General features: G+C 40.8%; 2 protein-coding genes across 3 annotated transcripts; one reads left to right on the forward strand and one right to left on the reverse strand.

Annotated features, from left to right (window-relative positions):
• Positions 1 to 371: 371 nt before the first annotated feature.
• LOC124260821 (nucleoredoxin-like) lies at positions 372 to 40,392 on the forward strand. Its single transcript, XM_046695138.1, has 7 exons — positions 372 to 812; positions 22,263 to 22,511; positions 28,704 to 28,908; positions 35,749 to 35,837; positions 37,402 to 37,492; positions 38,482 to 38,591; positions 39,054 to 40,392. Exons 1-7 carry the CDS (start codon positions 492 to 494, stop codon positions 39,255 to 39,257), a joined length of 1,269 nt encoding a protein of 422 aa, XP_046551094.1. The 5' UTR covers positions 372 to 491; the 3' UTR covers positions 39,258 to 40,392.
• A 6,448-nt stretch (positions 40,393 to 46,840) lies between these two features.
• On the reverse strand, positions 46,841 to 54,768 carry LOC124260823 (3 beta-hydroxysteroid dehydrogenase/Delta 5-->4-isomerase type 1-like). 2 transcript variants are annotated; one of them, XM_046695141.1, is made up of 5 exons: positions 54,653 to 54,768; positions 52,089 to 52,231; positions 51,428 to 51,589; positions 50,103 to 50,318; positions 46,841 to 47,945 (listed from the first exon to the last, which is right to left on the reverse strand). In XM_046695141.1, the coding sequence occupies exons 2-5, from the start codon at positions 52,225 to 52,227 to the stop codon at positions 47,380 to 47,382; spliced, it is 1,083 nt and encodes a 360-aa protein (XP_046551097.1). In that variant the 5' UTR covers positions 52,228 to 52,231; positions 54,653 to 54,768; the 3' UTR covers positions 46,841 to 47,379. The 2 variants fall into 2 exon arrangements, with proteins under 2 accessions (XP_046551097.1, XP_046551098.1); XM_046695142.1 differs by lacking the exon at positions 51,428 to 51,589.
• Positions 54,769 to 63,621: the final 8,853 nt, after the last annotated feature.

A 63,621-nucleotide genomic window follows, 5' to 3' on the forward strand; every position in this document is an offset into this window, starting at 1 on the left:
CCGGCATGGGCTCGTATATAAATTATATCACTGGATTAAGGAAAACCAAGTTCTATGGATAGACAACTATGGATTAGACATTAAAGAAGTTGTCTATCCATAGAACTTGGTTTTCCTTCACCTATACAACTTCTAAAGTGCCTCTCAAAGAAATCACTGGATTGTCTGGTCCAGACTCAGTTAATTACAGACAACTGTCATATATCTGAAACATTGCAGAGTTCAGCCTCAAACAACAAACAAAGAAATAAACCTCTCTTCCCGTTTATCCCACCGTCCCGCACTCCGGGTAGAAAAAGCAGCTCGACCGTTCTCATTTCCTAGCTGTGATGTCCCCGCCGGCTCTCCGTACAGTCTATCCCGTATGCAAATCCCGTCAGTATTTTTAGCATCAGGTCACCTCTCTCTCTCGATCTCTCTCTCCTCCCTCCTGTAGACAGACTTGCAGTTATTGACTTGTGTTAGACAGGGAACCGGCCGGTTGGGCTTGGATGACGGAGGTTACGATGGCGACTCGACTGGAGGCACTTCTTGGAGAGCGAGTCATCAGGGTATCGGGCGAGCCCGTGGGTGTCAGGACGTTATGTGGAAAAGACAAAGTCATCGGATTTTATTTCTCAGCACAATGGTGCCCCCCTTGCAAAGGATTCACGCCAAAGCTTGCGGAATTTTATAAAAACTTCAAAAGCTCAGAGAAAGGATGTACCCTAGAAATTGTGTTTGTAAGTTGGGACAAGGATTTGACATGTTTCACGGAATATTTCTCGACCATGCCGTGGTTAGCCCTACCATATCAAGACCGGGACAGAAAGGTAGGTTACCCCACCCTCCACCCCTCTTTTCCCCCTCGATACCCGACTGTGCCATTCATCAAGTGCTAAGTGACATTCCTGGTCAGACTGTCAACTTACTGCTGTCTCCGACAGTCTGACAGCTGCCAGTCAAACTGTAGATGAGCCAAGACGCTCACAAATGGTTTGGTATTTTTACCGTTATGTTTTATGAGTTACATGCCAGATTCGCGTAGTAGATAGGCCGCATAATTTAGTTCACATTGGCGTTTTCAGGCCTGTTGCTTTCCATTCTCGTGTGTAAGGTCAACTTCGGAAAATTACGAGTTTTCTTGTAGTTGTTAAGTGGAACTTACAAACTGATTCGAAGAACATTGGTTAAAGTTTAAGTTGGTAGAAGAACTCCCCGTCTCGGTCAGGTCATCTCGCCCCAGTCCACACTCGTTTATTTATCATGGACGGAATCAATTTTGCTAACGGTCTCACGTTTCTACAAGAATAAATATACTAGCTTTCTCATTATCTTATACGCCATGATAAACCTGAGACGAGTGTACAAGTTTCGATAGCGTGGGAAACAGGGTGAGATTTTCGATTTGGTTCAATTACTCAAGTTGTGCCATTGTTTGTGTGGGAATGGAATGTCAACAATTCGGGCTTTGTTGTTTAAAATCCATCTTTACATCTGACCGTAGGTAAACATTTTCTACGGAAGTTATCGCAATATCGACATGAGGGGGCAGTAAAGCACGTGTATGTGTGAACTAACTTCAGCGTTGTCACGCGTGTGTGCGAGAGATTAGAGGGTGCGTGACGGTGTCGGGGCGCGAGCTATGGTGTGATGGTACACTTTCCCTGTGTATATACCAAACTGACAGATTATCGCCTGTGTAAGCTCCTGACACGATGAAGTGATACATATCGGAGTCAAGCTTGGCATTTCCAGCATGCAGTGCTATCAGAAAGAGGTGTCGGGAGTTCTTAGCGGAGACACGCTCAGATCCTCAACACGTTTTTCACCTGCGTCAGTGTTTCTTTGTTCTACGTGCGTGCACTATTGTGTCATACGACACGGCCCACGTTGAAGGCTGTCTGCAACTAGCGGCGTCACCTCGACGACACATACCATTATTAACTTCGTTGTCGTAGAAGCTGCAATATTTTACAGGCTGAATATTTATATTTTGTCACAAGAAGATAATGGCTGGGATTTGATCTTCTCACGTGAAAAGAGAACAGAGAAATCGATAAATTTAACACATGCCCTGAAGAAATCAATTCATTATGGGAGCACAGGTGTGCTTTGATGCTACAGAAAGACTGACAGAATGGATGAATAAAACTTTTGGGACAAACACACACACACTTTCTCTGATCTGTTTGGCACGAGTTTAAACTGTATTTAATTAATTTCAATTAAAATCTATTTGCATGTCCATTCTGTTATCCTATGTGTCAGCAGAATGAAGAGATATAGGTACGGTTCATAAGTTTTTGGAAATAAAAACTTACAACTGTAAAGTATATGTTGTTAACTGTAACAACTTTAATCCCTTAATGTCAAATGAAATGTTCAGAATATTTAGCCACAATAAATAAATTTTCATTTTTTCTTGCCTTCCGTTAAAGATATGAATATCATGAAATGAATGTTTATCTCATATTCAATAATGGGATGCAAATTCTCTATGGAAGGTGAAATTGGTAAATTGAATAAATTTGCTCTTAAAAAGAATTGATGATGGGTTAGATGAATGGATGAATTAGAAAGTAGGAAAAAAAGAGAGTTTTCTCACATAAATTTGTAGTAGATATAAGGTCATGACTCTTTAAAACATCACTCAATGTATGTTGATATATTTGAAATCCTATTTATTGGCCAGTCAATGTTCCAACTATTCCAGTTTGCAAGAAGTGATAAGCTCCTGGTTATAAACCTATCACAGCTAACTGGCTTCGGTAGCAACAGTAGGTGAATGTCATGGTAATAGACTCATTTTGTATTCTTGATACAGTTTTCATGAAAACAGTTTCTATTTTATTTAACATTTTCCAGACTATTACCATGAAAACTACTTTTCATTTATTAGTGCATTGTTAACAATACTTCCATGAAAAGTGCTTGTGAATTAAGTGCTCTGTTGAGAGTACTTTTACGACAAGTGCTTGTGACTTAAGCACATTGTTCAGGTTACTTTCATGACAAGTGTTTGTGACTTAAGTACATTGCTCAGACAAGAGTATGACAAGAGTAGCCGATTTAAGTACAATGTTCACAATACTCTGTGACACATACATGTGATTTATATGCATCATTTAGACTACCTTCATGACAAATATTTATGACTTTACAGTGCCATGTTCATAAAACTGTCCTGACAACTATTTATGTGCAATACTAAAAGTCTGTGACAACATTAACACAGCATAACCTGTACTCATTTTCAGTTTATGCAGGTGTAATCAATCTGTCATGTCACATGTCTGTATATATTCTACAGGCCATTTAAACAGTATGGCCTTTATGGCTACTTAAGTTGTCTCACTTACTGTATATGTTGATGTTATGCTAGGGTTTAGGCCACCCTGTTGTGAGACTTGGTCAAACATCGAGTCAGGTCAAAGGTCAGGGCAAGCTGTCCAGGGCACTTCTCCCATCAGCTGACCTAACACATTGCTCTTATTGTATATCCTTGTTTATAGTGGATTTGTTATAAGCTCTAATAACCAGGCTGCCTAACTGTGGTATCCCCTTATCTGTTCATCAGTGTATATCAGATCTTAGCTCACCTGGCAGAAAGTTTGGCTTGTAACCAATCTTTAATGATGTCAGCAATGTCTGTAAATATTTTTAGTTAAGAAACTGATGAACTAATGAAGCTGAAACTTTATGTTTTATATTAAAATGTGCACCGTCCATTTGTGTGTCCGTGCGTCCGTCCGTGCACATTCGTCTTTTCTGGAGCATAACTTCAAAACCCTTCACTATTTCTTCACCAAACGTGACATATAGGTAGATCTGCTGGTGTACTGGTGCCTTTTGGTAGTTTTGGATTTCTGTATAAAATTTTTTTTTTTGCGTTTCCATGGCAACAAGTTTGACTTTGACTGAAAATTGTGGTAGTGTTCTTTTCCAGAGCGGAACTGTAAAACCATTCAATATTTCTTCATCCAAACTTGACACATAGATTGGTCTGGTGGTATACTGGTGCCTTTTGGTAGTTTTGGAATTCTGAACAAATTTTTTGTGTGTTTCCATGGCAACAAGTTCGACTTTGACTGATTTTGGTGGTAGTACTCTTTCCAGAGGAAAACTTAAAACCTTTCAATACTCTCTTTCCACTTTGCCATATACACACCAAAACATTTGACATAATCATAACTAGTAGACATATTCATGAAGAGTATTTTTCCATTCCGGGGGATATTGATGACTTTGTCTTCTTGTTTACTTTGTTGTGGGATTCAATTCATTGTCAATATTGACAATATTGCAACATTTTGTCTTGTTTTAACTATGCTCTTATATTCTCAAAATGTGCATATGACCCACCCATTGTCTTCTGCCCTGCCCTACCCTGCCCTGCCCTGCCCTGCCCTGCCCTGCCCTGCCCTGCCCTGCCCTGCCCTCTGCCCCACCCCGCAATGTCTTGTATCTTCTGCCCTGAAATTGCCATACAGAGACTGACATGGGCGAATCTAGGAATTTCAAAAGGGGGGGTTCAGGGGGTTCGAAAAAAAATCTTCAATGTGGTCTTAAGTCCTTTTCAAAGGGGGTCGAACACCCCCCACCCCCTCTGTCTGGATCCGTTTAGTGAAGTGCCTGTCTCTGTCTTTTAAACTGGGGTCTGTATAACCAGGTGAGCTACAGGTTCTATTCATCTATGGAATTTCCCATTAGAAAAGTCCTCTTGTGTGTGCCTAAGGATTTACAACACTACTTTATTGGCTACAAGTAATACATTATTTATCTAATCAATATACTAATCCCCTCAATCACCTAAACAAACAACTGTACCATTTTTTCAAACAAGTTTGCAATCCAACTGAGCCACTATGTCTTTTGTCAGTCTGTTTATCTAAACCATTATTACTTGTACATTTAACAGGACTGAACAAAGAGGAATAAGGATTTTAAATTAGTGACTGAAAGGGCTAGTGGTTTCTTGGGTCGCCATCTTCTTTTGAGATAGATTGTTTCTAATTCCTGTCTAGAACCCTTAATTTGATTTCACTTTTGATGAAATATGTATAGTATTAAATGATCAGAGGTCAGAGATTGGACATACTGATAGGCAACAATGATTGGATGAGGGATATGACAACCAGCAACCCTGGTGTTCTTGTTGTCACTCTTCTCCTTGAGGGGCCGTGGGGTAGCCTAGTGGTTAAAGCATTTGCTCGTCATGCCGAAGGCGCGGGTTTGATTCCCCACATGGGTACAATGTGTGAAGCCCATTTCTGGTGTCCCCCAATGTGATGTTGCTGGAATATTGCTAAAAGCGGCGTAAAACCATGCTCACACACTCTCCTTGAACCCCACAAGTAATATAAGTAGTGGAATATAGTCACAAGTGGCCCTGTGGTTGAAGGTGTAGCAGAATGTTCTGCCGAGTAACTAGGGGTGGGTATTGAAGAGAATTTTCATGTTATGATATATTGTGATGTGAAAGCATGTATTGCAATATACTGCAAGAAGTTTTTTTTAACAAAAAACTACTTATAATTGAGTTAATGCTTGATTGATGAAGCAAAACACAATAAAATCACTATGCTTGATTAGGTTTTAATAAAAAAATAATAATCATGACAAAATAAAAATGTAAATAATGTTTGGCACAAATGAAACAAGGAAAGGAACAATTTAAAAAACAGAAATATCCGAATATTTCTGAGTGTTACGAAGTTTTCCGAATGCATGTGCGAATACCGGTTTTCCATCAGCGTATTGCAGTATGTATTGTTTCCATGTCTGAACTGGTAAATACCGGTAAACCGGTTATATTGTGCAGCACTACGAGTAATATCCCTGAGCGATACATGAACCACTTAGCGTACGTTCATTTCTTGATTTTATTCCTCCAATATAGTCCATCATTTGATCTGTTTAATATCCTGCAGACCCACTCTGTAGTGTAGTAGACCCACTCTGTAGTGTAGAAGACCCACTCTGTAGTGTATTAGACCCACTCTGTAGTGTAGCACACCCACTCTGTAGTGTGGTAGACCCACTCTGTAGTGTAGTAGACCCACTCTGTAGTGTAGAGAGTAGTAGACCCACTCTGTAGTGTAGTAGACCCACTCTGTAGTGTAGTAGACCCACTCTGTAGTGTAGCAGACCCACTCTATAGCGTAGTAGACCCACTCTGTAGTGCAGTAGACCCACTCTGTAGTGTAGTAGACCCACTGTAGTGTAGTAGACCCACTCTGTAGTGTAGTAGACAGAGCATTTGCCCAGATACCAGAAGGTCATTGTTTGATCTCCAACTGTGTAATGCCTGGAAACACTAAAAGATGGTACTTGTTGTTACCTTGTCTGTCATTAAGGAGACGAGGCTGGTTTGCTGAGTCAGCACACTGTTAATGAGTTAGGTATCCATGTTAAACTGCTATATATATGTTAGTGGGCCAGCAGCATAAACTGGACATAAGCTCTACAGGGGTGGATACAAGATTTTGAGAAAGGGGTGGGGTGGTGGGGTGGGGGTGCACACTCTTGAGAAGGAGAGGGGGTGGGGTCATTTTCACCTGTTTTCAATGGTCATTTAATAAACTTTCAGGACAAGGGGGGGGGTGCACACCCCTGCAACCCCCCTCTGTTGATCTGCCTATGTCGATGATTGCTCGTTGGTAATGATCCAATCATCAATTGTGAGATTTCAACCAATTCCCAACAATACTTCTCACACACACCAGATACACTTACATCAACTGATTTTTAGCAAAATTCACAAGGATTTAACATTCATGGTCTTTAGAAGTTTTATAATTTAAGTGGTGTTACTTAAATTTGGTTAAAGGCAAAGATACCTGAGATGATATACGATTTTAATGAAGCATAGGTCCAAAGATCCTGGGAGTGGTATACAGTTGATATCACATCAACAGTGTTTCTACCATGTATATTGAGGAGGGTGCAGCTGCAGAGAAGTTAATTTTCTAAACGTATTACATGTTGAAATAGCAATAAGTTCTCCAGCACTACCTGGAATCATTGACATCATTAAATATTAATTAGAATTATACAGGACACTTCATAGAATGACTTCAGACAATATTCTTAGGCCAAACATTTTCTAAAACTTGGTTTACCAATCTACTAATTCCAAAATATAAAAAATAAAATACTAATTCCAAAATATAATAAATAAAATACTTTTAAATAAGCATTTTACTGTTTCTATCAGTAATCTATATAAAAAAGTTATTTAAAATACTATAACTGAAAATTGTAACGTTAACTTTAAAACTTCAAAACATAATAAATGAGGATTCTAAAGACTGATCTCATTTCCTTACCTACTTGTCATTTTAAGAGAAATAGATAAGAAGCTTTCTAAATGGAAATATTTCCAAAATCCTTCCAATGTGCCAACTTAAATGTTGTGCCAAAAATTTGTAAAAAAAAAGAAAGTACAAAAGTAAACAAATATGAAAATAAGATAATAAAAATTGTGGCCTTATAGTATGCTGAAATAAAACTTTAGCCCAAGGTTCCTTGGTTGCTGTTTATTATGTTTAATGTCACAGCTCCCCTGACTCTGTAACCTTAAGAGCAGGTGTTTATTATTCCTCTTGGAACACATCCAGATGGCGGTATTACGCAATGCTTTTATCAGCTCACCTTAGCCCACCCCACAGTGCTTTACCATCATATGTTGTCTGGCGCGCCTATTAGCATAGTCATGAATATCTCATATTTCATTTCAGCTTCTTTCCAAAAACAGCCTGTCTGAATGAGGGTAATTGAATTTGTCCAAGACATCAAAATCATTATTTCAATATGACTGTCTGGCAGTTATCTTTAATTTCTAAAAAAGTCATTTTTTCCTCCTTAAAGAAAACTTAGCACGGAGCTGAGATTTGATGGGTGAGATGCATTCCATATGTACTGACTACTCTGGTGGGCATCTTTGGTATCTTTGGCATCAATAATTCCTGGAAATGCTTTCTTGGAATTTTCAAGAATGTGATTAAAAACCAGCAGTAGTTTTTGCCTAATCATATGAAAAGATACATTCCTTTGATGTTACTTTTTATTAATATAATAAAAATTTGTTATATTTGAATTATTCCTGAATGGATGAACTAAGTGGATTGGATATTGATAAGGGATATCTTATGGTATATTTTAGTCATTCGACTATCATCAGGGAGCCATCATATAGTCAGAATATAGGTGATGGAGATTAAGGCATGTCAAACTGGGTTTAACTGTAGTAATGTGAAAGAAGTTGTTGATGGGTTTCACTGTAGTAATGTGAAAGAAGTTGTTGATGGGTTTCACTGTAGTAATGTGAAAAAAGTTGATGGGTTTAACTGTAGGAAAGTGAAAGAAGTTGATGATGGGTTTAACTGTAGTAATGTGAAAGAAGTTGATGATGGGTTTAACTGTAGTAATGTGACAGAAGTTGATGATGGGTTTAAGTGTAGTAATGTGAAAAGTTGAGTTGATGATGGGTTTAACTGTAGTAATGTGAAAAAAGTTGATGATGGGTTTAACTGTAGTAATGTGAAAAAAGTTGATGATGGGTTTAACCGTAGTAATGTGAAAGAAGTTGATGATGGGTTTAACTGTAGTAATGTGAAAGAAGTTGATAATGGGTTTAAGTGTAGTAATGTGAAAGAAGTTGATGATGGGTTTAACTGTAGTAATGTGAAAGGAGTTGATGGTGGGTTTCACTGTAATAATGTGAAAGAAGTTGATGATGGGTTTAACTGTAGTAATGTGAACAAAGTTGATGATGGTTTCACTGTAGTAATGTAAAAGAAGTTGATGAAGGGTTTAACTGTAGTAATGTTAAAGGAGTTGATGATGGGTTTAAGTGTAGTAATGTGAAAGAAGTTGATGATGGGTTTAAGTGTAGTAATGTGAAAGAAGTTGATGATGGGTTTAACTGTAGTAATGTGAAAGAAGTTGATGATGGGTTTAACTGTAGGAAAGTGAAAGAAGTTGATGATGGGTTTAACTGTAGTAATGTGAAAGAAGATGATGATGGGTTTCACTGTAGTAATGTGAAAAAAGTTGATGGGTTTAACTGTTGTAATATGAAAGAAGTTGATGGGTTTAAGTGTAGTAATGTGAAAAAAGTTGATGATGGGTTTAAGTGTAGTAATGTGAAAGAAGTTGATGATGGGTTTAACTGTAGTAATGTGAAAGAAGTTGATGATGGGTTTAACTGTAGTAAAGTGAAAGAAGTTGATGATGGGTTTAACTGTAGTAATGTGAAAGAAGATGATGATGGGTTTCACTGTAGTAATGTGAAAAAAGTTGATGGGTTTAACTGTTGTAATATGAAAGAAGTTGATGGGTTTCACTGTAGTAATGTGAAAAAAGTTGATGGGTTTAACTGTTGTAATATGAAAGAAGTTGATGGGTTTAACTGTAGTAATGTGAAAAAAGTTGATGGGTTTAAGTGTAGTAATGTGAAAGAAGTTGATGGGTTTAACTGTTGTAATATGAAAGAAGTTGATGGGTTTAACTGTAGTATTGTGAAAGGAGTTGATGATGGGTTTAAGTGTAGTAATGTGAAAGGAGTTGATGATGGGTTTAAGTGGAATAATATGAAAGAAGTTGACTATCGGTTTAACTGTAGTAATACGATAGAATGTCAGATTGACTAAACTAATATGACAGAATCATATGGTCTTTAAACTTCTTTTGGGGAACATGTTACAAAATACACAGAGGATAGAGTGTCACCAGTTTGATGAAAGTATTGCATTATTATTAATCAGTCCCACAAACCCTGCAACAAATATATCTAAAAATCAATTTCAAGACTGAGGTATTACTGCAGTTAAAAAAAATGGTGTATATTGTCTCTCTGCTCCTTTTTATTATAGTTTAACAAAATAATATTTAAATACTGTATTTTTTCTGTAAGACTGTTAATTTCAGAGACTAAATGTGAGTCTATATTCTTATCAACATAAATATAACTGTTGGTAAAAAAGACAAAAACTGTAGTACTAATTCATTTTTCTTCAAAGTTGATCATTTATCTAGCAAAAACTGTAAGGAGTGGTAAACGTCAGCATGAATGTTACACAATGTTACAATTATATTGTAAAAGTGTTGAATATTACATTACATTGTTGCACTATGGCTGCCTTGTTCCCAGGTTCAAAGACTTTAGTTTCATCTTGTGTTGGCTGAAAGCTGAAGGAAATGCATGTCTTGGGTTCGTAATTCATTAGTTGTTGAGTCATTTGTGTGAAATTACATCACTTATCACAGATAATGTTCAACTGTGGTTGGCGTGTTCTCAACAGCTTTCGCTGAGCTGACTGTTAACTCGGATGACATGTCGTGTTCCCCCATTAAAACAGAATATGCAGCAAATTGAAGAAGGCAATTTATTTCCTCATAAAAGTCACCATTCTCTTATTTTTTGGGCTGTAAATATCACTGAAACTTCCAAGGTAAACATGTGAATTGTAAACGTGTTGTATTCAACTCAAAAAGAGCCCTTGAACTGTGGAAGGCTCCCAAATAAAGGAGACTCTTCAGCGCGCTGAATGAAAGTTGGTGCAGTGGACTGAAAAAATAACCTCCATGTTAAATTGTCCACAGTTAGCTATACAACGCTATAGGAGCAGATATTCACTGTCACAGGTATTCTTTGGCAGAAGCTTATAAATATTATTTATGGATATTTTTTATTCATATGACATATTTTTTAATGTTACCTGAAAGGAAGAATCACAACATGAACCCCTTGTGTTGTGGAAGGAGCTCCCTCAGTAAGTGCATGACGAGTGAACGCTTTAACCACTAGGCTGCCCCACCGTCCCTTTCAGATTTGAAATACTAATATATATGTATGACAATAAGATTGGAAAATATCAGTTTATTGCCTTTTTAAAAATCATGCATATTTTTGTCTTGTTCGCAAGGTCTACACAAGTGAATTGAAATTAGGAAAATTAGCAACAGATTCCCGAGATTTAAAAAAAGAAAAACAACAAGAAACATCTTCCTAAATGTGATGTGTTTACACATATATTGTGGCCATTGCATTGAACAGAAAAATGAGTGTGTGAGGTCGTAGCTGGATCCAGAGGGTGTGTGTGTGTGTGTGTGCAGGGGTGTGCACCCCCACCCACACCCCCTTTTGTCGTGAAAGTTGATTAAATGACCATTGAAAATGGCTGAAGATGAAGTGTGCACCCCCATTTTTCTCAAAAAGCTGTATCAGCCCCTTGAGTAAGTTAATATTCAGCATCCAGTCAGTAATATTTTAGCAATTTCATGACAAGAACAATTTATATATGAAAAATAAATATATTTAGAACATACAAACCTGTTGTCAACGAACTGTGAAATACGAGAGTATCTTAGATACTAGATTAAAACTAGCATTTTATCATTAAAAAGTTACAAATAGAGAACAACACAATATTAAACAGGAGTGTAGAACACCAGCTACTGAAGATCCATCCCCTCACATGGGGACTTATAGTCCTTTTGCCACCTGCACTGGACCCTAGCTGGATTACACCATCCATTCAGATTTTGGTGATTTTGACAGATGTAGTCATAGATTAAAAGAACACCTATTCTATGATTCAGTAAGATGAAGGTTTTGGTTATACTAAGATGACAAAAACATGCAGAAAAAGTCAAGTGTATGGGTGCATTTTTTTCAGTTCATAACAAATAACAGGAAGAGTGCATACAATATGTTGGTGTACATATTGCCATACATGAAATGTAATATGAAAGTCTGGCCAATACTCATCACTAAATAGCATAATGTTGAAAAGAACCTTCCTGTCAAATTGTACAGTTTTTACATGGGGGCAGTGGGGTAGCCTAATGGTTAAAGTGTTCGCTCATCACGTCGAAGACCAGGGTTCAAATCCCCACATGAGTACAATCTGTGAAGCCCATTTCTGGTGTCCCCTGCCTTGATATTCCTAGTATATTGCTCAAAGTGGCGTAAAACTAACTCACTCACTCACTGTTTTTTCATGAATGAGTGAGTGAGTTTAGCTTTATGTCGCTTTAGCAATATTCCAGCAATATCACGGCGGGGGACACCAGAAGTGGGCTTAACACATGGTACTCATGTGGGGAATCGAACCCGGGTCTTCGACGTGACAAGCAAACGCTTTAACCATTAGGCTACACCACTGCCCCTTTTCATAAATGAAACAAGCATCATCATAAATACTAGTTGAATCATCTTGTGTGGCCTCAAATGCAACTGTGAACACCGTGCAGATCTCCTCATAATTACATCACTCCCAGCTAAAAAAATCATATTAAAATCTTCTGATTAGATTCAGTGTTGCCAAATCCAAGAGACCAAGATTTGGAATGCAGAACTTAATGCCATGCTTGTGTTCAGGAAAGGTGTTTCATGGGTTATTCCAGAAGGGCTGATTATCGCAAGAAATTCTGTGCTCAGTGATAAGCAAGATGAAGATGGTCTGAAGCAAAGCTATGGTGGTGCAAGCGCCTAGGTTATGTCATAACAAAATGGAGATATACTACTCAAAAGCGTTAAGGAACAACCATTTTTTCACATGATTATATTTCATGTATCCTTTGAATAACCTTCCAATCCCAGCTTGTAATGAATGCCAGGCAGGATTCAGAGACCCACAGCTTAGTAATTCATCCCTTGTTCCAAGGTTATATTTATTGTAGAGTGATGTGATTTAAAAGTAGTATATGCTGTTGCACATACTAGACATTTGATAGGTTATCATGTTGTGCTCTTTTGTATCTGATGCTTTGTGGAGGCTGGTGTCTTTTAGACCAGAGAGAGAGAGAGAGAGAGAGAGAGAGAGAGAGAGAGAGAGAGAGAGAGAGAGAGAGAGAGAGAGAGAGAGAGAGAGAGAGAGAGAGAGAGAGAGAGAGAGAGAGAGAGGGAGGGAGGGAGGGAGGGGGAGGGAGGAGGAGAGAGAGAGAGAGAGAGAGAGAGAGAGAGGAGGGGAGGAGGTAAAGCTGAAGTACAATGTGAGAGAGAGAGAGAGAGAGAGGGAGGGAGGGAGGAGGGAGGGAGAGAGAGAGAGAGAGAGAGAGAGAGAGAGAGAGAGAGAGAGAGAGAGAGAGAGAGAGAGAGAGAGAGAGAGAGAGAGGCATAATGGCCTCATGGTCCAGAGTGGGGGCGGTGGGGTAGCCTAGTGGTTAAAGCGTTGGCTCGCGCACCAAGACCCGGGTTGAATCCCACATGGGTACAATGTGAGAGAGAGAGAGAGAGAGAGAGTGAGAGAGAGAGGGAGGGAGGGAGGGAGGGAGGGAGGGAGGGAGGGAGGGAGGAGAGAGAGAGAGAGAGAGAGAGAGAGAGAGAGAGAGAGAGAGAGAGAGAGAGAGAGAGAGAGAGAGAGAGAGAGAGAGAGAGAGAGAGAGAGAGGGAGGGAGGGAGGGAGGGAGGGAGGGAGGGGAGGAGGAGAGAGAGAGAGAGAGAGAGAGGCATAATGGCCTCATGGTCCAGAGTGGGGCGGTGGGGTAGCCTAATGGGGTTAAAGCGTTGGTTCGTCACGCCGAAGACCCGGGTTAGAATCCCCACATGGGCAAAATGTGTGAAGCCCATTTCTGGTGTCCCCCGCCGTGATGTTGCTGGAATATTGCTAAAAGCGGCGTAAAACCAAACTCAGTCAGTCAGTCAGTCATGGTCGAGAGTACAATAAATACATGTTTTTTGTTTTGTTTTTTGTTTGTGTGCATACAATACATATACGTCAATATAATGCATCAATATATAGCCGTCAAACAGGTAGATTTCTCTTCAGATAGATTGCTAGGCTTTTAATAACATTCATCTTTTTTTTGGGGGGGGGCATGACAACTGCTTAAACTTAAGTACATACGGATTTATATGATAATACACAGGAATAAGCTGCATCCTCCTTGTATGGTAGTAAGGACATACTAATAGAAAGTGGTATTCATCCTCTACGACATCTAAATGACACTTGCTACATATTGCTATAGTATCGTCTACATTGTCTTTATTGAAACACAACTGTTGGACACCCAGTTTGTGCGATAAGCAATGGAATTTACATAAAATGCGCCATAAAATGAAATATGGTAATTATTATTGGAGGCTGGTGCCTTTTAAACCCTCTTCCAGTACTTGAAGAAATACGGTATCAGTATAAGGCAGGCATGATTGATGTATATGGTGTTATTGCCTGCTGTATGTGTCATACAGTGTTCTACACCATTATACAAGAAGGTTGTATCACTATCATGTTACTGTTGCCTGTGGCATATTATCCAACCTCTGGTTATATGATATATACATAAGTATCAATATTTAACACTAAAACAGCTATATATGATAGAACTGATTATTTTAATGTTTTCATAGACAGATCTACCCTGAATTATATATTAGTATAAAATCGATAAGTGTAATGCAGTAATTCATTTAAGTAAAGCCCTATAACAATCATTGCAATATTTATTAAGTTTCTATTTTAATGATAAGGGTAGAAATATTAAATAGATAAGTGTATTCAGTTGTTCATTTGAATAAACCCGATTAAAACAATTGCAATTGTTTTTTAAGTTTCATTTTGAGAATTTTTTTTTGAAATGAACTTCATATGTACCAAGGTATTACTTTGTGCCAGGATACATCCATGTTGTACCGTCTGTATCAGTGTAGTCACTTACATCAATGTATGAGAACTAATTATGTTAATGTGTCACAGACAAAGCTACCCTGAATTTTATAGAAGCATAAAATAAAAAAGTGTGATTAATTTGAATAAGGCCTTATTAAAACAATAGCAATTTCGATTAAAGTTATATTTAAAAACTTGTTTTGGAAATGAACTTCATGTGTACCAAGGTTCTACTATGTGCCAGGATACATCCATGTTGTACCCGGATGTATCAGTGTAGTGACTTCCATCAACGTATGAATCTATTAATGTACAGCTATCAAGCAGTCTATGCACCTTGAGAAGATAGAGGTACACTTGACTCGATGTGAACGCTCTGGGAAATCACTTGCTCCCCCTCCTTTCACCCCCTCCTCATCATGCACGTCTGTTATCACAGCTCTCTGAGTTGTGGTTGTCTGTTGTAAGGAAGCCCAGTGATGGCCAAAGCAGCTGTGGGGAGGGGGAGCAGGAGGGGGGAAGGGGAATCCCACCGATGCCACCACTTCACAAGTCACTTCTCTCCAGATATTGTTATCTTATCGGGAAGGATGCTTCAACACGGCAGACAATGCGGGTCTGGGAGTATAGCATTAGTGGGGAAATTAGCAGGCACTTGCTAAATTCCAGGATAATGCTTACAGCCCTCTGTAAACACTGGTACCAGCCCTACATTGTTATACTTACCATTATCTACATGCTCCTGTAAACATTACTATCTGTTCTACGTTGTTGTGCTTGAGCTAATGACCCAACCTGCCCCTGTAAACAATCTTCACTGTTCTACATTGTTATGCTTGAACTTGTGATCTTGTGTTCCCCTGTAAAGATATTTGATCTCTTCTATGTTGTTGTGCTTAAGCTAATGAACTCATCTGCCCCTGTAAACAATATTGACTGTTCTACATTGTTACACTTCAGTCAATGACCTCATGTAGCCCTATAAACAATATTGACTGTTCTACATTGTTACACTTCAGTCAATGACCTCATGTAGCCCTATAAACAATATTGACTGTTCTACATTGTTACACTTCAGTCAATGACCTCATGTAGCCCTAAACAATATTGACTGTTCTACATTGTTACACTTCAGTCAATGACCTCATGTAGCCCTATAAACAATATTGACTGTTCTACATTGTTACACTTCAGTCAATGACCTCATGTAGCCCTATAAACAATATTGACTGTTCTACATTGTTACACTTCAGTCAATGACCTCATGTAGCCCTATAAACAATCTTCACTGTTCTACATTGTTACACTTCAGTCAATGACCTCATGTAGCCCTATAAACAATATTGACTGTTCTACATTGTTACACTTCAGTCAATGACCTCATGTAGCCCTATAAACAATCTTCACTGTTCTACATTGTTACACTTCAGTTAATGACCTCATGTAGCCCTATAAACAATATTGACTGTTCTACATTGTTACACTTCAGTCAATGACCTCATGTAGCCCTATAAACAATCTTGACTGTTCTACATTGTTACACTTCAGTTAATGACCTCATGTAGCCCTATAAACAATATTGACTGTTCTACATTGTTACACTTCAGTCAATGACCTCATGTAGCCCTATAAACAATATTGACTGTTCTACATTGTTACACTTCAGTCAATGACCTCATGTAGCCCTATAAACAATATTGACTGTTCTACATTGTTACACTTCAGTCAATGACCTCATGTAGCCCTATAAACAATATTGACTGTTCTACATTGTTACACTTCAGTCAATGACCTCATGTAGCCCTATAAACAATATTGACTGTTCTACATTGTTACACTTCAGTCAATGACCTCATGTAGCCCTATAAACAATATTGACTGTTCTACATTGTTACACTTCAGTCAATGACCTCATGTAGCCTTGTAAACAATATTGACTGTTCTACATAGTTGTGCTTGAATTTGTGATCTTATGTTCCCCTGTAAACATATTTTATCTCTTCTATGTTGTTGTGCTTAATGAACTCACCTAAACAATATTGTTCTACAGCCCTCAGTCAATGACCTCAATAGCCCTGTAAACAATATTGTTCTACATTGTTACACTTCAGTCAATCACCTCAGGTAGCCCTGTAAACAATATTGACTGGTTATTGTCTGACCGTGATCTACCGCTGTCTTTTTTTGGTCTCTAATGATCAAACATCTGGATGGTCTGCATCAGACCTAGTTATTTACAGACAGTCATTTGGATTGTCTGTGTCATGTATGTTTAAAATAAATATATATGACATGGCACAGTTTAGGTGGTAAAGAGATTTTCAAACCACTGATATAATTTTCTTGTTTTTTCAATATTTTGTGCATCAAGGGGGCAAGGTTTTCTGCTATATTTCCAGCATCCAACCCATACATTTTGACACACTGGATCCATATCAATATTCACAGAAAACACTGGGACCCATTCCATTGTTTCTGTGACAGAGACACAAATCTGAGCGCCAGGGAATATCTTGTGACTGTTTCACTGCTGTTCCTTTGTTGGTAGGATCTGATCTGCCACATCGACATCTTCTCCTGCGTTACAGTATGGCAGGTAGTAGATAGTCCAGTTGGTTGTCACTTCTAGTCTAGATAAACGGTAAATTGAGTTGCTGGTGTGGAGATGGTGGTGTTTATATAAAGATAGCAGGCGGTTCAGTGTCTCTGACTCGGCTTTGAATTCAGCTTTGAGAGATATGTACGTGCTACATTACATTCACAGATTACAGGGTTAGTGTTGGGAGAATGCAGACTTTCAGTTTCGACACAAATGATTGATGTACAATACATATGATCTGACACTTTTTTGGTTTTTTGTGTATAAATTTGACTATGTGATTGGCAGAATTGTAAGTATAAGTGTAGTATTTGTCTGATTGTGGAGGGGATACAGATGGCTCATCTGTTTACGGTACTGTACTTTGAGAGTTTGTATCCAGAGTTGTATCCCTATGGCATACAAGTTATTAAGTTTGTTCGTCGTTCCCAGTTTGCCTCCAATGTTCATCAGCAACAGGTTTCTGCTCATGGGTTTCACCAACTAGGTAAATGTCTACGACCTGCATCACTCACTCAGTATCAATTATGTTTTTCTGTCAAATGCAACAGAAAAATGTATGAAATAAGGCCCATCCGACCACCCGAGACGGTCTAGATTTCTGACATACGGTCTAATTTACAGCTAGCCAGGCCGATGATCTGGTAATTTTTTAGATGTTCCATACATCTGAGTAAATTCACCATATTTGGTCTGGTTAAATCCATTTTGGGCTGGTAACATTTTGAAGTTACCAGCCCTGATGTCTGGCTGGATTTTTGGCTTATTTCATACACTGAGAAAATATTTGAATTTTTAACTGTAATTCGGTGATGTGGGATTTCATCTTTCCTCCATCCATTTGACTGCACTTCCATCTCTGCATCAATTATATCTGCTAAAATCCAGTCCTTTATAACCCCTAAACCTAGGAATGCAATAAACATTCTCCATGTCTCTCGACCCCATGGGGAGTCTGTGTAACCTATGCAGTTAGGCTACCAAAAACATTTAGTGGTGGGACTTGGTGACCTTGCATGTCAGTCTACCCGATGGTGTGCTCACAGTATCAACCAATGGACTGTCTGGTCAAGATTTGGGTATTCTCAGGCAACTAGTGTTGGGAATTGGGTAAAATCTCACAATTGATGATTGGTTCATTACAACCGATCATTCATTGAGTATAATTGATTAGCGTCACAAATTTCACATCTTTAAAGGATGTCTAGTATGTTAGGAACATAAATTTCCTGGTGTGTCTTTCAGATAAATTCAGTCATAACAAGGAACGAGCTTGTAGTGCTTATGAAAAAACCCAAAATTAATCTGAAAAATATTGTTAATGCAAACAAGTGTTCCAAAACTGTTTGTGTTCGTTTATGAGAAAACATTATCGATTGCTTTGTCATTCATTCATTGCGACCAATCTTCGATTATTTCAATTAATCGGACCACCACTACAGGCTACATCATCACAACTGGAATATTACATACACGCACGTCTCACAAACCCATACACACGCCCACACATGCATGCATGCACACACATACAGAGTAACACACACCACATGTGCACACACAGCACATCCTAATCTTCAACTGAATATTACTTTCAATATTCAAAATGGCAGCCTCTACAGCACACTTCTGTGACAAATACAACCTTTTCCCTGTAGCATATAAATCTTTAGAGGATGTCCGTATTTACAAGAAGCTGGATTGTGTTTTTGGAAAATTCAAAATGGCTACCTCATGAGAATTATTGTGCTAGTGATCTTTTACATACCCCTGCCATAATGTTAGAGGGGATGTAGGAATATGTCTTGTCCAGCTGCCCAATCGTATTTGTTTCTGGTGCACAGCACAAGGGCCACACTTAGTATTTCTTATCAAACTTTCAATAGATATATCAAACTATGATTGCTCTTCGGAATTTTAGGATTTTTTACCTTTTTAATTTCCATGACAACAAACTGGACTTAGGCACAAATGAGGGAGGGGTTTGTTTGTTTGTTTGTTGAATATAACTTGAAGACCATTCATTATTTCTCAACAACACTTTGTCTGGTTTCCATGGCAATAAATTCCAATAAATGGAGGGTTCATTTTCATTTTTATTTCATCACTTACACGTCATGTGATCAATTGTCTTTTATGTTTTTAGAATACCAGTACTTTAACGTCTTATATGTTTTCTCAGTCAGTGGAAACAAATGGAAGAACCATACTATCCAACTTCACACAGTAACACCACCCCTCTCAGAGAGCTCAGATTGCACCAGTAGTCTGTCTCACAGGCCCTCAACAGGGGCGGTGGGGTAGCCTAGTGGTTAAAACGTTGGCTCGTCACGCCGAAGACCCGGGTTCGAATCCCCACATGGGTACAATGTGTGAAGCCCATTTCTGGTGTCCCCCGCCGTGATGTTGCTGGAATATTGCTAAAAGCGGCATGAAACCAAACTCAGTCAGTCAGTCAGACCCTCAACTGCATTATTTTCACTTCCAACCAGCTACTATTGTAGTGTTATAGCGTAAACTGAAGCAAGTCTAGATTTCTCAGGTACTGAATCTCCCATCTCACTGGGGCTCCTTTTCAATTTAAAATATATTATTTGTTTCTTTCAAAATTGTATATATTTAGAGGCTAAGCGTTAGTCTAGAGTACCAGTCTAGAGTACCATGTTGGTCTGTATATATTTAGAGGCTAAGCGTTAGTCTAGAGTACCAGTCCCCCTAGCAACGAATTACTCAGATTTTGATTCAGTGTCATTGCCTCCGTAGAATAAGTCCCAGGTGCCTTCCCTCAGGGAACATACCGCTGGCAGGGGGGATAATAGTACTTCTTGCTTGTTACTCTGTGGAATGCATCTGCAGTATTAATGACTTGAACTTGTGCCAATGACACCAGGTGTTCATGAGATGAGAGTAATGCCTTCAAGCCGCTTCAAGAATCAGGATAATGTTTTGTTTGAGGAGACCGATATGAGGAATGTTTTTCAGTGGCATGCAGGCTGTTAGATTGTGTCAAGTGTCAGTATGCATTTAGCTTTGTATTTTGTTGGCGTGGAAACTTTTAATGAGGCAAACAGAACTAAATTGCTGTCTGTTTTGAACTAATGTGAAACTGAATAAAAAAGATGTTATCAAGTCCTGTAGATGTTACCCCACAACTATTCCTGGATATCAGACGCTCTGATTCAATGATTTGCTCAGGGATTCCCAGTGTATATATATTTATAGTGTCTTGAAGTAAACACCATTATATGCTTCTTGATTGGGTTCCTGTGTCCACAGAAGAAGCTGCTCTGGGCATTGCTGGTCTGTGTACTGAAACATTGAAGGATCCATGTTGGTCTGTGTACTGAAACATTGAAGGATCCATGTTGGTCTGTGTACTGAAACATTGAAGGATCCATGTTGGTCTGTGTACTGAAACATTGAAGGATCCATGTTGGTCTGTGTACTGAAACATTGAAGGATCCATGTTGGTCTGTGTACTGAAACATTGAAGGATCCATGTTGGTCTGTGTACTGAAACATTGAAGGATCCATGTTGGTCTGTGTACTGAAACATTGAAGGATCCATGTTGGTCTGTGTACTGAAACATTGAATGGATCCATGTTGGTCTGTGTACTGAAACATTGAAGGATCCATGTTGGTCTGTGTACTGAAACATTGAAGGATCCATGTTGGTCTGTGTACTGAAACATTGAAGGATCCATGTTGGTCTGTGTACTGAAACATTGAAGGATCCATGTTGGTCTGTGTACTGAAACACTGATGGATCCATGTTGGTCTGTGTACTGAAACACTGAAGGATCCATGTTGGTCTGTGTACTGAAACATTGATGGATCCATGTTGGTCTGTGTACTGAAACACTGATGGATCCATGTTGGTCTGTGTACTGAAACATTGATGGATCCATGTTGGTCTGTGTACTGAAACATTGATGGATCCATGTTGGTCTGTGTACTGAAACACTGATGGATCCATGTGTGTCTGTGTACTGAAACACTGATGGATCCATGTTGGTCTGTGTACTGAAACACTGATGGATCCATGTTGGTCTGTGTACTGAAACATTGAAGGATCCATGTTGGTCTGTGTACTGAAACACTGATGGTTCCATGTTGGTCTGTGTACTGAAACACTGATGGTTCCATGTTGGTCTGTGTACTGAAACACTGATGGATCCATGTTGGTCTGTGTACTGAAACATGAAGGATCCATGTTGGTCTGTGTACTGAAACACTGATGGAATGTTGGTCTGTGTACTGAAACATTGAAGGATCCATGTTGGTCTGTGTACTGAAACACTGATGGATCCATGTTGGTCTGTGTACTGAAATCCATGTTGGTCTGTGACTGGATGGATCCATGTTGGTCTGTGTCTGAAACATTGAAGGTCCATGTTGGTCTGTGTACTGAAACACTGATGGATCCATGTTGGTCCTGAAACACTGAAGGATCCATGTTGGTCTGTGTACTGAAACACTGATGGATCCATGTTGGTCTGTGTACTGATGGATCCATGTTGGTCTGTGTACTGAAACATTGATGGATCCATGTTGGTCTGTGTACTGAAACACTGATGGATCCATGTTGGTCTGTGTACTGAAACACTGATGGATCCATGTTGGTCTGTGTACTGAAACATTGATGGATCCATGTTGGTCTGTGTACTGAAACACTGATGGTTCCATGTTGGTCTGTGTACTGAAACACTGATGGATCCATGTTGGTCTGTGTACTGAAACACTGATGGATCCATGTTGGTCTGTGTACTGAAACATTGAAGGATCCATGTTGGTCTGTGTACTGAAACACTGATGGATCCTTGTTGGTCTGTGTACTGAAACATTGAAGGATCCATGTTGGTCTGTGTACTGAAACACTGATGGATCCATGTGTGTTTGTACTGAGACACTGATGGATCCTTGTTGGTCTGTGTCAAACATAATATTAAAGAGGTATCAGTTTTGTAAGTTTTCTTTATTTGTTAATGATTGAGTTATGTCTGCAATGAACAGAATGTTTCAGTCTGTTTGCAATGTTTGTAGAAGACCTAATGTGTGATTTCAGGCAAAGTTGGTGAAGAAGTTCCGAGTTCAGGGCATCCCGAAGTTGGTGCTGCTGGATGGGGAGACGGGGAAGGTCATCACAGTCGACGGCTTCAACCACGTACAGGAGGACGAGGCAGGCCATGGCTTCCCATGGAAGTTAAAACCGTTTCATGATGTCATGAAGGGAAAGTTACTACATGAGAAAGAAGAAATAGATGCATCAATATTGCAGGGGAAAGTGGTTGGATTGTACTTCTCAGCTCACTGGGTAAGTAGACACTATATATAATCATACCTGTGATATAATTATTCCACTATGTCCTAGAGATTCCACCATGTCCTAGAGATTCCACCATGTCCTAGAGATTCCACCATGTCGTAGTGATTCCACCATGTCCCAGTGATTCCACCATGTCCTAGTGATTCCACCATGTCCTAGAGATTCCACCATGTCCTAGTGATTCCACCATGTCCCAGTGATTCCACCATGTCCTAGTGATTCCACCATGTCCTAGTGATTCCACCATGTCCTAGAGATTCCACCATGTCCCAGTGATTCCACCATGTCCTAGAGATTCCACCATGTCCTAGTGATTCCACCATGTCCTAGTGATTCCACCATGTCCTAGAGATTCCACCATGTCCCAGTGATTCCACCATGTCCCAGTGATTCCACCATGTCCCAGTGATTCCACCATGTCCTAGTGATTCCACCATGTCCTAGTGAGATTCCACCATGTCCTAGAGATTCCACCATGTCCTAGTGATTCCACCATGTCCCACAGATTCCACCATGTCCTACAGATTCCACCTTGTCCCCACTGATTCCACCATGTCCCACTGATTCCACCATGTCCTAGTGATTGTCCTAGTGATTCCACCATGTCCTAGTGATTCCACCATGTCCTAGAGTGATTCCAGAGATTCCACCATGTCCTAGTGATTCCACCATGTCCCAGATTCCACCATGTCCTACAGATTCCACCCTGTCACAGTGATTCTCATCAGCTGTTCCAGTGATTCCACCATGTCCTACAGATTCCACCATGTCCTACAGATTCCACCCTGTCACAGTGATTCCATCATGCTGTTCCAGTGATTCCACCATGTCCCAGTGATTATACACCATGTCCTAGTGATTCCACCACCATTTCCTAGTGATTCTACCCTGTTCCAGTGATTGCACCCTGGCCTAGAGATTCCACCATATCCTAGTGATTCCACCCTGGCCTAGAGATTCCACCATATTCTAGTGATTCCACCCTGGTCTAGCGATTCTACAATGTCCTAGTGATTCCACCCTGGTCTAGAGATTCCACCATATCCTAGTGATTCCACCCTGGCCTAGAGATTCCACCATGTCCTAGTGATTCCACCCTGGTCTAGCAATTCCACCATATCCTAGTGATTCCACCCTGGTCTAGTGATTCCACCCTGGTCTAGAGATTCCACCATATCCTAGTGATTCCACCCTGGCCTAGAGATTCCACCATGTCCTAGTGATTCCACCCTGGTCTAGCAATTCCACCATATCCTGATGATTCCACCCTGGTCTAGAGATTCCACCATATCCCGGTGATTCATTCCACTATGTCTGAGTGATAATAGATTGTTATACTTTGTTGTATTTACCAGGATTATGATACTGAACCCCTGCAGGGATAGATGGACTTTAAACTGGTGTCATTAAACGGTAATTCTAGAACGTTGATCTGATTTTAAGAGCAGGCATATTCAAAGTGTCATTTTGCCCATCAATCTGTCATTTGATTATGAAGCAGAGAATATGAGGTATTAAGCAGATCTTTCATCAAGCCAGGTTCTGCATTGTCTCCCCAGCCTCTCTCCACCTCGTCCATGAAGCAGCAATTCTCCATGGGCGATGCTTGCACGAGCATCACAATGTTCAATTCACATGACTCAGAATCTACTATAAGTGGGTTCACCATAGTTGGGATTTGGAAAGTTGTTGATTTTGACGTTTCAAAGCCAATCATTGATCCATGGTGTGGAATTAAAATGTCAGTATACTCATGACATTATTTTCATCCGGCTAATTATGTTGAGTTGCTAAAATATTTATACTATGAGGAAACAAGATACCTAAATGGTCTCAACAATGAAAATAAGCTTCATGTTTTTTCCCATTATTTATAAACTTTAGAGGCAGAATTGTTAGTATTCCCTTATCTGTGATGTTCTTACAAAAATATCACAAAGTCAACTCTCAAGTTGCACTGGATGGAGGATTAAATTCAAATTCTGATGGAGTTCAGGCAGAGATCACGACTGTAGTTTTCCAACTTACTGTAATTAAAACCATCTTCTGTGGCCAAGTGGGGAAAGCATGTTCTCAGAGAGTGGAAGGTCTTTGTTTGATACCGATACTCCCACTCACCCACCCGACCACAAATGTACAAAATAATGTTATTTACTGCAAATAAGATTGTGATGAAATTGTATATTGACTCAGGATGGTGAAAGACACAAAACTGAACAAACCTATGATATGTAAACACATGAACACCTTACTGTTAAATGAGGGGTGGGGTAGCCTGGTGGTCAAAGCATTCACTCAACCCTCTTCACTGTTCTAGCTGAAGACAGGTCCCTCGTGTGGATACAATGCATGAACCCTATTTCTTGTGTCCCCTGCAGTCCCTCACTCACTCACCCGTAGTCCACTCACTCACACCTCACACTGAAGCACCCCTCACTCACTCACTCACTCACTCACTCAGAGATGCCAACCTCAGCGATTTTATCAGAAGGCTGCAAATTTTAGCCTTAAACTACACCAATACGATTGCACTAGAACTTCTACGAAATTTGAAGAAAATTCATGAAAATTCGGATATATAAACAAAAACATATATTTTTGTCAATTAAATACATTTTTGGACTTCACTTACCTTCCATTCATCAAATTTAATGACATATTTGAACTGGAATCATTGCAAGTAACAATTTGGAAATCTGCTGTTGGAGGTATGTGAAATTAAAGCTTCACTCTTGTCGTATTATCTTTCTCAGAATCCTTCATGATTTCAAGTATTTTATTGACTACTAATTTTATGGTCAAACTACTAATTTTGATCCTCAAAACTACTATTTGCAACACTTTAGGGTTGGCATCTGTGCTTGGCACATCCCTATCAACATTCTGCTCAAACTAGCCTAGTGGTTAAACAATTTCATGACCAGCACATCCCCCTATCAACATTTCTGCCAAATTGCTGGATATTTAAAGGAACCAAACTTGTCAGTTCTGCTCAGGCCTCAGCCTTGTGCTAGGCTATATGAGTATAAAACAAGGACAGGTCAGGTTCATCATTATTCCATGTCTTAACCATGGCTTGTTGTCTCAGCTGGTTGCCACCATAAAACCAGCATTAATCTGGACAATTACAAGTGGCCATTCACACAAATATGCATGCTATAAAAGTGCAATAATCGCACCTTTAAACCTTATTTGACCTCACCTCATCAGTAACAAGTGACAGCTGAAAGGAAGAGGCTAGAGGATGTCAAGCAATATAATGAGATTTCCTTAAAACCTCGAATTGCAGTGCATCCCTGCAGGATGAATTCTAAAGATTCTACCCTTGAATAGAAAGCTTAGGCAGTATCATCCCCAGGGAGTTGAGAATGAAGGTTCTAGTGATCCCCTTACGTAGATAAAAATATCATGTGCCCTGAGCATGTGGTGGTGGAGTGTAATCTAAATAATGTCTAACTAGCTTTACAATCCATATTTTTACATCATTACTGTAATGACTAAAGACGTCAATGCATACAAATTCTGACATGTTTACGAGTATATACTATTCAGTTGAAGAATACACATTTGTTTTCATATGAATATAGTTGATCCATACATTTGAAAATAATCCCATGACACATTAATTATTTATAAATTTATATATTTTTAAAAGATTGATGTTCCTTAGATTGTTTTCAGCAGTATGTATTAGATGTGTAGTATCTGATGAGCCAAAGTGCCTCTGTTTCCTCTTCATTTCATTTCATGAGTGAGTGAGTTTGGTTTTACGCCACTTTTAGCAATATTCCAGCAACATCACGGTGGGGAACACCAGAAATGGGCTTCACACATTGTTCATTTCATGAATTAATATGGACAATTAGTAGGGCCCAATTACACAGAGTGAGTGAGTTTAGTTTTACACCGCTTTTAGCAATATTCCAGCAATATCATGGCAGGGGACACCAGAAATGGACTTCACACATTGTACCCATGTCACAAATCAAACCCGTGTCTTTGCGTGACAAGCAAAGGCTTTAATCACTTATAGGCGACCATACCGCCCCCAATTACACAAAGAAAAGCTGAGACGATCGTAACTACCATATTCAAACATTGACTAATAACAGTTGTACTGATGAGGAGACTCTGTGGCAGGGCCCAGAGCATCATATGGAGATAAGGTATTGGTTTTACTGTTGGCTGGTATTAATAAAGCTGTGATCATTATGTCAGCTTGTGACTTTAGCTGCTGGTTCCTTTTAAGCTGTAAAGTATGAAGGATAGAAGTCCTAAGGTTATACAGGTCGCAGACACTTCTGCTTTGGTGAAACCCTCAGGTGTGAGTGTTATACTGACAAATGTTGACACATGATCAGGACTGATACCCTCAGGTAGGAGAGTTATACTGACAAATGTTGACACATGATCAGGACTGATACCCTCAGGTAGGGAGTGTTATACTGACAAGTGTTATACTCAGGACTGAAATGTTGTTATACTGACAAATGTTGACACATGATCAGGACTGAAACCCTCAGGTGTAGGAGTGTTATACTGACAAATGTTGACACATGATCAGGACTGAAACCCCAGGTCAGTGTTATACTGTATGTTGACACATGATCAGGAGAGGTAGGAGTTATACTGACAAATGTTGACACATGATCAGGACTGAAACCCTCAGGTAGGAGTGTTATACTGACAAATGTTGACACATGATCAGGACTGAAACAGGTAGGAGTGTTATACTGACAAATGTTGACACATGTCAGGACTGACCCTCAGGGTAGGAGTGTTATACTGACAAATGTTGACACATGATCAGGACTGAAACCCTCAGGTAGGAGTGTTATACTGACAAATGTTGACACATGATCAGGACTGATACCCTCAGGTAGGAGTGTTATACTGACAAATGTTGACACATGATCAGGACTGAAACCCTCAGGTAGGACAAAGTTGACACATGATACTACTGAAATGTTGACACATGATCAATGAAACCCTCAGGAGTGTTATACTGACATGTGTTATACTGATGTTATTGACACATGATCAGGACTGATACCCTCAGGTAGGAGTGTTATACTGACAAATGTTGACACATGATCAGGACAGGTGATAACAAATGTTCATGGTCAGGACTGTACCCTCAGGTAGGAGTGTTATACTGACAAATTATACTGACAAATGTTGACACATGATCAGGACTGAAACCCTCAGGTATGAGTGTTATACTGACAAATGTTGACACATGATCAGGACTGAAACCCTCAGGTAGGAGTGTTATACTGACAAATGTTGACACATGATCAGGACTGAAACCCTCAGGTAGGAGTGTTATACTGACAAATGTTGACACATGATCAGGACTGATACCCTCAGGTAGGAGTGTTATACTGACAAATGTTGACACATGATCAGGACTGAAACCCTCAGGTAGGAGTGTTATACTGACAAATGTTGACACATGATCAGGACTGAAACCCTCAGGTATGAGTGTTATACTGACAAATGTTGACACATGATCAAGACTGAAACCCGATGCAGGTTTCTGGCATGCCAAAGGGAAGCAACTCATGACTATTACAAATTGTGTTACCTCAGCTGACTAGGCTAAAAGGCCAAAATTAGGCCAAAAAGAGATTTTTTATCTTCCAGTGTGAATGGGATAGTGTATTCACATTGTTCTAGTGGTAGGTATTACTTGTAACAAATGTTATATTTTGGATTACACTTTCTCAGTAAAGTACAGATTCTAGTAATTTTTGGGTTGAGTGCCACATTTCCAGAGTCAGGCACCTAATTGTAAACACAGAAAGTCAGCAACCTAACACATTCAGCCACTCCAGCTTCTACAGAATGGGAGTCGGATGGCTTGTAGTCTAGGTCACGTACATTGTGTGTGGCACAGCTCCCATGGCCAATAGCTATGAATACACAATGCCATTTAGAAAGTGGTCTGATCTAACAAATGCTATATTTGGGATTGCACTTTTGCAGTAAAGTACAGATTATGGTACTGTTTGGAGTTGAGTCCCGTGCAGGACTAGGTTCCTGATTGTGAGTTTGAATCCCGGATAGGACTCATCCCCCCAAAGGTACTAAACTGTACTTCACTGATTTAACCTTGCCATTGGTATTGTGCTGCAAGAATTTCAAACAATAGGTCAATCAATCTTGTTTTTCTTCCAGTGTCCACCATGCCGACACTTCACGCCAGAGCTCTTACGACTGTATGAGAAGCTGCGAGAAGATGGGAAGAGCTTTGAGGTTGTGTTTGTGTCTTCTGACCGAAGCGCAGACTCCTTCGAGCAGTACTATTCAACCATGCCATGGCTGGCGCTTCCGTTTGGAGATCCCAGGGTTCACTACCTCACCACACAGTTCGGCATTGCAGGTGAGTTGTGGGCTTGTCCCGAGTAAAGATCTGGGTTAGAAGTGATCTTCAGCAACACATGCTTGTCCTGAGTAAAGATCTGAGTTAGATGTGATCTTCAGCAACTCATGCTTGTCCCCGAGTAAAGATCTGGGTTAGAAGTGATCTTCAGCAACCCATGCTAGGCTCGAGTAAAGATCTGGGTTAGAAGTGATCTTCAGCAACCCATGCTAGTCTCGAGTAAAGCTCTGGGTTAGAAGTGATCTTCAGCAACCCATGCTTGTCCTGAGTAAAGACCTGGGTTAGAACTGGTCTTCAGCAACCCATGCTTGTCCCCAGTGAAGATCTGGTTTAAAACTGGTCTTGCCAGATGCATTGATGCAACATGTTATATCATCTTCAGCAATGTCATAATGTCAACACTGTGTGTCATAATATGAACACTGTCTGTCATAATATGAACACTGTGTGTCATAATGTCATCATGGCTGTGTCATAACATCACTTGCGATGTCATTCATCTCTTGTTATGTCATAATCTTATCACTGACTATGTCAAAATATCATCACTATGTTCTAATGTCATCACCTGTTATAAAATATTCCCTTGTATGTCATAATCATCACTTGTTATGTCATGATATCATCACCCCTATGTCATGATATCATCCATCAATGGGTGTGTTATGATATATAATATTCCCTGCTATGTCATTATAAATCATCACCTGCTATGTCATGATATCATCACTCCTATGGCATGATATCATCCATCACTGAGTGTGTTATGATATATAATATTCCCTGCTATGTCAGTATATATCATCACCTGCTATGACATCTTATCTCCAGGGCCAAACTACCAAAGCTGCCACGTTTCCCCAAGTTCAGCATATGATGCCATGTGTGTAATAATTAGTTCCATGTCCCACTGCCATCCCCAGCTGTTTGTTATTATATAATCTACTTCGGTTTTGCCATCAGTTCCTGGTATTAGAGAATATTGTTCTTGACACGAGGGGTATTGGAAACACCACGGTGACATGCAATCAATAGTGTTGATTAACAGTGTGTTATGCAGTTGGTGGGGAGCAGGAGCTGATGTCAGTCCACATGCAGTCTCATTGATCTGCAGGAGGCGTTTGATGGTGAGTCCACTGGCTGATTCACTGCCCGTTTAATGACTGCTTCAGAGTCATTGCCCAGAGCCGGACCATCAGAATAGCCTAGGCCCCATTGGCTGTCTCTTTAACAGCTTGATTTGCTTGTGAAGGCAGATCTGGGCAGTCAGTAGGCTTGTCTCCTGAGCCATGGCGGAATCTCTTGCATCAGTGCGTATGAATCATAGGATTTACTGCTTGCTGTGATGTGTGGCGTAATCGAGGCAGTGAGGGGTCAACAGAGGGCTGATGATCACAGATACGGATACAAATGTTTGTGTGAGTTGTGATGATTTCCAATAAGTGAAACCCATCGCTATGAAGCTGGTTGGCCAGATACATGCGGCTTAATCATAGGCATTGAAGGGGGATTTCATTATAATGAGGAATCCTTTTGATCAAATTGATATGTTGTGATTACATATTGATTTTCGCATTAATTATCAATAAAGCAGAATTTTAGATCTTAGAAGTGTTTTCCCTGCGCTCCATGATGATGATCAAAGAAAGGGGTGGGATTGGGTGTGGGGGAGCCCTCTGTGCACTTCAAAGGGGCCAGTTTAGGCACAACGAAGAAGCATGTTTGATCACCAAAGGGGGTGTTTGATCACTACGGCATGGGTGCTTGATAACTTGAGTTGGGTGTTTGATCACAGCAGTAGTTTGATAGCTATGAAAGGGGTGTTAGATCACAGTGGCATGGGGTGTTTGATCACTGCAGAGGGTGTTTGATCACAATAGAGAACAATGTTTGATCACTGGGGTGTTAGATCACAGTGGCATGGGATGTTTGATCACTGCAGATGGGGTGTTTGATCACTGTGGCATAGATGTTTGATCATTGTGGCAGAGGGTGTTTGATCACTGTGGCATGGGGTGTTTGATCACAACAGAGAAGGTGATATTAATCACTGTGGCATGGAGTGTTTGATCATTGTGGCATGGGGTGTTTAATCACTGTGGCATAGGGTGTTTGATCACACCAGAGAGGGTGTTTGATCACTGTGGCATGGGGTGTTTGATCACTGTGGCATGGGGTGTTTGATCACTTCAGAGAGGGTGTTTGATCACTTCAGAGAGGGTGTTTGATCACTGTGGCATGGGGTGTTTGATCAATGTGGCATAGGGTGTTTGATCACTCCAGAGTGGGTGTTTGATCACTACAGATTGAGAAATATTTGATCACTGCAGAAAGGGTTTGATCACTCCGGAGAGGGTGTTTGATCATCCAGAGAGGGTGTTTGATCACTGTGGCATAGAGTGTTTGATCACTCCAGAGTGGGTGTTTGATCACTCCAGAGAGGGTGTTTGATCACTCCAGAGAGGGTGTTTGATCACTCCAGAGAGGGTGTTTGATCACCAGATAAGGGCCTATTAGATCTCTATAGATACTTTGATCAGTTCCGAGCTGGGCAGGACCTAAACACACGTTTGTATTACGTTATATGTTGATGGGAACAGCAACTCGAAGCAGGATAAAAAAAAGCGATATTCTTACACAAATCATATCAAAAATATTTTTAAAACCATCCACATAGAAATCAATGTTCCATCAAAGCCCAGCATTGCTGGCAAAAAAGAAAAGGGTGCAAAACAAACTTGTCAAGCGAAAGGAGGTTTGATCTAATACAGAAATTACAGTGGCGTGTTCTTGTTTAATGTTTACACATATGGCCGGCTGAACAGCTCAGGAACACACCACCACTCTGGTTGAGAACATTTACCTGCAAGAAATAATGTTTGAAGGTTCCTTGACCTGAAAGGGTTGATGGGTTTATTTCAGAAGGATAGATGTCTGGTAGTCTAACACACATCCGTGGGGGGTAGCTGCAGGTTTGCCGTTGCCTCCCAGCCTCAGGGTCATTATGACTCCTTGTATCGGGGTCATAGATCCCTTGTTCATTTGTTCAAAGCGTCAAATGATGTCTTGATCGTGGGCAGAATAGACAACTGCTGGAGGTGGCATACCAGTCTTGGTTTCCATGTGATTTATGTCTTTCCACACTGTTGCCAATTTCCGCCTATTTTGATTTATTGATTGACTTAGGTAAGAAAAATACAGTAACTCTTGATTTGGTAGGTTTTACTCACACTAAACAAAGTACTGCTCACAGGTTTCACCCGTGGTTAGACATGGATATTATTTAAATACTGTCCAAAGTGGGTTAAACCAAACTCACTCCCTCTCTGTTTATACACAACAGAGATTTAAAAGTCTTAAGCACAAAATTAGAATATACTCAAATGGTGAATTGTGGATAGCAGGTCACTATTAAAGTATTAACATTTAATCAGAGCTCCAGATAAGATTTAGCTCATGTGAGTACTGTACCCAAAATATTGGGGTTTTTGGGAGTGGGTATTATGAATGTTGAGAGGGTATTTCATTTTCCGTTACCCACTGCTTTCAAATATGTGCGTATTTCAGTCATTTTACTCACCTAAGTATTATGTCATTGAGTGAGTTTACTAAGCAGGTATGTTCTGCCTTATGTCATACCTAATCAAAACCAACTTAAATATGATGGAAATGATTTCATAAAAAATTCACTCATCCCATACTGACAGTACAACACTAGTCCTATACTAACAGTACAACTTGATAGCAATCGATGTCTTTTTCATTACGCAAGCGATTTTTATAAATATATTCCGTACGCATTTGATTTAAACTTTTTGCGTATCTAACATTTTAAATGCGTAATTGGTACGCAACAATTATTTTTCAATGCGTAATTGGAAATTTTCTATGCTTATTTTACCTGGATACGCAGCTTATCTGGGCCTCTGACATTTTTCTGATCACTGGATGAAAACTGTACAGTGCACTCTATTAGCTAATGTATAAAAGTAAACAGACAGAGAGGGAACCTTTCACTTGTTTTCAGTGCTATATTACCAGATAATGAGCAGTAAACGCAGTGCAGTATAGATATAGAATGACACAGTACAAATCCCATTTGGCTTTACAAAGGGCTCCATGCAAGAAATAATGTAAGATTGAGTTAACTACTGTAAACTTTAACAAACTCAAAGAGACCTATGATCACACGATGTATTTTAGAAAGAGACTTTTAAGTCCAGTTCATTATAACCACAGTTTGCTATAAACATTTCAAGTAAATATACTGCAAGAGGCTGGGATAAAAAAAGTTGTTATATCTGTCAGTTCATTTTAAGTGCATTCGTTACAACCACAGCTTACTGTGTTACCTTTCTGTATAATGTTACCTCACATCTCTAAATATTTAATTTAGTCCGATTCTCTACATCTTTTTTTATCGCCACATGTCTGACTTACATAATGTTGCTACAATCCCATGTATGACGGTTTGCCATGCAGTGAATATTAAATCATAGCATCAAACATTCTTAAGCAGGTAGTCTCAAGCTGTACAGTTTCCTTTGAAGAAAGATACTCATAGTAGGGAGTCCATCAGCTCCATAAACTATCAGTAGATACACATGGTGAAGGGAGGCTGCAGGGTGAGGAGGGGAGGCGGTAGCTATCACCTTCGATATTTACAGGCGGAAAGTAGCAATAAAATACACAGTTCCGCTAACTGCATCTACTAAGCCATTTGTCAAGCTGGCAGTGATGAGCAGTGAGAGTTACTGAGAGATACGTTCAGCGGAGGGGCTCTGTAATCGGAGGGGTGAGAATGGCTGGGGTGATGTGGGGGGTCAGGCGGTGGTGCACCTGCCTTCAACAATCCTGAGATGGGGGAGAGATTACAGTGATAGGAAAGACATGCAACACATAGTCGTGTCGTAGTGAATCACACCCAGCGCATGCACAGCAGCCGTGACTGGTACAGTACTGTGTGTTGGGGTAGAGTATTGCTGGATACTAGTATAGACTAAGGCTTAGTTGTGGTTCAGGTGGAGTGAGACTGGATACTAGTTATGTCATGTGCTGGAAGGAGGGACTAGTTCACTCTTGTAGAACTTGGTTCAAGTGGTGTTACATCAGTGAGATATTGTAGCTGTGTCCTGCATGGTGCTTCACAATAGCAGGACCTGAACATATGCAGCAGTTTTATGTTATAGCAGGATGTAACTTCTGATATATATCCATGTAGCAAGGGGTGTTATATCATAGCAGGATGTAACTTCTGATATATATCCATGTAGCAAGGGGTGTTATATCATAGCAGGATGTAACTTCTGATATATATCCATGTAGCAAGGGGTGTTATATCATAGCAGGATGTAACTTCTGATATATATCCATGTAGCAAGGGGTGTTATATCATAGCAGGATGTAACTTCTGATATATATCCATGTAGCAAGGGGTGTTATATCATAGCAGGATGTAACTTCTGATATATATCCATGTAGCAAGGAGTGTTATATCATAGCAGGATGTAACTTCTGATATATATCCATCATGTAGCAGGAGTGTTATATCATAGCAGGATGTAACTTCTGATATATATCCATGTAGCAAGGGTGTTATATCATAGCAGGATGTAACTTCTGATATATATCCATGTAGCAGGGGTGTTATATCATAGCAGGATGTAACTTCTGATATATATCCATGTAGCAAGGGGTGTTATATCATAGCAGGATGTAACTTCTGATATATATCCATGTAGCAAGGGGTGTTATATCATAGCAGGATGTAACTTCTGATATATATCCATGTAGCAAGGGTGTTATATCATAGCAGGATGTAACTTCTGATATATATCCATGTAGCAAGGGGTGTTATATCATAGCAGGATGTAACTTCTGATATATATATCCATGTAGCAAGGGGTGTTATATCATAGCAGGATGTAACTTCTGATATATATCCATGTAGCAAGGGGTGTTATATCATAGCAGGATGTAACTTCTGATATATATCCATGTAGCAAGGGGTGTTATATCATAGCAGGATGTAACTTCTGATATATATCCATGTAGCAAGGGGTGTTATATCATAGCAGGATGTAACTTCTGATATATATATCCATGTAGCAAAGGGTGTTATATCATAGCAGGATGTAACTTCTGATATATATCCATGTAGCAAGGAGTGTTATATCATAGCAGGATGTAACTTCTGATATATATCCATGTAGCAAGGGGTGTTATATCATAGCAGGATGTAACTTCTGATATATATCCATGTAGCAAGGGGTGTTATATCATAGCAGGATGTAACTTCTGATATATATCCATGTAGCAGGGGTGTTATGTCATAGCAGGATGTAACTTCTGATATATATCCATGTAGCAAGGGGTGCTATATCATAGCAGGATGTAGCTTGGGGTGTTATATCATAGCAGGATGTAACTTCTGATATATATCCATGTAGCAAGGGGTGTTATATCATAGCAGGATGTAACTTCTGATATATATCCATGTAGCAAGGGGTGCTATATCATAGCGGGATGTAACTTCTGATATACACTGATACAGTGAGAGCATCCAGACTAATGTGTATGTTCTGTGTTCCAGGTATCCCGGTCACAGTGATACAAAGAGAGCATCCAGACTAATGTGTATGTTCTGTGTTCCAGGTATCCCGGTCACAGTGATACACGGAGAGCATCCAGACTAATGTGTATGTTCTGTGTTCCAGGTATCCCGGTCACAGTGATACAAAGAGAGCATCCAGACTAATGTGTATGTTCTGTGTTCCAGGTATCCCGGTCACAGTGATACACGGAGAGCATCCAGACTAATGTGTATGTTCTGTGTTCCAGGTATCCCCAGTCTGATTCTGATCGATGAGAAGGGTAACGTCATCACTCTGAATGGACGGTCATCACTGCTGACTGACAAGACAGGAGCAGTGAGTATACGACAACACTCCGACCTAAAATAAAACATCATAATCTGATATTGTAACCATCGAAATGTTCTATTTAGTAGGGGGCGGTGAGGTAGCCTAGTGGTTAACGTGTTTGCTCATCATGCCAAAGACCAAGGTTTGATTCCCCACATGGGTACAATGTGTGAAGCTCATTTCTGGTGTCCCTGCCAAAATATTGCTGGAATATGCCAAAAGTGGAGTAAAACCAATCTCATTCACTCACTCTATTAGTAGTATTAACTATCTTTGTTCTATACTGGAAATTACCCGTGAAGGTCCGAGTTAGAATATTGATCTTCAGCAACCCATGCTTGTCGTAAGAGGCGACTAACGGGATCAGGGGATCAGGCTCACTGACTTCACATGTCATTGGTTCCCAATTGCGCAGATCGATGCTCATTCTGTTGATCACTGGATTGTCTGGTCCAGAATCGATTATTTACAGACTGCCACCATATAGCTGGACTATTGCCGAGTGCGGTGTAAAAATAAACTCACTCACTCACAATACTGGAAATTATTTGTAATTGGCACTTAAATATTGTTTTCAATATTGACCAATCACATTCATCTTCTCAAAGTTTTATTTTTTCTTTGTTTATTGTTTACTGCCCATCTCTGATTATCCAGTATACTATCTCCATGCTATCATAATTATTCCTACACAATAGGCCCATGTAGATGTATTTTGGGTAGACATCAAGTGATATCACCTAGGACTTACATCATTGATCTCTCCGCCACTAGAGCTGATGAGCTGTACCATTACACTCTAGACACTTGTGATTACCTGGTACTGTTTACAGTTTGAGTATCTTGAAAGTGAGTATGGTTTAATGCTGCTTGTAATGGGCTTTACACATTGTATGATGGTGGGAATTGAACCCAGTTCTTCTGGGTGACAAGTAAACACCTTAACCACTAGGCTAAAGGGTAATAAACGGAATCTGACCCCTAGTTCTTTAATGTATCAAATAAAGATGTTATAAGTTTAAATTTCCTCAAGTCAGAGAGTTTTAGAGTTTTTTTCAGTTCATGTTGATAAATTCAATACCGAAATACACATGGGTGATTCACTTTCATTCACCCTCATTTTGGCAGTGATGTCACCACTGCAATTTTGAATAAAACTTCAATAAAAATCAGGTTCTTCTCAGAGAGAGTCCTCAATGTGATTAATGGAATATAAAAACTGAATTGAATTGAACTTTTACTGCGAAAAGATGTCTCTCAGTCAGACTGAATGTTGGAAATTTTTTCTTTAAGTTTTATTTTGTTTGTTTGTTGTTTAACGTCTAGCAAAACAAAACTTAGAGAAAAAACTAAGATATTCTAATTGTATTTGGAAGAAATACTGTATATTAAACCATCTACCAATTGATTAAAGAGGAATATGTCCATGGAGAGAATTTTTCATCCTTATGAAGATTTTGGGTTAAACAAACAAACAAACAAACAAAGAAAAAACAAACAAACAAACACTGTGTATTAAACCTCCCGCCACCAGTGAAGTGACATGTGTTCATGTGGGGCTGTGTTGCAGGAGTTTCCCTGGTATCCCAAGGCGCTGAATGAGCTCACACAGAATGCCGCCATACAGCTGAATGAGTGCGTGTGTCTGGTCATGTTCACAGGTAGGTTTTCGCCAGTAATGGGGGTGGAGCTTGTAATATGCAGGGAAGGGGGAGCACTGGGGATTTGTGGCACAGATGGAAAATGTTTAATAAAAAACTTCTGACACTTCTACATACCATTTAATCAGGTCTTGTGTTGAACAGTTTTTGTTCTAAAACCTGAATCAAAATGATTTTTTCCAATAAATTTTGATCATTTTATCAACATCTCATTATCATGCCCCTCCACCTTCCCAGAGAAAATATAATGGTCCATCCCTTGACTCAAGTTATTGTTTACTTACTGCTAATTGTTTCATGCCACACTCAGCAATATTCTAGCTATTTGATGGCGGTTTGTAAATAATAATTGTTTACAATTTATTTTGTGTAGTGTCTTGGCCAAAGGAGTCAGTAAGTGTTACATATACAGTGGAAGCTGTCTAAACCAGCACACATCGGGACTGAAGAAATAATCCGGCTTAGACAGCGTGCCGGATTGTAGTCCTGACTCGGTTACCTACGACTAGAACTGAACCAGTGTTATCACTCTCATAAACATTGTTGTATAACGTGGTTCTCTAAATTTCTCTCTCAACTCACTAATTACATGTACAAGTATACCCATACTGAACAAAGATTAAATTATCTTTGTCGGCAACCATGTAGTTTCAAAGCAGGATTAATTGGTGACAATACACATCCAACCAACTCCTCACCAAGCACCGGATTAGACAGCGCTGATTGCTGTTATAAACACAAATTCGGGCAGCTCATTTTGTGCCAAGATCCAGAATTGACAGCTGCCGGATTGCAGAGCTTTTAAATGATGATAAATGTACTAGCCACGGACGGGACTGAGATTATATGCCGGTGTTGACAACTTGCCGGATTGGACAGCTGCCGGTTTTGACAGCTTCCACTGTAGCTGGAATATGTTAGTATAAGTTTTCATGACGGGAAAGTGACATGGACATATATATTGACCCATTATGATGTTGTGTTGGTAGAGGGCGAGCCGGAGGAGATTGAGCGTGCTCAGGAGGTGTTGACCGACGTGGCAACACGGGAACATCAGAAAGGGGAGGACCAGGAGATATTCTTCTTTTATGGAGGAGATGTGAGTTGTATTTCTCTCCAAATATTTGTGTTTTGAGTCTGTTGTTTGTTATTTTATAGACCTGTGAAGATCCGGGTTAGAATTGGTCTTCAGTAGCCCATACTTGTCGTAAGAGGCGACTAACAGGATCGGGTGGTCAGGCTCCCTGGCTCCCGGAGGCAATATGGCCTGGCAATAGAACACAAGCTTCAGGATGGCAACATGGCTTAGCAGTGAAGAGAAAATTCCATAGAATGATGCTCATGATGTTGATCACTGGATTATCTGGTCCAGACTCGATTATTTACAGAGTGCCGTCATATAGCTGGAATATTGCTGAGTGTGGCATTAAACAACGAAACAATATAAAAATGTTATTTTATATTTTAATGTAATGGTGATTAATGTTCCATATGGATCTGTGACATATCTGAGATCTGCTGTTTGACTAGCAAGTTGCTAACTCTATTGCACGTGTTTCAGGATGAGTTCTGTGACCAAGTGAGAGACTTTGCCCACCTAGATGACCAAAGTCCTCTTCTGGTCATCCTTGACCTACCAAACCAACAAGTCTACGTCTGCTCCGAACCCATCACACCGGAATCTGCCACATTATTCGTGGACAACTATCTTGAGGACAAGCTGGAACCACAGTCCCTGCGAGAAGCTGCGGCAAAACCCACATAGTCCTTTGTCGCCATGACAACAGATCCACCACGTGCATCTCCATCCAGCCCTGGGTATCTTGGCAGCAGTGATTTACTAGCTACTGACACCAAATGTGTTCCAATCAACCCTTCAGGTCACTTGTGTTAGCTTGATGTTTGTTGGCACAGTCAAACTGTGCCACATCTAGCCCTAGTTGTCTGTGACCTGTTGATAGGGCTCAGCTCTATTGGTCACACCTTGCCATTTCGATCTTGCCAGTTCCGTCAGTGGTCAGGGGAATAGTAGCAGGTCAACTGTTAGCAGTATGCAGACAGTTGAACTTGAGGACAGGCAATTCATCTATCATTAGTATAGTATCTGGTCACCTGTGAAATGTAAAACAGCAGTTAAACTGTGAAATGTACAACAGCGGCTAAGGCCACACTATTTTTATTACTTGGTTTATGTTTTTTTTTACAGCAATATTCCTGTCAGTAGGTGGTAAAAAAGAAAAATTCCCCCAAAGTGGCTTTCACCACAAGAAGGCTGTTTAAAAGAACTAGAATATGCCATCAGCAATTGTTGTTCTCGTTTTCTACTATAATAGCGTTTAAAACTAATTTCACGTTAATTCAGCAATTTTATTTGTTTGAATATGTAAATTTTGATTTGCAACAATGCTGAATTCGTAACAGATAGTCGATTTCAATAAAGTAGATTTTTAGATTATTATTTGGATTTTATTTATCAGCGGTATTAAAAAATGGAAAAATTGATATTTAATTTTTTTCCACTTTAGCAAAAACTATGTTCGGCAGATCCATAAACCAAGTAATAAAAGAAAGTATGGCCTTGACTGTGAAATGTACAACAGCAGTTAAACTGAAATGTACAACACTAAATCTATTGCTAGTACATTTGTGTAGTAATATGTATGACATCAACAGAACTGTCTGAAGCACAATTATGGTTCAACTGTATAATGACAAAAACAGCTCCAGCTGTCACATGTACAACAGTTCAACTGTCATGTGTACAACAGTTCAACTGTCACAAGTACAACAGTTCAACTGTCACATGTACAACAGTTCAACTGTCACATATACAACAGTTCAACTGTCATGTGTACAACAGTTCAACTGTCACGTGTACAACAGTTCAACTGTCACGTATACAACAGTTCAACTGTGTACAACAGTTCAACTGTCACGCATGTACAACAGTTCAACTGTCACGTGTACAACAGTTCAACTGTCACGCATTAATAACAGCTCAACTGTCATGTGTACAACAGTTCAATTGTCATGTGTACAACAGTTCAATTGTCACGTGTACAACAGTTCAACTGTCACGTGAACAACAGTTCAACTGTCATGTGTACAACAGTTCAACTGTCACGTACACAACAGCTCAACTGTCACATGTACAACAGTTCAACTGTCACGTGTACAACAGTTCAACTGTCACGTGTACAACAGTTCAACTGTCAGTAGGTGAGGCGTTGTCCGACATGACATCAAGATGCGTTGCCATTCTCTTAGGTCCTTTGGACTTTATTCATATATTCCATCTTGTTGTACGATTACGTTTTTTACATAATTGTTGACATTGTGTTAAACACACTCATTGTGTTCTTGATACAGCTTGTGTTTGTAAATAGTGTGTGCTTGTCAGCAATAATAGGCATATCAGCCATAGGGCAGAGGTGGGGGTAGCCTCGTGGTTGATGCGTTTCCCAGTCATACTGATGGTCTGGGTTCTATTCTCTTCATGGGTGTATTGTGTGAAACCCATTATTGGTGTCCCCTGTTGTGATATTGCTGGAATAACTCTGGAGTATTGCTAGATTATTGTTAAGTGCTGCCTTAGTCAAAGACCAGTTTTTGAAACCGGTAATGGCTTCCACAATCAACCCCTGGTTGCTCGAGGGTAGATGCCTGCTATTTTTGTGGATTACTCTTTCTGTTTCTTGCAACTGCACTTATTCATCCATAGATTCATCAGCCCACAGAAAGACCTCATTTTCATAAATCTTGGGTTTTGATGATACTGAAACATTTTTGAGAAATCAGCTTGCCAGTGGTGGCAGTCCAGCCTGTTTCTTGTATCGTCTACTCTAACTTCAAACAATGTTTGTCCCTGTGCTAAGCCTTGGTGCCCCAATGTTTGTCCCTGTGCTAAGCCTTGGTACCCCCAATGTTTGTCCCTGTGCTAAGCCTTGGTACCCTCTTGTTTGTCTCTGTGCTAAGCCTTGGTACCCCCTTGTTTGTCTCTGTGCTAAGCCTTGGTACCCCCAATGTTTGTCCTTGTGCTAAGCCTTGGTACCCCCTTGTTTGTCTCTGTGCTAAGCCTTGGTGCCCCCAATATTTGTCCCTGTGCTAAGCCTTGGTGCCCCCAATGTTTGTCCTTGTTCTAAGCCTTGGTACCCCCAATGTTTGTCCCTGTGCTAAGCCTTGGTGCCCCCAATGTTTGTCCCTGTGCTAAGCCTTGGTGCCCCCAATGTTTGTCCCTGTTGCTAAGCCTTGGTGCCCCCAATGTTTGTCCCTGTGCTAAGCCTTGGTGCCCCCAATGTTTGTCCCTGTGCTAAGCCTTGGTGCCCCCAATGTTTGTCCTTGTTCTAAGCCTTGGTACCCCCAATGTTTGTCCTTGTGCTTAGCCTTGGTACCCCCTTGTTTGTCTCTGTGCTAAGCCTTGGTGCCCCCAATGTTTGTCCCTGTGCTAAGCCTTGGTGCCCCCAATGTTTGTCCTTGTTCTAAGCCTTGGTACCCCCAATGTTTGTCCCTGTGCTAAGCCTTGGTGCTCCAAGTATTTAGTTCCTGTACTTTACCATCACAGCATCAGTGTCTGTCCCTGTGTCAAGCAGGGGTGCCCCCAGTGTTTAGTTCCTGTGTCAAGCAGGGGAGCCCCCAGTGTTTAGTTCCTGTGTCAAGCAGGGGTGCCCCCAGTGTTTAGTTCCTGTGTCAAGCAGGGGTGCCCCCAGTGTCTGTCCCTGTGTCAAGCAGGGGTGCCCCCAGTGTTTAGTTCCTGTGTCAAGCAGGGGTGCCCCCAGTGTTTAGTTCCTGTGTCAAGCAGGGGTGCCCCCAGTGTCTGTCCCTGTGTCAAGCAGGGGTGCCCCCAGTGTTTAGTTCCTGTGTCAAGCAGGGGTGCCCCCAGTATTTAGTTCCTGTGTCAAGCAGGGGTGCCCCCAGTGTTGAGTTCCTGTGTCAAGCAGGGGGTGCCCCCAGTATTTAGTTCCTGTGTCAAGCAGGGGAGCCCCCAGTGTTTAGTTCCTGTGTCAGGCAGGGGTGCCCCCAGTGTTTAGTTCCTGTGTCAAGCAGGGGTGCCCCCAGTGTTTAGTTTCTGTGTCAAGCAGGGGTGCCCCAAGTGTTTAGTTCCTGTGTCAAGCTGTGGTGCCCCTAGTGCTTAGTTCCTGGCTCTGCTGTCATGACAGCCACATTTGTCCCAGTGCTCCACCACGTTTGTTCCTGTGCTCCGCCACGTTTGTCCCTGTGCGAAGCCATGATGCCCTCATGTTTTGTCCCAGTATTCTGCCATGTTTGTCCACTTCCTAAACAGTGTTGCCATATCAAATTTTCTCTTCGCTGCTAAGCCATGTTGCCGTCCTGAAGCTTGTGTTCTATTGCCAGGCCATATGGCCTCTGGTTGACATGTTGCTCTCCCTGTATGTAATGTTCCTGCTTCAAGCCTGTTGCCAGTGTTTTGTCCTTGTGCCAAGCATGGCTGACTTTCAAATGTCCATGTGCTTAGCCAAGATTTTCTAGTTGTCAAATGGTTGACACGAGCGTACAATTAAAGCATTGTTCCTTAAGGTATTTATGATTTCTGTACATAGTCCAGCTCTTTAAGAGTTTGTGTGTCCACGAGTCTGTGTGTATGTCTGTATGTTGTAAAACAATACAATCAATAATCTCTTATCTGTTTGGGCTCCTGTTGAGCTGAACTCTCAAGGGTGTCAACTGAAAGTCAAGCTGCAAGTGATTATGATGAGAGTAATATATGACTGATCTGAGGGGCAACCTATTTTGTTACAAAGGGATCGCTCAGTGCACTGTGGGGCCGGGGGTAGCCTAGTGGGTAAAGCGTTCACTCGTCACGCCGAAGACCCAGGTTCGATTCCCCACATGGGTTCAATGTGTGAAGCCCATTTCTGGTGTCCCCGGCCATGATATTGCTGGAATATTGCTAAAAGTGATGTAAAACTAAACTCACTCACTCACTCAATGCACTGTTGGTACATGTTGCTTTGAGCCCAATGCTGGATTGTTCATATGGCAATACACCGAGTCCTGTGATGTGATAATGAGGTCAGGTGAAATTGGGTTTAACGTCGTGCTTGAGAATATTTCGCTCATATGACGATGTGCATGCATGTGTATGTGCGGCTGCTTGTACTAGCCCAGACTTAAGCTGGTTTTATAGTGCTAGCCCACTGAGATACCATGCCGCAGTGAAGCATGAATACCCCACTCAGACACATTATACTGACTCCGAGCCGACCAGTCTTTGTTGTACCCATTAATGCCGAGCGCCAGGCAGGGACCAACAAGTACCATATTTTAATGTCTGTTTGGTATGACGCGGTCGGGCTTTGAACCCGCGACCTCCGCTCTAACCACTACATCACGGAGGCGGTCGATGTGATAATGAATCATATAGGGTACCAATAAGCTCTGGCATTACATTAAACCCTGTGGCATTACAATGATCCCAGCATTGTAGCGGTCATATGACATTAGATTAATCCCCATGGTGTTTCAGTGAGCAATATGGGGTTACCATAATCACTGTGGCATTACATTGAACCCTGTGGCATTACAATAAGCAATGTGGCATTACATTGAACCATAACAACACTGACCTCTGGCATTAAATTGAACCCAACAGGGATTACACTGACACCAATAACTTTACAGTGAATCCCATGGGCATATATCGAGCCATATAGGAATTTACTGAGCTTTATAACAGCTTCAATGCTGATTGGCAGTTGACAGAATTTCTAATGCAACCTCCTATGGAGTGTCACAACTTCATGGGTTAGTGATCATCTTGGTCTCAAATGTCATGTTGGTCTAAAATGTCTGGTTTAATTGCTGGGAATCATATAGAGTCTTATCCCAATGAAGTGGAACTCTTGTAGTTAGTTCTTTTAACACATTGACATTATCTTGAACATGTAAATAACATGTCAACAAGTCCACATTCAAATATCTAAGTTTATCTCGTTTTACACTATCTGGTAATAAAATGTGATCACACAACCATGATGAAGTTATGATGCTTATTATGACTGAAACAAACAAAGTTATCAGAATAATGTTTCATGATCTATTGAATATACTGGGTAGGCTAATCATCTAAGGCACCACAGTTTGCCGAATTGCCTCCCTTGAGCATGACAGGAACCTGTGATCATGGGTTTAAACCTAGATTGCCCTTTTTCATGTTTCTGGGTTTGTCAGCTGGGTTTATCATAGATAATAAACACCCAAATAATGTCTAAGGACTTCCAGCTACCCTCTATAAAGCTGACCAGCCTTTGGTACAAATGAAATGCTGTTCAAAACAGTGTTGAAGACGACTCACTCACTCACACATTATGACTAGTGAAACAATCTGGGGCCATACTTGTTGCAAGAATTATCATTTCTCTTATAAGCCTACCAGTGTTACAATAATCCACTCGACATTGTCTAAAGTACTTCGTCTTTGTTGCTTACACCATATCTTTAGGTGCTGTAGGCAACAAATTAAGCCCTGTGGGTGTTTAAGCCAGACAGTGATTGAGTAAGACAGTTTTGTGAAACTTTCATCTATTTTATGACTATTGTAACTTTTACCATATTGTCCTATGCTCTGTCCATGTGTCTGTCTGTCTGTACTAGATATCTGTGTTCATCTCTATAATCCGCCCTAAAGTGTGAATATTGACTACGTCACACAGTCAGTGATACAAGCATGGGTATATGAAATATATACTGTGTTGTGCCTCCCATGTCCAAGGGGAGAGCACTCTGTACAGGCACACGACCCTCGGTGTATTTATGTCTCTGTATTACAGACTCAACCAAATATGCAATAAAATAGCACAAAACTGAGCACTTGGCCTCTGTTGTTTGTCAGGGTTCCCCATGGGTGAATCCTTAAGTATTTGTAAAGTCATATCTATCGACTACATTAGTGTGAGAGTTTGTGTTCATTTTTGTGTGACAGTGTTGGTTGACATCTTTCATTATCTGACTAACGGTTCAGATGTATCTAGAGTTGATGGTTCAGATCCATTATTGTTGTCAGACAATGGTGGTTCATATCTGTCACTGTGGTCTGACTGGTTGTTCAGATCCATTATTGTTGTCAGACAATGGTGGTTCATACCTGTCACTGTGGTCTGACTGGTTGTTCAGATCCATTATTGTTGTCAGACAATGGTGGTTCATACCTGTCACTGTGGTCTGACTGGTTGTTCAGATCCATTATTGTTGTCAGACAATGGTGGTTCATATCTGTCACTGGTCTGACTGGTTGTTCAGATCCATTATTGTTGTCAGACAATGGTGGTTCATACCTGTCACTGGTCTGACTGGTTGTTCAGATCCATTATTGTTGTCAGACAATGGTGGTTCATGTCTGTCACTGTGGTCTGACTGGTTGTTCAGATCCATTATTGTTGTCAGACAATGGTGGTTCATATCTGTCACTGTGGTCTGACTGGTTGTTCAGATCCATTATTGTTGTCAGACAATGGTGGTTCATACCTGTCACTGTGGTCTGACTGGTTGTTCAGATCCATTATTGTTGTCAGACAATGGTGGTTCATACCTGTCACTGGTCTGACTGGTTGGTCAGATCCATTATTGTTGTCAGACAATGGTGGTTCATACCTGTCACAGTGGTCCGACTAGTTGTTCAGATCCATTATTGTTGTCAGACAATGGTGGTTCATACCTTTCACTGTGGTCTGACTGGTTGTTCAGATCCATTATTGTTGTCAGACAATGGTGGTTCATGTCTGTCACTGGTCTGACTGGTTGGTCAGATCCATTATTGTTGTCAGACAATGGTGGTTCATATCTGTCACTGGTCTGACTGGTTGTTCAGATCCATTATTGTTGTCAGACAATGGTGGTTCATACCTGTCACTGTGGTCTGACTGGTTGTTCAGATCCATTATTGTTGTCAGACAATGGTGGTTCATACCTGTCACTGTGGTCTGACTGGTTGTTCAGATCCATTATTGTTGTCAGACAATGGTGGTTCATATCTGTCACTGGTCTGACTGGTTGTTCAGATCCATTATTGTTGTCAGACAATGGTGGTTCATATCTGTCACTGGTCTGACTGGTTGTTCAGATCCATTATTGTTGTCAGACAATGGTGGTTCATACCTGTCACTGGTCTGACTGGTTGTTCAGATCCATTATTGTTGTCAGACAATGGTGGTTCATACCTGTCACTGTGGTCTGACTGGTTGTTCAGATCCATTATTGCAGTCTGACTGGATGGTCAGTCCTTCAGCAGACAACCACTGACCACAGGTAGACCTGTCTGTCTCACTGGGCTGTGACCCAACCAGTTAGTATATGGTCATTATGGTATACTCCTTGTGAGGATATCAACCAAACTAAGCAACTAATTACGTTTTATCAGAATTGTCAAAGGTCACAAAGTAATACCACAGTTGAGCTCAATATATGACCATTATAAAATACATATGTATACAATATATAAAATTACATAAATATATATTTGCGTGTAAAGCAACCAAATGATGATTAAAAAATCATTACTAAAAATTAGAAAAATATTAACAAGGTGCACTTTGAAAGTGAACATTTTGCTTACAATATCATTTGTGTGAGTGTTCATTTGAGGCTAGAGCTCTTGAAAACAGAAACGGAGGGTCCACATAGACAACTTACACAAAATGAATCAGTGGTAAGTGTATGCCATTACATGTGTTAATACTCTGTCAGCATACCATCTTGTTCTTGAGGTTAAGGTCAAGTTGAAGGTCAAGGTGTTAGAACTGCTGTCACCACTGTGTTGCCAACGTTCAAATGAGCATCCTTGCTTGTTCCTGAGGTCAAGTGACGTTGCTTGTTCCTGAGGTCAAGTGAAGGTCAAGGTCTTAGCATCTGTTTCTAATATTCATTTCTCCATGTCATGTCAATGTAAGTTTGGAGTAATAGTCATTAGCCTGGGCTGTTGACTCCTCTGGTGTGAACAAAGGTGAATAGTCAAGCTCATGTCTTGCCTTCTTGCTCTTAAAGGTCAAGGTCATGTTGGCGTACCAAATTGAAAAAGCTGAGAAGCCAAGATCAATCTTGGTGAGGGGTGACAGAAGCCACAGCAGGCCCTCAGTAAACCGAACTGCAGAGTACACAATGAAAAATGGTATTCTGTACGTAGAGAGCCGGAATCCTCTGCCGCGGAGGAAGGGGAGGACCTGTTCAGGAAGACTGCATGGTGGGCAGTCATCGGTGATGAAGTACGCTTGTCCTGAGATGCTCTCCTCACCTGCCGCTGATCTGAGAGTCCGTTCAGCACAGATGAAAGCCCAGGCCACGTTGCCGACATAGGTATGCTGGTAGAGAGCCGATCCGTTGCCGATCTGAACCAACACTCCGCCGTTTCGGTGGGCCATCTTCAGCACTGAGGGGATGTAGTGGGTATCCAGTTCTCCAAAGAACACTGTGGGTCTCAGAGACACTGCCTGGAACCTCGAACCTGTACAAACATTCAACTTTCTATTCTTCATGTTGACAAGTGAAAACCAAGACTTCATGAAACTTAAGCTGTTGACTATTTTTTACAGTTTGCACAAACAGATAAATATGGCTGATTTTCAGACTTTTGTTTTAAATTACATTAGTTAATTCAACATATGGAATGACACAGATTTAGCTCTGTAATTGGAACCACAGGTGTATGTAAGGACCTTTCATTCATTTCAGGGGGGAGTGATGTGGATTTGAGTTTTGATGGACTGAACATAATTACTCTCCTATTGTGTTTGTCATGCTTTTGGATGACCCACCCATATCTTAGTCATATTTTGGCATGACTGTCCCATGATTTCCTCGTACCCACCACCCCTGTTATAGATGACAGAAGAGTTGATGATGAGACACATGTATGGCAATAGACTAACGCTTAGTCTCTGAATATGTATAATTTGGTTGTTACAAACAAACCCATTTAAATTGAAAAGGAGCCCCAGGGAGACCAGAGATTCAGACCTGAATCTGAAGAAATCTAGACTTGCTTTATTTAGGGCTTTAGCACTGCAGGGAGGGCTAGGCAGTAGGGAAAATAATGTGGTTCAGGGACTGTGAGACATAGGGCTTCAACGAGTCCATTTTTTGGACTCGAGTACTTTCGAGGGGTGAGACTTCGACTCGGACCAGTACTTTCGAAATTCATACCTTTCAAACAAGCGATTGCGCCAACCCGGCATGGCGTGTTCCGATCACACAAGTGAACACTTACTTCTTTCCGTCTACATATCGTCATGTGACTAACATTTCCTATTGGTCAGAATCAGTATTTGGATGTTTACTTGACAAACGTTTTTTCTTTCGTACTTCTTGTACTGCCTGCAAAGCGCAGTGAGATACGCGCTGAAGCGGCATTTGGTTATTTTGCTCTTTTCACTATCCAGATGAAGATACGCCCATCACGTTTGATTTTTTATCTTTCTCCATCTCTATCAATTGTCAAGATAGTTACCTAATCATTTTAAAAGTGAAAACTCAAGCGATGTATAATATTTACTCTCATCTTCAGACTTGTAGCAACTAATATCATACAGCCACACGTGTGAGGAGTAAACTATTTAATCTAGGTGTTAATAAAAACATTATCAGATGGGTTAAAGAATTCAGGGTACATAGAACTCAGTATGTCAGTATCAATGGCTATCAATCTTCTTTGCTCTCAACCTCTACTAGAGATCCACATGGCTGTGTTCCTTCATCCATTACTCTTTGTTTTGTATACCAATGACTGTTACTTGTCAATATATGACTTGTTTACTGTGAAATTTGCAGATGATGCCACTGTTACTGGCCTAATTTCTGATTCTGAACATTATTATCGTCAAGGCATTGACAAAACCGTAATGACAGTTTTTTATCAAACCTTTATTCAAAGTGTGTTGACCTACAATTTTCTATGTTGGTATGGGGATCTGTCTCATCTCAACAAAAACAAACTTTTCAAAATTGTTAATACTGCTTGCAAAATTTCTGGAGTGTCTTTCGAGTATACTCCCTTTATCAATGAGCGCCAGATTGTCAAAAGGGGCTAAAATTAGATTTGATAGTTGATATATTTGATCTCACCATTTTGAACTACTTCCTTCTGAATGGCTGACGATTACCTTCCCTCAAAACAAACAGAGCTAGGCAGTCTTTCATACCATCAAGTATTAAGTGAATGCAACAAATATTTTGAATCACCATCAGAACTAGAATTATTCAGCCTCTTTACCTATGTGGTTAATTGAATTATATCATGTCAGTTTTATTTGTAAATAGCATTCGTTTTGAGCATGTAATCATTGTGTATATTTTTGTGAACTGTGCATATATCCACGCCGAGACAGTTTGGATGTATAAGAGTTTCCTCGGGATAATAAAGTTATATCTTAATATTAGGCGTTAGCGGCGCTCATGCTTAGCACATGGCAGACAGTCTGTCAGCGTCAAATAATCGAGTTATCTTCCTTTTCGGAGTCCCTCGAGTCCTTGAAAATGGACTCGAGTCCAGCTAGACCGACTCGGTCTAGTACTTTGGAAGCCCTAGTACTACATTGTAGGGAGGGCCAGGCAGTAGGGAAAATAATGTGGTTCAGGGACTGTGAGATTAGTATGGCAACTGTACCTGACTGTAGGGGTTGACCACTAGAGGTCAGCACTGCTTCCTCTGCCCTGAGTTTGGTGCCACCATAGCCCTCGTAGATCAGTCTGCCTGGGGTTCTAGTTGTGTGCTCTTCGCCATCCATGATGTTGTCAAAGCCACATACAACATCAACGGTGCTGCAGTACACCATGCGTTCAACCCCAGCCTGAAGACAGGCCTCCAGTATGTTCTTGGTGCCTGCATGCAAGTCATTGTTACTGCATCACACAGCATTAAACACCATCTGGTATATATCAGAAGTGGTCACTCAGTTGGCTTTCAATGATGCTATTTTTTCCATCCAACCTTTCCATCCCACCCCATACCACTTCACTTCACCACTGACCCACCCAATGCCACCTAACCTTCCCACCCACAACCCAATCTTCCCATCCTGCCCCACTGACCCACCAAACCCCACCTTCCCTTTCACCCAACCCCACTTCACTCCTGCCACACTGACTCACCACACCCCACCTTCCCTTCTCACCCCACCCCACTTCACTCCTGCCTCACCACATGCCACCTTCCCTTCTCTCCCACCCCACTTCACTCCTGCCACACTGACCTCACCCCAACCCACCTTCCCTTCTCACCCAACCCCACTTCACTCCTGACTCACACTGACTCACCACCCCACCCCACCTTCCCTTCTCACCACACCCCACCTTCCCCTTCTCACCACACCCCCCACCTTCCCCTTCTCCCTCACCCCACTTCACTCCTGCCCCACCACACCCCACCTTCCTTCCTCTCACCACACCCCACTTCCTGCCCACCACACCCCACCTTCCCCTCTCACCCCCCCACTCCTGCCCACCACACCCCACCCCCACCTTCTCACCCCACCCCACTTCTGCCCCACCACACCCCACCTTCCCCTTCTCACCCAACCCCCACTTCACTCCTGCCCCCACTGACTCACCACACACCCACCTACCCTTTCCTCACCCAACCCCACTTCTGCCTCCTGCCCACTGACCCACCCACACCCCACCCCACCTTCCCTTCTCACCACACCCCATCTCCCTTTTCACCCAACCCACCCACCACCACCCACCTTCCCCTTTCACCCAACCCCAGTTCTATCCCACTCCTGCTGGGGGTAGCCTAGTGGTTAAAGCGCTGACTCGTCACCCTGAAGACCCCGGTTCAATGACCCCCCCATGGGTACTCATGTGTGAAGCCCATTTCTGGTGTCCCAAAATCACGTGATGTTGCTGGAATATTGCTAAAAGCGGTGTAAAACCAAACTCAGTCAGTCAGTCTATCCCAATGTGTGACAGTCCACTCAATCTAAGACCCACCTTTGACATTAACTCTCTCCATTTTCGCAGTGTCGGGGAAATTGTTGACACTGATGATGGAGGCGAGATGGAACACAGTTTTCACTCCTTGGAACGATGACGTGTTAGTTAACTCCCCAATGTCTGCAGTGATGCTTATGACTGGCACTCTCTCCTCATACTCTGTTACAAACAGACCATTTCCATTACACCACTGATTCTCAACATCATACTGTTTAAGCAAATGCTACATAACCAACAAATTCAGAATACAAAATAATAGATAACTAACATCTGTATGGGTTTTGTGTGTTTTTTGGTTTTGTTGTTTAACTCTGCACTCAGCAAATTTCCAGCTGTATGATGGCAGTCGAGTCTGGACCAGAAAATCTTATGACAAGCATGGGTTGCTGAATTCAAACCCGGATCTTCATGGGACTGTAAGCTGTGAGCTGACAGGTCAGACTATCCCAATCTACAAGTATGTAACAGCCGGATGTATTCAATTGGCTGGGACATTTTAACCCTATACAGGCCTACAAATCGCACTTGCATGAGAAATAGTGCCTCTGTAAGCTGATTGGCCGGATTCTTCTTAGTTACCAGTATGTAACAGTCGCATGTATTCAAGGATATACAAACCTGTGAAGTACTGACAATGAGGTTACCAATGAAAGCCTACCAAGTTTCTTGGTGAAAGGCGCCATGTCTAAAACTCGGATCTCGGTTACATGCAGAGCATGTGTGTGGAGAAACTTGATGAGGTGTTGCCCCAGGCAACCAGTGCCACCTGTCACCAACACTGGATAGGCGTCTGCCATCTCTCTGCAAACAGTCACAGAAATCACGTAACCAAGGAATTATCTCATCTTGCCAAGAGACAGATGATCAGTTCCATGTCTGCACTAAATTGCCAACATAGAATTAAATTATCTCATTTCCTGTTGTGATTATCATAATTAATGTTCCGGTTTTGTAGAGATAACTTCTGACAAAAGGGGAAAAAAGTCAACTATGGATTCTTGAAAGGTTAATTATTTCAGGCATGAAATAGGCATTGTGCTTCTCAAGTCTTTCGTTAAAAACCATTATCTGAAAACCATCTTCCCACAACTTGTTTATCATGAATGCGTGACATGTTTGACAGATAACAATTTTTCTAAATTCTTTATCAGGTGAATGAAGGAGCAAGCATTAGCTCTGATATGTCATATAGAGAATAGAAAGAAGTTGCTATCCATAAAATGTGTCATGTATTCATGTTCGTCCAGCTTCTATATGCCTTTCAATAACTAAATTAGTTTATCACAGAAAACAAGACCAATATAGAGGAACAGGTCTTAATGCTAATGTAGCAGGACGTGGAGTCATCCCATAGATGACATCCTTACCTTGTAAGTTTGCTGACAGGGTTAACATCTTTGGTCATGTGGACAAGGTGTCCGACTTTGTATCAGAAGGTCTGTGGTTCAAATCCCAGCACAGGACTTGAAATTTGTATGGCTTCTACACTTGGTTTAATGCCCAGCACTGAACACATCTTTAAACTACTATGTTAAATGGTCTGGTATTACTAACTTACAGGACCGCCTCCGTGGTGTAGTGGTTAGAGCGTCCGGCCGAGGAGCGGAAGGTTGCGGGTTCGATCCCTGACCGCGTTATACCAAAAGACGTTAAAATATGGTACTTGTTGGTCCCTGCCTGGCACTCTGCATTAATGGGTACAACAAGGACTGGTCGGCTCGGAGTCAGTATAATGTGTCTGAGTAGGGTATTCATGCTTCACTGCGGCATGGTATCTCAGTGGGCTAGCACTATAAAACCAGCTTAAGTCTGGGCTAGTACAAGCAGCCGAACATACACATATACATGCATGCACGTCGTAACATGAGCGAAATATTCTCAAGCACGACGTTAAACCCAATTTCACCTCACTAACTTCGAACAAAATAGCATGTTCAAATTCCTTTCCAAAAGCACTTTGTTCTGAATTCTTGATGAATCTCTGACAATATCAACAAGGTGGTTGTAAAATAAACCTTGCGATGTTATTGCCATTAGTTAATTGGAGTAATGGCGGTAGGGCAGCCTAGCTGTTAACACATTCATTCATTCAACTGAAGACCCAGTTTGATTCCCCACATGGGTACATTGTGTGAAGCAATTTTCTAGTGTCCCCCATCATGATATTGCTGGAATGTTGCTAAAAGTAGAGTAAAACAATACTCCTCACTCATTCATGTTCAAACGCATCTTCAGAAGGAATACAGACATTAAATACAGTTGTGTAAAAACAGTGCTCAGTCAGCATAGTGGATGAATTTACATGCTCTTTACTATCACAATTAATGTGTAAAGTTTTCAAGGATTTCATTCAAAAAGTTTTCTGTTTTTAGTATAGTCAAACATGCAACATACTGAGAGTTTATGACAGGAACAATGCAAGTAAGTTTACATGTATTTGCAAATGAATATTATGAATAATTGTTTCATAAATACACTGCCTAAAAGCTGGGACAACGCTGCTGAGGGTCACGCGGGTTTTTGATTTGTCAAAAGACAAGCTATAATTAAACCTCTTCAACACAAAGGTGTTATATTTTACATCGAACAAAGATATAAATCTTTGTTATAGGTTTGATTGTTTCCAATTCTTGATACATCATCATATATTCGTAAAAAGATAACATATTTCCATCATAGTTGAAAACCTATAAATGTTTGAAAAAAAACATTAAGCAAATTTCAAATTCTGAAAAATAGTAACCTGATAAACTGTAAAATTATTTACTACTGATATTCAGTAACTTCACATATTCAATAAGATCATATTTCTAACCGGCCTCAGTGGTGTAGTGTAGTGGATAGTGCCCTTGCCGAAGATAGGATGGTCCGTGGTTCGATTTTCATATAGGCAAAATATTACGATTTTCTTAGAAAATGACCACTGGCCACAGTGTAAATCCTACTGAACTTAACTAATGCAGCTATGACAATACTGATGATAAGTCAACCCTCGTTTAGAAAGAAACACAGCTGATTACGTTAAAGGGAGATAATTCACACGCCTGTTAATCTTGAGTCTGTTGAACTGATGGCAGTGATGCGTGAAAAGAAGTGAATCGCAACAGTGAATCCTCGGTGTTTACAACACAGATTGTCCACACTAATGTTACAAACGAATCGTGTGAACGGGCATACGCTTTTAACACGTTAATGTCAGTGTTTCTGTTTTTGTGTCTTTACCTGTTCTTCTACGCCCCTCGCCCTGTTGTCATGCACCTGTAGGTACACTGTCATGGGATTTCAAGACAGAACTTTGTACCTACAAAGCGCGTCCGCTCAAATGACAACTGTACATCAGGAGTTAACTCCCTTTAAGAAAGCACAACTCCAACTGTGTGAAGGGAAGTAAAATCTCAGAAAATCTGCGCTTGGTTCATTTTCAACTTTCGAACTGGTATGAAATTTGCAGATTACAAAACGTTATTTTTCTCACAGTTTATAGCTACTTAAAATAACCACGACAATAAAATAGTGTTTATTCAGGCCCCTGGTATTTCCTTGTTCAAACGACGATGTGTTGTTGTTGAACGTGTTTTCTGATATTATTGCAAAGAACACAGTATACGTGGTTAAATACAGGAGACGGTTCGACATCGGTCCATGTAAATATCAGGATAAATGCATGTGTATTAGTGTAGCAGACTCAAAACTGAACAGTACAGTGAGAGCACACGAAATATACCAGTTTTACCATACACGTGGCAGCTGATTCAGGTTAAGATTGTGTGTGTGCTCCCTTCCTTTTTTAAATAAAAGTACACCCCCCCAAAAAAAAACAACAACAACAACAACAACAACAACAAGCAAAAACAAAAACAAACAAACAAAACAAACAACAACACCCAACAACAACAACAAAAATATAAAACCCAACAAACCCACCCAAACAAACAAGCAAAACAGCAACAAAACACCAATAACCCAACAAAAGAACAAAACCACAACAAACAAACAAACAGAATTGAACAAACTTGTATTACGCTGAGGCCGGGAGAACATATTTTTATTCCGTTTACCTGGATAGGCGAACGCCTGCTCCAGTACACGGTTCCAATAGGCCGGGAAATAGTTCGACAAGAAAAGAATAATACTGAGACAAAATTACACCAGATTGAAAAATGATTGAATAATAAATATTTATACAGAAAAGAGCTGCCGCAGAAAATCGAGTTATATACATATGTCTTGGGAATATGGCATATATATGGTGATAATCACTGGAAGGCTTACTTTTTACATGTTGATGAGTTGAGAGTTGAGTTGTAGAGTACATATAGGGTGGCGGGATGGTTTACATGGAAGATTGTACAGTTTTCATGATGAAATTACAAAATATGCATAGTTTACAGTTAAACAATACGTTAAATTTTAAAACATTGGGCTTTTTTTAACAGAATGGTATGGTATACAGGGGCAGATACAGCTTTTTGACAAAGGGGGGCTGGGTGTGTGTGCACACTATTGAGAATAGGAGGGTGCACACTTCATTTTCACCCGAGTTTCAATGGTCATTTAAGCAAACTTTCAGCACAAAGGGGTGGTAGTGCGCGCCACCCACTCCCCTCTGGATCTGCCTATGGATAAACGTTTTCCGATGGTGCTTGAAAAAAGGGCAGAGAAAAATTAAATGAAATTCAGCGCCAACATCACACGTGTCGCAGAGGTTACACATTCTTTCTTCGGGTGGAATTTTGTGCCACCAACCTACTTCTATAGGTGAACGATGGCAGGATGATCTAACAAGAGGAATCTAAGAGCAAAGGAGAAAGGGATATATGTCAAATATTTTCTCGGCAAGGACAAGTTCAGTTTGAATACGCGAAAAGTGGTACCGTCATAAGAATTCGAAATCTCTGTTTGAGTTTTGGGTTGCTATATCATAACCTTAAGGAGATAATTTAGATTGCGTGCGTGATCCCCCAAACATTCATAATCTCTCCCGAAATGCGCAATCGCCACACCAGCAATATACGAGAGACGCTTACAAAACAGAATCAATACGGTAAGAAAGAACCACCATATCGTTTTAAACCTCCCGTTGATCTGCACTTTGCTTCGACTGTTCATGAAACAGATCTGGAACGGATGCTGGGAAACTCCTTCTAGCCATACAAAAGGACTTGTTGAGATCAAGTCAAAGCAGCGACATCCTGTTTGTGTTCCGTCACGGATTCACCGCGGACACACAGTGCAGTATATATGTCTGGCAATTATTAACAGCTCTTCCAGGCATTCACAACAAAACAAATACCTAAAATTAAACGCACTTGTTTGTCTCTAACGATTTCAAAGTATATGCAGGGCAAAGCACACAAAAATGTCGATTCTGCTCTCCGCTATATCAGAAATACGGTCGAAATTAATCCAAATCCTCATCCTTCCGATTACTCGTCTTGCGATAGCAGGGCATAAAAGATTTGTTTTCTTCTTTTTCTTACTATTTATCGCATATTGAGTTCCACATACCGTATTTCCTCTCTTAAATGCTAAGCCCAGTGAGTCGGGAAATTCAGACCTGAACCTGGGGAGATCTAGACTTGCTTCATTTAGATCCACAATTCGATGAAATCAACGAATGCCGAAGATAACGGTTTCCTGTTTTAGACTGTCGCGTTTGTGATTAATGGCTGCAGAATTTAGGATTTCTTATTGTAGCGAGTTTTCAATGTGACAGTATTAAACTGAATAAACGCCGGGTCATCGGCTTATGCAAAATTAATCGGTGCTAAGGCGTGTACTAGAGGAAATACGGCATGACTCAACACATGACGGTGTCTTTTCTACGGGAATCTCGGTATGTAGTCATTGTTGTTGTGTGGGTCTTTTCACCATTAACTATACATTTTCAAGCAAACTATGCATTTGTGAAGGCGGGAAGTGTATAGACCCAAATGTGCAGGTTTCGTTTTAATATTCTGCAATCCATTTTTAGTATTACCCGGTGGCCCGGCCCGGCCCGACTTTTCTTGGCCCGACTTTTAGGCCATCCCGTCTTTTTGGGAGTTGGGATGGACCCTTGGAGCTCCATTGTCAATACTTCACAGATTTACATACACTACTTTCATCCCCCGCCCATGAATGCGTATACCTTGGCTATAGTGTGTAACCAGATAACAGTTCCACGGTGCGGCTCATTCCCACTTACCCAACTTGCTGGGGGGATTAAAAAACATTAACAGTTATGGGTCAGTGATTGTGCAGGGTGAATTTGTTACCCCTGCTTTGGCTGTGACATAACTTCACCCGGCACTCCAATCAGGGCCAATCACAGCAATCTCATGACCACCGGTGAACATACTTCACAAGATGAACGAAGTGAACTATGTTCATATCATTTGCTACTAATTGAATTTTAATTGAGTGAACTATGCCAACGACAAGTATTATAAAGTATGAAAATTTCCTTGTTTCTCCAATGCCCTATAGCAAACGTTCAAATAAACACTCGTTTCATACCCAGTGTACGCGGCGGTCAGTAGTTGGTCTACAGGGGCTGTAAGTTCAGTATCAAGACCAGACGAAATACTTACATCCATTGGAAGTGTGAGAAAGAATGTTGATCAACATTCAACACTAAAGATGGCCTTGTGACATCTTACGAGGATGAATAAATCATGTAGAGGTTTGGTATCGTAAAGTGAGTAATGTGTTTGCCAAAAGCCACCCCAACATTTATAAGGCCATTTTAAAGAAGGAACAAGCCTGGGTAGAGGCATGTGTTCTTCAGCTAAGAAATAGTGCCAGAGTGAGTGAGTGAGTGAGATTAGTTTTACACCGCACCCAGCAATATTCCAGCTATATGGCGGCGGTCTGTAAATAATCGAGTCTGGCCAGACAATCCAGTGATCAACAGCATTAGCATCGATCTGCGCAATTGGGAACCTATGACATGTGTCAACCAAGTCAGCGAGCCTGACCACCCGATCGCGTTAGTCGCCTCTTACGACAAGCATAGTCGCCTTTTATGGCAAGCACATGGGTTGCTGAAGACCTATTCTACCCCGGATCTTCACGGGTCAAATAGTTCCAGACCTCCACCTAGGAAGAGAAGATATGTTGAACTGAACCATCCCTTAGAAAGGTACAAGAAAGAACTAACAACTGGTGCCAGAACTTTAATATTAGTCATTCATTGACTCAGTATCACATTTAACTGGATATTAAGAGTATTGCTGTGAAATATTGATGTTGTATTCATGTGATATTTCATATGATTTTGTATTAAGTTGTATAACTGGATAACTTGTATATATGATTAACAAGTATAGATAAACACTGAGTCAAAAGTAGTGATATTTTATATCCCGGATACTATTTCACAGGGAAGAAAAGAATGGATTAAAGGGGATTATCATGCCCCAGTGATTTCTCCTACTGAAACAATAGGAGTTGGGTAAGTGGGAAGACCCCCCACGGTGCCACAATGGTTATGGTATTGTGCCCAAGCAAGGTAATTAACACCCATGTGTGGGCCAACGTTGTGATACAGCATCTTCACGTTGTCACAAGTAATGTTACGTGAACATTGTAATTACATTGTACTTTACGTAGTGAGAACTTTGTATTTTCATTTGTGGGTACGTTGTATTTTACCTTTGACCTTTTACGTCGTAAGGACGTACTTTACTCAATCCGAAACATTAGTCTCATTAACCTATTCAGACAATGACCAATACTTTTCAGCCGATCCGAATTTTCTCGTGTGAAAGTGAAAAGGGACACCACAAACAACTATGGTTACACTGAATTTCAATTCCTTGTTTCAAGAAAATGGTATTTACAGGTTAATTTAATTTTAAACTTAATAACATCGTATTTCTATATTTCATGGCCAGGTGTAGGCAGCATGACCTTAACTAAGACGTCACAGACTGCCCCTGTTTGATGAGTACGTAACGTGATTCACAAGTCATCTGGCTCACTGGTTACACCTGATATGTGTTCCTTGCGCTTATTCAGTATAGTTTTGTAACGCACAATGTGAAAAATATAATATCAGGTCCGTACCAGACCGCCAAACCTTTCTAGCGGCAGAGCAGGATTAGAAGGAGCGTAGTGTTGCAATATACAAGTGCTTAGATGTATCAAATAATACTGATAAATATTTATGCATGCAGTTGAATGAATTGGTGTCAAAACTCTTGACTGGTTATTGTACTAAGTTGCCCAATAGGACGGAACCCAGTCAATAGGAAACGAGACTGTTGTGTAATCAATGTTTTTGACTTGTGTGGAAACGTTTTAAGTTTTGGTAATATTGGATTTTACTTTGTAAAAACGTTGCATTTAAAGTTGTGTGATGTTGTATTTTACGTTGTAGGAACGTTGTAATTTACGTTGTAGGTACGTTGTATTTTACGTAGTAGGAACGTTGTATTTTACGTTGTGAGAACTATTTTAAGTTGCGTAATGTTGGAGTTTATGTTGTGGGAATGTTGGATTTTACTTTGTGGTAACGTTGGATTTTACGTTGTCTTCTGATGCGCAGAATATTATAGAATATTCTAGAAACGTATTTTTGTGCATATATGGGAGCTAGCTTTTACCTCTCATCTCAAATTAGATCTCAAAGCACAAGGAGACCAGCATTGTGGGTGACGATCATAGTTTATTTTAGAATACAACTGTTAAGTACAGCACATTTCTTTGTTGTTTGTTGGTTTGACGCATGGTCCCTTACGGTTAACTATGTATAGTTTCAATTTGGGAATCGACAAATAACGCTATAAACAAACAAATCCGGATCCTTTTGCACAAAACGATCCTTGGCTATGATGGTACGTCACCGATTAATTATAAACTCATGTCCAAAAGAAACGATACCAAATATTTTTTTCAATATTTTTAAATGAATGATACTTTTTGGAGAAAAAACATATTTCTGTGTATCCCACGTTCCTAACCAAACGTATTCGATCGAAAAAACCGGTAACATTTATTCACTTAAGAAGCAATCGCACGAATACTCAAAATGACGTTAAGTCGTGTAGCACGAAATGCACGTGCAGATGAACTGTATAAAACCGCTGGTCCGACACGTTGTGCCAACAGCAGTAAAAAGCACACAAAAGAAATGGCACGTTTGACAGCGATCGAGAGAGAAAGAGCCGTTGGAATGGTCCGACAGGGAGCATCACAAGCCGCTGTAGCAAGAACGTTTGGATGCGCGCGCAAAACCGTTACCAGGTTAATGCGACGGTTGCGTCAAACAGGCCGAACAACAGACAGGCCGAGAAGCGGGAGACCCCGGGTGACCACGCCTATTCAAGACAACCACATCCGGTTACTTCACCTACGTAACCGCTTCGTTCTTTGCGACGTTAACGGCGGCGACGGGACTGGGACACCGGATCAGTCGACAAACCGTCTACAGGAGACTGCAGGCACATGGTATCCGTGCACGTCGCCCCTACCGCGGAGTCTACCTGACACGTCAAAACAGAGTCAACCGATTGATATGGGCCAGGCGTGTTCGGCGGTCGCAACGTCGAAAGTGGGCACGTGTCTTGTTTTCGGACGAAAGCTGGTTTTGCCTTTACAAGAACGATGGTCGGCAGCGAGTATACCGAAGGGTTCGTGAACGTTTGGCGCCGAACTGCATCCAGCAAGTCCATGCATTTGGAGGCAGAGGTGTAATGGTGTGGGGAGGTATCTGCGGTGATGTGAAAACGAGGCTCGTCATTATTCGGGGGAACCTGAATGCACAGCGTTACCAGGATGAGGTTTACGACCAGTCGTGCAGCCATTCGCCCAACAGCATCCAGGAGGAATCGTGTTCCAGCACGATAACGCTAGGCCTTATACGGCAAGATTGACCCAGAACTTCCTTGCCAACGCCAACATACAGGTTTTGCCATGGCCAGCGTGTTCACCGGATTTGTATCCCATTGAGCACATATGGGATCACCTCATTCGGAAAGTCAGAAAACGCCATGCGCCCCCAGCCAACCCCCAACAATTGGAACATTGTCTCCAGGATGATTGGCAGCGAATCACCCCTAACGTCATCCGACGATTGACGTCATCAGCTCGGAGGCGTGTCATGGCATGTATCGCAGCTGCTGGTGGACATACCCGGTACTAAAGTGGCGTTAAGACAACCCTCACTAGCCTCCTCCACTGTGCTAAAATGACATTTCAATTTTGGGCACCACACTTCGTTTAAAGCCCTGTGTTAATGATCGTAAATCTTTGATTGCCATGACTTTTTGTACACATGCCGTAAAATCATTTATCTAATGAAAGATATCAATTTGAAAGGTCTATGTTGTTTTGTTTTAATTTAGTGATCTTTGAAACACGTGGTATCGTTTCTTTTGGACACTAGCTTAGAATTTACGATTTTATTTTCGTAGCTCTAAGATCACTTTGTGCAAGCGGGCCCTGGTGGCAATCTAGTCTGCCATAAAGACCCTGAAGCAAATATATCCAAGAAAGTCCACGCAAGTCTAGAAAATGCGGCTAGTCTAGATTTCCACAGCTTGAAAATGAAATTCTCAGGGCTCCTTTTCATTATATTATATATCTTTTTACTATGAACTTTTTTTGTGTAAATTATGTTCATTTCATTGACTAGTTGTTAGTCTAGTGGCAATCCAGTACAAGAGGAAGTAAGTTTGCATCACAAACATAATGTATTCCCTTGATATGTACAATCTGTTTAAAACTGATGTTTGATGAACTGCGACATGCACTGGCTGTAAACAGAGTCTGTCATGTGGAAGAGCTCAATACTTTCTGCTAACATACACGAATAACAACACTCAATGTTAATATCACAGTGTGATGATATGTCTCACGCATGGTGTCACGTGATTCAGTCTGGCAGCACATCTGCTTATCGCATATGCTTTGGTCACAGATCATGTCACCACTCCAGCACTGTCACTCGGCATAACATTCGCAGTAGTCGTCTACCCTTTGTTCTTGACGATCGGCCATCTTGCATAGACGTCACTTGGAATACTGTAAAGAAACGTGAACAAACGGTTACCAACAAATTCACCATTCAGTCGTTTCAGATAAAAGTGTAAAAGGAGGGACAGTTCATAATTTATGGCTAGGGGGTGATGATGATTTTAATGGAGAAGCATGTACAATGTGAATGACCCCCCTAAAATTTATGTACAAAATAAGTGTTCAATGACCCCCCTCACCTTCCCATAATTTCTAAGCATAATTTTAAGCATATTTTTATGTACAAAATTGCTGACCCCCCTAGTACGTGTGTACAAAATTGCTGACCCCCTAGCTCCCCAGAACAAAATGGGTGACCCCTTAAAATCATCATCACCCCACCCTCCGACCCCCACCCTAGCCATACATTATGAACGGTCCCGTAGTTCTGCTGGTATGATTTGTTGGTTAAACATTCTACTCAATCAAAGATCGAGCTAACAATGGAATCAAAGATGGGTCTAAGAAGGAGAATGGCACTGATGGTACGTGTGTGCTCGCGTGCATGCGTGTGTGACATTGATTTTACAAACCTTGTATACGACTTAATTAAGGACACACACATTTCCTCCACGACAGTTAATTCAGTGGGATGTGTATACCTACACCAATCGCACTTATATTGGCACTAATAATGGTCGCTAGGGTAACCTAATGGTTAAAGCATTTGCTCGTCACGCCGAATACCCGGGTTCGATTTCCCACATTTGTACAATGTGTGAAGCCCATTTCTGGTGTCGCCCGCCGAGATATTGCTGGTATAACGCTAAGATCGGAGTAGAACCATACTCACTCACTCCACATGTAAGTCATCTTTTGCTGTAAACAACGCCATACACATCTCATTTACCCTGTTTCTTGATTCGGACACGATTTGTGATGGCGATATGGATGAGGCGTGATGCCACACTACATTGTTACGTCGTACTTAAGCATCAAGATGTTGTGTGAACTGCTAGCATCTCCACACGTTTTATCAAAATAATGACAGATTTATTTAACACACGTGACACCCCCATGAGTCTAACAAAGCCTGTACTGACCTTCTTCAGTAGCCAGTGTGCGTCATCAATTGCACGACTCATGATCTGTTGAATACGTTCTGGGTGGATTTCGTCTGCATGACTTCGAAAACCCTGGAAAACAAATTAATTGTATATTTCAACGTATTTTGAAAAATAACCCCCAACAAA

The sequence above is a fragment of the Haliotis rubra genome, unplaced genomic scaffold (assembly GCF_003918875.1).
Source record: "Haliotis rubra isolate DU_JTF1 unplaced genomic scaffold, ASM391887v1 Scf778, whole genome shotgun sequence".
NCBI lineage: Eukaryota > Metazoa > Mollusca > Gastropoda > Lepetellida > Haliotidae > Haliotis > Haliotis rubra.

Coding starts and splice junctions, on each gene's coding strand:
- LOC124260821 (XM_046695138.1), top strand. CDS start 492: ATGACGGAGGTTACGATGGCGACTCGACTGGAGGCACTTCTTGGAGAG. Junction 813..22,262: donor ATCAAGACCGGGACAGAAAG/GTAGGTTACCCC, acceptor GTGTGATTTCAG/GCAAAGTTGGTGAAGAAGTT. Junction 35,838..37,401: donor TGACTGACAAGACAGGAGCA/GTGAGTATACGA, acceptor GCTGTGTTGCAG/GAGTTTCCCTGGTATCCCAA.
- LOC124260823 (XM_046695141.1), bottom strand. CDS start 52,227: ATGGCAGACGCCTATCCAGTGTTGGTGACAGGTGGCACTGGTTGCCTG. Junction 50,319..51,427: donor GGAGAGAGTTAATGTCAAAG/GTGGGTCTTAGA, acceptor ACTTGCATGCAG/GCACCAAGAACATACTGGAG. Junction 47,946..50,102: donor TGGTCAACCCCTACAGTCAG/GTACAGTTGCCA, acceptor ATGTTTGTACAG/GTTCGAGGTTCCAGGCAGTG.